Raw genomic sequence first — 72,089 nt, forward strand, 5'->3', positions numbered from 1 at the left:
GCTATGGATTGTATTGGCGCATACAAGAGCCTTTTATACAAAGCTGTGCACACAAAGATTCTGGACAGGAAAGGGAAACACTTGGGAAAAGGGCAGTGGGAGTTGTCTTTATTTTCTTGACTGCATTGAGTCTCCTGATTATCTATCAATCCTCCATGCATGTTTCAGGGAAACTGATATCATTCAGGTTTGCAGCCCTGAGAATGTCAAACAGTACTAGTTAAGAGCGGCGTTGTTGCAGTAAATCCATCACACAGGCTGTCTGACCATATGCAACCTGAGAGGGTACGTAGGGGTGACGGAAAGTACCTTATGGGTAATTTTAGGGACCGTTTAGGGACCATTACAAACCACTTACCATATTTATGCCATAAAATATTAATTGGTTGCTTTTCCCAGACTGCACACAACCATTTCTGAAGTCAAGTGCAACTGAACTGAAAGCAACACGTGAAGTCAGCCAGGGAGAGGACAGCCTGGAAGGGGGATTTCCCTAAGGACATTTCAGACTACATCAGTAGCAGTGTTCAACAGTCTTCAGGCATTCTGACTTCATATTATCTGTAATTACAATGTCAGGTAAAACTGTCCACTTCATTGCTGAAAGTATTAAATATTTCATTGTATGTACATTACATATTGCATTATTGCTTGACAGTATAACCATTCTAATCTTACCAGGTACATGTAGATGGTTCCATCTGTCTGCAAGTACTTAAATGGCCCTTGTTTAATTTTCTATGAACAATCAGAATCCCTCAGCTATTGGACTCATCTACATATGAGTGTTGCCGTAAATAAGAAAGTGCTCATTGCCACACATTCAGGGTGTGAGAGGCTACACACCAATGATACTGAAATGTCAATCTGCTGAGTCCCCCACACCCCCCTCTAAGAGCATCAGGAGTTTATTTTCAGCTGCATATGAAAAGACAGGGTGTTCCAGTCCTTTCTGCTCAGTCAGCCTGTAATCCTGAAGCTGCCAGTTCTAGAGCTTCCTTCCTGATGGGGAACTGACACGCTAATAGCCTCCTCTTCCCTCCCTCACATCCAACCCTGCATATACTGCAGCTGTCTATTGAAGGCATCAGTGCATAAAAGCTATCAATGCTCCTAAGAGCTGCCCCTTAGATTAAGTGTGAAATACATTGCTTACTGTACTAGAAGCGCAGAGACCTTCATTTTGACATGTGAATTTAAAATGGAAATATCTCTGCCATTTTTAAAGTCATGCCCCCCCCCGTCCTTTTCCTACAAAAGTCTATTTAACACACTGGCGTTGATAGAATTTCAATAGAGTTAATTACAGAGTTTCTGTTATAAGCGGTTTTATGATGACATGTTCATTTTTTCCTCCTGTCCTTCCTTCACCTGACAGTTGGCTGCCCATTTGATAATGGCCCATCTGATAATGGCCCATCAAAACTCCACCTAAACCACATTGAAACAAATTTCTCACATATAATAATACTGTAGATGTACCCTAAAGGAAATATTACATTTATATTAGTCTTATGGGTGACAATACAATCAATTGTAATTTGTGAATGAAGGGACTAATGATGGAACAGTGCAGCGTATAACAGACAAAAGAAATTCAAATTATTCTACCTAAGTTCATGCAGGTCTTGCAAGTTCTTATCAGAAAGAGCATATTCTAAGGTTCCTAAAACATCTACATTTGTCAATTAACTAAAATATTTGAGAGGATGAGCTCTATTTAGAATAACCTTGATTCCAATGTGAGCACTGGTGACAGCATATAGCCTAGGAGACTAAGCACAGACATGTTTCTGCCAAAATGGATTTATAATGAATTTCTTTGATGGATTTAACACTTGAATTGGTGTTAAGTGGTTTTCGAATTTCAAACAGAGCTTACAGTAAACAAATAAAAATGCTAGTGTTCTTTGAAATGTTTTTTCTGCATTGTGTTCTGAGACTTTCATAAACAAAACAAAAATATTATTTTTGCAATAGCATACATGAAATGTATTTATTAGCCTGTCAACATGGCGGGTCATTGGCTCAGAATAGGAAGTGTAATGGAGATGCTGTGAGTCAAGAAGCAGGTGCAGGTGAAACGTTTAATAAAACAACAAACATGAAATGAGACAACATAACAGTGGCATTTCCGCATGAACACAGGAACAATAATGACTGAGGAAGGAACCCAAGGTAGTGACAGATATAGGGGAGGTAACCAGGAAGGTAATGGAGTCCAGGTGAGTATCATGATCTGCAGGTGCGCGTAATGATGGATGCCAGGTGTGCGTAATGATGGATCCCAGGACCGGTGTTTTTTTATTTATTTGACCTTTATTTAACCAAGCATGTCAGTTAAGAACCAATTCTTATTTTCAATGACTGCCTAGGAACAGTGGGTTAACTGCCTGTTCAGGGGCAGAACGACAGATTTGTACCATGTCAGCTCGGGGGTTTGAACTTGCAACCTTTCGGTTACTAGTCCAACGCTCTAACCACTCTAACCACTAGGCTACCCAGCCTACCCTGCCGCCGTTCGTATACTGGCGATGACGAACGCCACAGGACAACACCAACCAGAGGGACGACCCCGAGAACGAGAAGCCAGTTCGGGCGGCAAAGGTCCTCCACCGGAACCCAACACCGCTCTTCTGGGCCATACCCCTCTCAGTCAACCAGGTACTGGAGTCGGGGGTCCAGTAGGGATCAGACGGCATATACCGGATTCCCCTCGATGTCCGGGGGGGGGGGGGGGGGGGGTTGTGGGGGACAGCATCGGCTAGGGGACCAGGAACCACCAGCCTGAGAAGGGAGACATGAAAAGAAGGTGAGATACGGTAGTCACTGGGAAGCTGTAACCTATACTTCGCCTCGTTGACCCTCCAGAGAGCCTTGAATGGCCCCACAAACAGGGGGCCCAGCAGGGCAGGCAGAGTAGGAGGTTCATGGTAGAAAGCCAGACACAATCTCCAGGGTGGAACACAGGGGTCGCCTGCTCCTTTTGATGGTGGACGGCATGCTGGAGTCTCATGTGAACATCGCTCCACACTTCTTCTGCACGCCAGAACCACTCATCAACCGTAGGGGCTTCGCTCTGGCCCGGGGTCCACGGAGCCAGGGCCGGCTGAGAGCCTACTGGAAGGGGGTCAACCCAGTGAAGGAGTGACGTAGTGAGTTCTGGGCGTACTCTGCCCATGGAAGGAATCGTACCCACTCTCCCTGCCGGTCCTGACAGTGACTCCTCAGGAACCTCCCCAGCTCCTGGTTCATCCTCTCCACCTGCCCGATGGACTGAGGCTGGTACCTGGAAGTGAGGCTGACTGTGACCCCGAGCTTCTCCATAAAGGCTTTCCATACCCGTGATGTGAGATGAGGAGACAATGTTTTCTGGAAGGCCATAATGCCGGAAGACCTGCTGGAAGAGTGCCTCAGTTACCTGGAAAGCAGCAGGGAGACCAGAAGGAGGGATTAAATGACATGATTTAGAAAATCTATCCAAAACCGCCAAAATGGTGGTGAACCCGTCAGAGAAGGGGAGATCAGTAACAAAGTCAAGGGAGGGATGGGACCAGGGACGCTGAGGCACGGGAAGCTGAAGGAGCTTCCCTGTTGGAGCGTTCCGGGGGGATTTGGTTTGGGCACATACGGAACAGGAGTTAGAGCAGGATGTCACTCTTTACACTAAGGTGGGCCACCAGTATTTCCCAGAGATGGATTGGGTAGTGAAGAAATACATGGATGTCCAGTGACAACAGCTGTGTGTGCCCAGGTCAGAAGCCAGTCCCTTATCCCTGTAGGAATGTAAATGCGCTCGGGAGGACAGTTAGTGGGGGCGGGCTCCCTCTCCAGAGCCTGGTGGATTTCCACATCTACGTTCCAGACCACAGGAGCTGCAACTCAGGAGGATGGGTTATAGGTGCATTCTGGACAGGACCATCTCCCGAATCGTAGAGGCGGGACAGGACATCAGCGTTGGTGTTCTTTGAATCTGGGCAATAGGTCTGTGTGAAATCCAGGTTCTGATGGTCGGTGAGAATGACGGATGGTTCCTTGATGCCCTCCAGTCAGTGTCTCCACTCCTCTAATGCCAACTTCAGTGCCAGGAGCTCACGGCCACTGACATCATAATTCCTCTCTGCGGGGGACAGTTTCTTAGAGTAAAAAGCACATGGGTACAACGTCTGTGGATTACCCTGTCATTGAGACAGAACTGCCCCCGCGCCTACCTATGAAGCGTCCACCTCCACCACAAAGGATATTGTGGGATCTGTTTGAACAATGGGGCGGAGGTGAAATGTCCCTTGAGGAGACAGGTCTCGTCGGCAGCTGGGCTCCAAACCAACCTATGGGGGCCTCCCTTAAGGAGAGAGGTGAGAGAAGCTGCGACACAGCTGAAGCAATGAGTGCTTCCAAGGTGAAGTTGTTGTCGACAGGCCAGTTCCGCCTCGACCTCCTCGCGCAGACTCTTCTGAATAGTGTACGAAGCACCGGCTCATTCCATCCAATGGATGCTTCTACTGTCCGGAAAGTGAGTATACTCGGCAGCCGTCCCCCTAAGGGGAATGATCGAAGATACATTTAAATAGAGCCATGAACCCCTCATAGGAATCTAGCTCCTCCTCTCCTCTCTCCCAGACGGCTGTAGCCCATTCCAAAGCCCGCCCAGTCAGCAGAGAAATAACCGTGGCAACCTTGGACCTCTTAGTGGTAAGACCTCCCATCTGATGTGTAAAGTAGAGGGACCACTGAAGTAGGAAGCCATGGCATTTGGATGGGGTACCGTCATATTTCTCTGGGAGGGACAAACGGGCATCACTGACCTGAGCGGGTTGCTGAATGGGCTGTTCTGGCTCACTGGGTCGGCTGGTTGTATCACCAGGTAGTTGAAGGCAACGACTCCCCAGTTGTGCCAGCTGGTCATGGTGTTGACGTAGAAGGTATGCCTGCTTGTCAACTGTCTGAGAGAGATTCGGTTTTCCTGCTTCCATTGTTAAAAATAGAAATATCACATTTACATACATAAGTTTTCAGACCCTTTACTCAGTATTTGTTGAGGCACCTTTGTCAGCGAGTCTTGTGTAAGGGCAATTTGAACAAGAAGGAGAGGGATGGAGTGCTGCATCAGATGACCTGGCCTCCACAATCACCCGACCTCAAACCAATTGAGAAGGTTTGGGATGAGATGGACCACAGAGCGAAGAGCAGCCAACAAGTGTTCAGCATATGTGGGAACTCCTTCGAGACTGTTGGAAAAGCATTCCTCATGAAGCTGCTTAATGCCAAGAGTGTGCAATGCTGCCATCAAGGCAAACAGTTGCAACTTTGAAGAATCTAAAATGTATATTTAGATTTGTTTCAAAGTTTTGTTTTTTGCAGACGTTTACTGACACTGGCCATAGTCTGAGTGTTGTACACACGTCACGTAACATTATCTATCGAGCCAGCCAGCTAACGTTAGCTAGTTAAACAACAATGAACAATGCCAACAATGCCACAGTGCTGGAATATGAAAAATAACTAGGGAAACAGCCAGTTAACATTAGCTAGCTAGCTAACAGCACACTTTAGCTTAAGACATATAGCTAGCTAGGTAAACAACGAACCTAGCTAGGTAAACAAAGCGCAAGTTCACATACATCACGTAACAAGCCAGCCAACTAATATTAGCTAGTTAAACAACAATGAATAGTGCTAACAATGCCACAGTGCTGGGAGCTAACCAACCAGGTTTAATGTTAGCTAACATTAGGCTCTCACTAGAAAGTAAACGGCTCTAGAATATGAATAATAACATCAGCTAACTAACGTTAGCTGGACTACAGGAAAAGGGGCGCCGGACAGGCCCCCATTAACATCAAATGGGCTGTAGTGGAGCGGGTTGAGAGTTTCAAGTTCCTTGGTGTCCACATCACCAACAAACAATCATGGTCCAAACATACCAAGACAGTCGTGAAGAGGGCACGACAAAACCTTATCCCCATCAGGAGGATCATTTCAACTTCCTGCTACTCATGCAAAGAATAAAAGATATGCATATTATTAGTAGATTTTGATAGAAAACACTTTGAAGTTTCTAAAACTGTTTGAATCACATCTGTGTATAACATGTAGCAGGCAAAACCCCAAGGACTAACCTTTCAGAGTTTTTTTTTTTTTTTTTTTATTTATTTTTTTTTTTTTTAGGTCTGTCTGTTCAGTGAGTTCTCGTTGGCAAATGATATTTCTTAGGAACTGGTTTTCAGTTCCTACCGCTTCCACTGGATGTCACCAGTCATTAGAATTTGGTTGAGGTTATTCATTTGTGCAATGAAGTAGGCCATCTAGTGTCGTGGAAATTTCTATTTACCAAATCATGGGAGCAAACCACACACACAAGTCAGAGTTAGTTATCAAAGTTCATCTTGAATTATATGAGCTCTCTCACAATCCTGTGACTCTCAGGCAATTCAGTGTCTAACCATGAATTCTCTGAGAGCCCCCTCCACATTGCAATAGCCTTTTGACTTTCAACAGTTCAGTATCTCTAATGAAAAGTTGAGAGTCCCAACACAATGGCAAATGGGATCCTTTATAGCAAAGATACACAGGATAAGACAGCATCGGCATAATTCATTGTTCAGCTTTGTCTCCTCTCTCAACCTCAGAACCATAAACCAATCCTCCATATCAACAGGCATATATCAAATTGTCATTTAGATACAACCAATCCTGGACAAGATCACAGAGACGCACTGACTGGCACACAGACATTGTGGCGTAAAAGATATGTTTACACATGATGACACTTTGACCTCTCCCCTCTCTGCGGCCCATGCAACTTAGTCTTGACATAGAACAGATAACTGCAACCTCGCCACAGTATTATACAAAAATACCATTCTGATGAGAAGTAACTTATAAACATATGATGAATATAAAACATCTTACCTATGTTACCAACAAATTCTGATTATTTCCACAACACTAGGAACTGGGTAACACTTGAGTGCGCAAGACGTGAAAAGTAGCATGATTTGTTGTATTTCTTTATTGAACACAGACCCGTCTACAATTTGATCGATTATTAACGTTTAAAAATACCTAAAGTTGTATTACAAAAGTAGTTTGAAATATTTTGGCAAAGTTAATAGGCAACTTTTGAAATATTTTGTAGTGACGTTGCGTTTTTTGGAAGCAGATTTTTTCTGGATCAAACGCGCTTTATAAATTGACATTTGGATATATATATGGACGGAATTAATCGAACAAAAGGACCAATTGTGATGTTTATGGGACATATTGGAGTGCCAACAAAAGAAGCTCGTCAAAGGTAATGCATGTTTTATATTTTATTTCTGCGTTGTGTAGCGCCTGCAGGGTTGAAATATGCTACTCTTTGTTTACTATTGTGCTATCATCAGATAATAGCTTCTTATGCTTTCACTGAAAAGCCTTTTTAAAATCTGACATGTTGGCTGGATTCACAACGAGTGTAGCTTTAATTGAATATCTTACATGTGTGATTTAATGAAAGTTTGATATCATTTTTTAAAATTTGCAGCACTGCATTTTCCCTGTTTTTTGCGCAAGTGGGACACAACCATCCCCTATACCTTAAGACGCTTTAATGAAAGAATGAACACTGAACAAAACAAAACAAAACCATGAAGCTATATGGCTAGTGCAGACAGGCAACTAAACATAGCATAACAACCCACAAAATACCAAAGGAATATGGCTACCTAAATATGGTCCCCAATCAGAGACAACAATAAACAGCTGCCTCTGATTGAGAACCAATCTAGGCAACCATAGACTTAAACACCTAGACTAGAAAACCCCCTAGACATACATAAACCCCTAGACAATACAAAAACTAAACAAGCCACCCATGTCACACCCTGACCTAACCAAAATAATAAAGAAAACAAAAGATAACTAAGGTGAGGGCGTTTATTTATTTATTTATTTTATTTTATTTTACCTTTATTTAACCAGGTAGGCAAGTTGAGAACAAGTTCTCATTTACAATTGCGACCTGGCCAAGATAAAGCAAAGCAGTTCGACAGATAAAACGACACAGAGTTACACATGGAGTAAAAACAAACATACAGTCAATAATGCAGTATAAACAAGTCTATATACAATGTGAGGTGAGAAGGGAGGTAAAGGCAAAAAAGGCCATGATGGCAAAGTAAATACAATATAGCAAGTAAAATACTGGAATGGTAGTTTTGCAATGGAAGAATGTGCAAAGTAGAAATAAAAAATAATGGGGTGCAAAGGAGCAAAATAAATAAATTAAAATTAAATACAGTTGGGAAAGAGGTAGTTGTTTGGGCTAAATTATAGGTGGGCTATGTACAGGTGCAGTAATCTGTGAGCTGCTCTGACAGTTGGTGCTTAAAGCTAGTGAGGGAGATAAGTGTTTCCAGTTTCAGAGATTTTTGTAGTTCGTTCCAGTCATTGGCAGCAGAGAACTGGAAGGAGAGGCGGCCAAAGAAAGAATTGGTTTTGGGGGTGACTAGAGAGATATACCTGCTGGAGCGTGTGCTACAGGTGGGAGATGCTATGGTGACCAGCGAGCTGAGATAAGGGGGGACTTTACCTAGCAGGGTCTTGTAGATGACATGGAGCCAGTGGGTTTGGCGACGAGTATGAAGCGAGGGCCAGCCAACGAGAGCGTACAGGTCGCAATGGTGGGTAGTATATGGGGCTTTGGTGATAAAACGGATTGCACTGTGATAGACTGCATCCAATTTGTTGAGTAGGGTATTGGAGGCTATTTTGTAAATGACATCGCCAAAGTCGAGGATTGGTAGGATGGTCAGTTTTACAAGGGTATGTTTGGCAGCATGAGTGAAGGATGCTTTGTTGCGAAATAGGAAGCCAATTCTAGATTTAACTTTGGATTGGAGATGTTTGATATGGGTCTGGAAGGAGAGTTTACAGTCTAACCAGACACCTAAGTATTTGTAGTTGTCCACGTATTCTAAGTCAGAGCCGTCCAGAGTAGTGATGTTGGACAGGCGGGTAGGTGCAGGTAGCGATCGGTTGAAGAGCATGCATTTAGTTTTACTTGTATTTAAGAGCAATTGGAGGCCACGGAAGGAGAGGCGTGACAGAACCTAGCTAGGTAAACAACGCTTAAGATCACACTGGCCACGTAATGTTAGCTAACGAGTCAGCCATCTAACATTAGCTTGTTAAACAACAATCAACATTCTTTCAAATCATCTCCTTACGACCCTGCAACAATACCACTCTGTGATACCAATAATAACCTTAGCTAGTGAGCCAATGTTCGATAGCTAGCTAACAGTACACTTTAGCTTAAAATGAAACCACTTTCTGTCAAAATTACAAACGTGTAATATCTGAAAATGTAGCAAGCTAATGCTAGACTATTTTACCTGTGTACATCACCATGCATGAAGCATACCTGCCCCTGTCAGGATTGCCATACTACGGTTGCACTTCATTTGAAGATGTATTCTGGAGACAGGTGTTTTCTCCATCTCTTTAGCTATTGTCAAGTCTTTGGCTATGCCGAATTAAGTGATATGACATGCAAATAATTTCTCCGTAATTACTATTACCTGATTGAGCCAATCATGTAAATGTAATAAACTAGAGTCAGGCACAACAAAATAATATTTATAGAGCTGTTATCTTCCGAATAAACTCTTAAAGACCTAGTAATATTTTACATCAATAGCCGTCAATATCAATTGTCATCTTAATTCAGTCTCATCTGAAAGCTGTAGATTATTTTATGTGCATGAACCCTGGCTAACAATTTGAATCAGGGTTTAATGATTTATTTAATAAATACCTAACTAATCACACAGAATTACACATACACATATTTAAATCATAACTTGATTACAAATTACGTCATAAAGGAAAACGTCCCTAGCGGGCGGAACAGATATGACAGCTTGTTACACAAAAGAAAAGGGCTTGGTTTGTGTGAAAGAGCGGGAAGACTGAGGGACACAGGGAGAAGCTGTGCTATCGTAATTACAGTATCTGATGCAGACTAAATTACTGCCCATCTGGAAAAGGAAATTGCAATAAATATCTACTCTGAGCTGTGCTTCAGTAGGTTTGTGGTAGATGGAAGACCGTGTTGCCAAACCGAGTCCTCTGTCCTTTGAAGAATGTCTCTGGTGGTCAATTGGATAAGTTGTAGTAACGTTGTTGTGTGGTAGACGGGATAGTCTGTCTGTTCCTTCCTAACCCTCGTTTGCAGCGGCTGTTACTAACTCAACGTCTAGGACGTATCACTTCTGTAGTGAATAAGAGTTCAAAGTTCATACCATTCGCAACCAAAGCTCACGCTGATGTTGGCTTCGTTCTGTAGTTATTATCTGAACCATTCTGACATGGGACCGTCGTCCTCACATTATCGGAACAGGAAATTATGTTGTCGTCAAGGCTTTATATAGGAAGGGAGAAAAGGGGTGTGTTTCATAGTTTACAACCTCTGTCTCTTCACGTGGGCCATTGAGTGAGCAGCGATCTTATTTCACCTTTATTTAACCAGGTAGGCTAGTTGAGAACAAGTTCTCATTTATGAAAACCCACATCTCACATTTTAGAAGCTAAAATCACATTTCATCCCATCACAAATAATTTCATATTCAAACATTTAAATTGAACAACAATTCCATGTGAATCCGATAACTCTGATGTGTAGACGTTCCACTGTAGAGTTTATGTCATCTTATCACTGATGAGAATGTCTCAGATGACAACTGAACTGACATCATATTCATTAAGTACCACTGCATATGTTCAATTGTTCGGATTACCAGAATATAGTTCATTTCCCCCCCACATTCTGACGTTCCCAGAATCTCTATGTTAAAACCTCTTAGAACTACCCCTCCCGGATCCGGGAGAATTGTCATCAACTGACACTAATTAGCATAATGCACAAATGCTTGTCTTGCTTTGGCTGTAAAGCATAATTTCAAAATCTGAGATGACAGGGTGATTAAAACCTGTCAAGGCTAGGGCAGAATACTGCCCCCGTTGGTGAAATGCGTGCCCATAGTAAACAGAAAAAAAATCAGTAAAAACTTGCTAATATATGCATATAATAAATATTATTGAATAGAAAACACTCTAAAGCTTCTAAAACCGTTTAAATTATGTCTGTAAGTAAAGCAGAACTCTCAGGGCACTCATTCTCCCAAACTCTCTCTTGTCATCCAAAAAGTTGGCCCAACTTTGACGTCATCGCCCCCACCCTTCCCAAGCACCTACGGTCCTGGGAACACTTCCTATGCCTTCAGCGCGGTGTCCGCTTTCAATGGGGCTTCTCATTGTGTGAATTGCGCGCTCACGAGATTAATGACGTACTGAATCCTTTCGGTCGCGCGAGATCTCACGCGCATTCTGCGCCTGTGGTGTCTTTCTTTCAAGATTGATTAAACGATGCGTGTGTTTCTCTTTGTCCTGAGAATTGCGGTGAAGCTATATAGCATGCTAACGCTGTGTTCTGAACCAAGTTTGACAAGTTTAGTCGACATATAATATGTAAATTCGACGTTTTGGTGCGAACTTACTTTACTTTTTGGCTGCATTTCAACCGAAATATGTCGTGTTTGATAACCGAAAGACACAGACTTCAAAACTAAAGCTGTTTTTGGTAAGTATAAACCCTTCCAGGTCTTCTGATGGAAGAACAGCAAAGGTAAGGGAACATTTATGTGTTAAATTTGGGTTTCTGTGGAGGAGCCAAAATGCTAATTCCTGAGCGCTGACTCACATTATAGCCTAGTGAACGAAATCTGTAAAGTTAAAAATAAATGTAACACAGCTGTTTTATTAAGAAGAAGTGTATCTTTCTAAGTATATGTAGAACATGTATATTTAGTCAATGTTTATGATGTGTATTTCTGTTATCTGGCAGAGTTACCATAATTTCTCCAGGCATTGTTGCAGCATTTTTTTGCCATGACCTTCTATGTAAACTGTGATTTATGGATATAATTAGCATATTATTGAAAAAAAACATAAATGTACTGTATAACATGTCCTATTCCTGTCATCTGATGAAGACTTTCAAAAGGTTAGTGAATTATTTTACTTTTAATCCTGCTTTTGTGATAGCCATTTTGTAGAACAATAGGCTAATTTACATTGCATCTATCTTTGGTGGTGGTTTGACATAAATATGTGCTATGTTTTCGCCGTAAAACATTTTAGAAATCTGACTTGGTGGCTAGATGAACAAGGTGTTTATCTTTCATTTGAGCTATTGGACTTGTTAATGTGTGGAGGTTAAATATTTCTAAGAATATTTTTTGCGTTCTGTGTGCTACTGTGTCAGTTGAGCAGTGGGGGGAGGTGCCCTAGCGGGATGTGTGGTGCCAAGTAGTTAACAAAAGGCTAAGCTGTGTTTCAATATATTTCACTTGTGATTTCATGAATATGAATATTTTCTAGTAATATTCATGTCTGTTGCGTTATGCTAATTAGTGTCAGTTGATGACAATTCTCCCGGATCCGGGATGGGTACAATGGCCACCTTTGTCTATTACGCACAAATCACTCAGAGCCACCAGCTGACAACTGATGCAATGTTGTCGTTCACGCTCATTTTTCAAAATAGAAGCCTGAAACTGTCTTGTGACACTAGACACCTTAGGGAAGCCATAGAAAAAGGAATGTGGTTGATATCCCATTCACTGCTCAATAGGGACGCAGAGGTTTCTAAATAAGCGTCCCTTCCTGATTGGATTTCTCTCAGGCTTTCGCCTGCAATATGAGTTCTGTTATACTCAGACATATTTTTTACAGTTTTGGAAACTTTAGTGTTTTCTATCCTAAGCTGTAATTTATATGCATATTCTAGCATCTTGTCCTGACAAAATAGCCCGTATACTTTGGGAACGTTATTTACGAAAAATGAAAATAGTGCCCCCTAGTTTCAAGAGGTTAACCAAGGGTTTTGTAAATGTAACCTCAGTAGGGTAGCGAGAGGAAAAAAAAGGGGGGGGGGGGGTGGGGTGTAAGAGGTATTTATGACTGTCATAAACCTACCCCCCAGGCCAACGTCATGACACTATCATACTCTAATTCTACTGATTTCAAAACTTGATCCTCAAGAAAGTGGAGAGCAACACTTATGCAGCTTCACCACACAATACATTTAAAAAAAGCTATGTTTGACAGGATTATCAACATAGAAGCCCGGCCTGTCCAGCCCACTCATTATCTCATCCATTCTTGGCTAGTGGGAAGGTTGCTGACTTTTTCTGATGCTTAACCAACAAGGCATGTAATTGAACAATTGTATTCGTATTTACAGATGGCATACACGTTTGTTATTAAGGCACCTGCAAGTTCACATGTTCGATAAGGCATTTCTGCCAAAAAACACATTTTGATTTAAAAAAACTTTACGTTCAAAACGGCTCTCCTGTGAATTAGTGACTTGCAACATCCGCCTAGTTTCCTGAATTGAATCGCATATGTAAAAGAACACCAGATCTCATACTCCTGGCCCTCTCTAAAGAAGCCCCTACAGACCCTATCAGATGGAGGTTTTACAGCAGTCTGTTGGCTGGATTCCAATATAGCGGAGAGGGAAGCCACTAGCTTGAGGCTAATAGGAATCAGATATAGGCCACAATATATGATATTCAAATGCCTAATAAATGATATTAAAGACATTAATCAAGAGAAAAGCTTGTGACTTATGAATGGATGAAGACCAGTCACCAGAGCATCTCTCAGCCAAGGTATCTACGGTTGCCTAGCAGAAAGTGGGGCTGTCATTCACATTGCCTGTTTGAAGATCCAACTTTCAGGAGGACAGATGGCCACAGCCAGGGCTGCAATGATAAAGAACACCCTCTAGTTTATGGCTCTGCCTGTGTACAGTGCAGTCAGGGACTGAGCAGAGGTGTGATGTATAGCAGGCGGCCACACTAAGTTGTCCTGGCTTGACGTAAAATAGTCCAATAATTCAGCATAATGCACCATTCATTATGGCAGCCGTTAGATCAGTTTGTAAAGATGGGCAAACACATTGCTTTCCCTTGACGCATATTTATCTTAAAGGCACAGGCCTAATCCCTTCATACATTGCAATATTTCAGATAAATCAATGGCTCCTGCAATTCGGCTGGCAGAGAAACCCTGCTGAAAACGTCATAGAAAATATACAATCTAATCCAAGGCACCAGAGACCACCACAGTGCACACTGTTCAGTCTTACAGATCTGATCTTTGTCATCAAAAGTGTCAATTGTTAGGGAAATGTCTGTGTAAATGTAATGTGTATGTTTATCAAAGTCTGATTTTTTTTACACAGCCAGTCAGGTGAGTAGCCTACAATGGCAGATAAATGTGGAATATCTGAATAAGCATTGCCTGTTTTAAAAAGAACATCAGGACTGTAAAATTGCTTTGTTAAGCCAAGGCTATACAGTACCGCTAAGAAATTAGTGTGGCATATCATCGCTGCAGTTGGCTCAGTCTCTTTTATTTGCAGCAGGACAATTCCAAATCCAATGTACATTTCAAACAGCCTTGCCACTGTAGGCTTTTCATCCAGGTATTGTTTTTCAGTCTGTTTCTTAACACACCCTTGAATCAGGAGTAAGTGGAATTATCAAACATGTAAAGGGAGTGTGAGTTAAGTCCGTGAGAATAATTAGTTACATAAGCACACACACACACAGCTCAGGGAGAGTGGAGAGTAGGAAGTAGGCTATGTGCTCACTGTTGATAGTTGCATACTGTATGTGATACAATTTCTCAAAACCTCTGAAAAAATAAACATTACCATACTGATTTGAATGTTAACCATATGCCTTCAGAAAGTATTCACAACCCTTGACTTTTTCAAACTTTTGTTGTTACAGAATGAATTTCAAATTGATTCAATTGAGATTTTTTTTGTCACTGGCCTTCAAAATACCACATGTCAAAGTAGAATAATGTTTTTTGAAATGTTTACAAATTCGTTAAAAATGAAAAGCTGAAATGTCTTCAGGCAAGAATTCATCCCGTTTTATGGCAAGCCTAAATAAGTTTAAGAGTTAAAATGTGCTTAACAAGTGACATAATTAGCTGCATGGTTCAACAACCAACTTGATAGAGCTTGACGAATTTTAAAAAGAATGGGCAAATATTGTACAATCCAGGTGTGCAAAGCTCTAAGAAACTTACCCAAAAAGACTCATAGCTGTAATTGTTGCCAAAGCCGATTCTAAATTGCGGTGACTCATGGGTGTAAATTAGCTCTTTCAATCCATTTGCAAAAATGTAAAAAAAAAATTACTTTGTCAACATGGGGTATTGTGTCTAGAAGGCTGAGAAAAAAACATATTTTGAATTCAAGCTTAACACAACAAAATGTGGAATAAGTCAAGTGGTATGAATACTTTCTGAAGGCACTGTATGTAGATATGCATAATTAAGCTGTACGCCTCTATGTTGGTTCAGAAATCTAAAATAGCAGCAGCAGCCATTTCAACACCAACACCATAGTGCCCTCAAAGATCATCACTGAGCTAAGGACCTGGGACTAAACACTTCCCTCACAAGTGTGTAGTCCCAGATGCTTCACAAGTCCTCAACTGGCAGCTTCATTAAATAGTACCTGCAAAACACCAGTCTCCACGTCAACAGTGAAGAGGCGACTCCAGGATGCTGGCCTTCTAGGCAGAGTTAAAGAAAAGGGCATATCTCAGACTGGCCAATAAAAATAAAACATTAAGATGGGCAAAAGAACACACACACTGGACAGAGATGGCTTTTTCTTTGCAACTGCCTGGAAGGCCAGCAACCCGGAGTCGCCTCTTCACTGTTGACGTTGAGACTGGAGTTTTGCGTGTACTATTTCATGAAGCTGCCAGTTGAGGTCTTGTGAGGTGTGTTTCTCAAACTAGATACTCTAATGTACTTGTCCTCTTGCTCAGTTGTACACGGGGGCCTCCCATTATTCTTTCTATTTTGGTTAGAGCCAGTTTGCACTGTTCTGTGAAGGGAGTAGTACACAGCCTTGTGCAAGATCTTCAGTTTCTTGCCAATTTCTCACATGGAATAGCCTTAATTTCACAGAACAAGAATAGACTGACGAGTTTCAGAAGAAAGTATTGTCTCTGGACATTTTGAGGCTGTAATCGAACCCACAAATTCTGATGCTCCAGATACTCAACTAGTCCAAAGAAGGACAGGTGTATTGCTTATTTTATCAGCACAACAGTTTTCAGCTGTGCTAAGAGGGTTTTCTAATGATTAATTAGCCTTTTAAAATTAGAAACCTGGATTAGCTAACACAACGTGCCATTGGAACACAGGAGTGATGGTTGCTGATAACGGGCCTCTGTACGCCTATGTAGATATTCCATAACAATAAAAAAAAATCTGCTACAATAGTAATTTCCAATGTTAAGTGTACACTGTATTTCTGATCAAGTTTCGGTTATTTTACTTGACAATTATATTTATTTATTCTTCCAAAAACAAGGACATTTCTAAGTGACCCCAATCGTTTGAATGGTAGTTTATATATTACCTTGACTAACCGGTGCCCACACACACTGACTCTGTGCCGGTACCCCCTGTATATAGCCTCGCTATTGTTATTTTACTGCGGATCTTTAATTATTTGTTACTTAATTTATTTTTGTGTATTTTTCTTAAAATTGCATTGTTGTTTAAGGGCTTGTAAGTAAGCATTTCACTGTAAGGTCTACACCTGTTGTATTTGGCACATGTGACAAATAACATTTGATATATGTTAGATAAAACAAATACTCATTAAAGCAACCAATCCTCTGTTACGGAGACAACCAACCTCTCTCAGCTTTTACCATAAAACAATCACCTCAGAAACAATGAGAAGGAGAGAATATCTTATACTACTTCCTCAATCTCTGCCCAAAGTACTGTTAACCATACGAGACCATTAACCCTTACAACCATAAATTAATTATGAGCTCATGTTTACGACATGAGTAGTTTCCATATGCTAAATTACCATGTTGCCATGGGCTGTCTTTTACATTCCAAATAAAACCTGTCTAAAAGGCATACAATAGTTTAAAATGCGTGGTTGGAGAGTGGATTTACCAGCTGAAATTAAATGCATGTCTTTATTGCAACAGCTTTTTCAAGAAAGTCATACAATATTTAATAACCCGTTTTTCCATTTCTAGGCCTTTGTTGCTACAGTTAACTGTTGTTATAAATAATTTTATCACAGCAGACTGTAGGCCTTAACAATAACAATGCCACCCAGGTCAGAGAATACAGATCCACTGTAAGATTATTCAAGTTCAATTTTCAAGCCGCCACCTCTGTCCCTCTACATTTTCCCCCTCACCTTCAGGTCTGCTGTCTACACAGATTCCAATTATTGCACATCATGCATCACGTTCGTTGTGCCTGATGAATGTCACACTAATGACTAATCAGTGTTATGCCATTTAAGTGCTTCACTTGATTATTTGAGACAAATCTGACAAAAATAGTGCGACTCGCAGGGGTTCACAGTTAAATGAACTGTGGCATGCTAAATTCTGGAAATCAATTTTAGTAAACATACATAAAACTTAAAGATCATAAATAAAATCATGGGTTTGTTATTATACAGTCGTTACACAATTAGTGATTTTCTACATGATTTTATCTGCAGTCACACGCACCGATTACATTAGATTCAGCATTTACAATGAGAGGTCTATTGTGACGTCAGACCCTTTTCAAAATCTACATTGACTCATATCTATTATGTGGAGTGGCAGGTAGCCTAGCGATGAAGAGCTTTGGGCCAGTAACCAAAAGGTCAGACAGAGAGAGAGAGAACTCAGTGGCTAAGCTCTGGTGCCCAAACACTAGGCATGCCCTGGACCTGTTGTCAGAGGACAGACTAGGGTCCCCCAGCCACATCATAATTCACACAGGCACAAATAACCTGAGGGCCACAGCACTCAAGGGAATGATTGAAAAAGCTTCTTCCACTTTCCTCAATGTACAAGTGGTTATCTCCACAGTGCTACCACGAAAAGACTTTCACCCTGCCACCATACAGCGGGTGAATGCAAGCATTTCGCGAGACTCAACCTAATGTCTACCTGACCCACCACTCCACCCTGGACTTGAACAGCCTTTACGACCAGGTCCACCTCTACAAGGCAGCAATCCCAACTTTTGCCAGGACCGCAACCGTAGCCCTAGCACCTCACACAGGAGTAACAGAGCAACGGACACCCTACCCCATGCCCCCCACCCCTGCGGCAAGGACCTCAACATGACAGCAGGACATATGCCCAGGCCATGAGCAGAGCAACAGGCCCAACTCCCACTATTACACCCGCTTAAGCCTCATCCTGCTCAACATGCTCTGCTCACACCTACTGTGATAGTCTGGGCCTAAACCACACTAGACACTATGGAACATCCTGGAATATACAAGGTCTTAGGTCATCTGCCTTTGGTCTAAAGGGCAGGAACCCAGACTTCAAAGAAATTGGAAATACAGATAATTGTCATCCTACAAGAAACATGGTATAAAGGAGACGGACCCACTGGCTGTCCTCTTGGCTACAGAGAGCTGGTAGTCCCATCCACCAAACTACCAAGTGTGAAACAGGGAAGATACTCAGGGTTAAACTAATTTGGTATAGAGCAGAACTAAACCACTATTAAATGAGTCAAAACAGGAACTTTTTATTTTAGAAACTAAGGAGATTTTCTCAGAAAATGTGCTACCTATATCCCCCCAATAGAATCCCCATATTTTAACAATGACATCCTCTCTACCCTAGAGGGGGAGATCAATCATTTCCAGGCCCAGGGACATGTACAAGTCTGTGGCAACCTAAATGCCAGAACTGAACAAGAACCTGACACCCTCAGCACACAGGGGGACGAACACCTACTTGAAGGTGACAAGGTCACAACTCCTGCAGCTCTGTTGGATGATGGGTATGTACAGAATACATTTTTAGGCTTCGAGGGGACTCCTACGGTAGGTACACATAGCTCATCTCTTGGCACCAGTACTGTAGACTACTTATCACTGACCTCAAATCAGAGTCTCTTAAAGCATTCAGTCAGTCCACTGACACCCCTATCAGGTCATAGCAAAATCACACTACTTGAACAGAGATTTGCTCAACCATGAGACATCAAAGCCAAAGGAACTGAATAATATTAATAAATGCTATAGATGGAATGAAAGTAGTGTGGAAATCTACCAAAAAACTATTAGGCAACCACAAATTCACTCCCTTCTAGACAATTTCCTGGACAAAATGTTTCACTGTAATAGTGAAGGTGTAAACTTGGCAGTAGAAAATCTAAACAGTATATTTGACCTCTCAGCTTCCTTATCAAATCTAAAAATGTCAAGCAGACAACCTATGAAGATTAACAACAATGTCAAATGGTTTGATGAAGAATGCAAACCCCAAAGAAAGAAACTGAGAAACCTATCCAACCAAAAACAGAGACCCCAGAAAACCTGAGCCTACGCCTTCACTATGGTGAATCAATAAAAGAATACGGAGAAAGGAACAGTACGTCAGAAATCCTAAAATAATATCTGGGTACAACGTAAAAACACCAAATAATGCATGCAGAGCAGAATTAGGCCTAAACCGGCAAATTATCAATATCCAGAAAAGAGGCGTTAAATTCTAAAACCACCTACAGTGGTTCCTCCTTTAAAATTTGCTTCATACTGCAGCACACCTTGCGAGCTAACACAGAATTCTATGGCACGTTATTTAATTGTCATCCATTGTTACCATTAATACTAGTTAGTGCTAGTTTGACCACCAGAGTACATATTTGAGAATGACTAATTTGATTAATATTATGGTGCTTCTATTCCAAGAAAAACAAAAATTGATGACGTGACTCTCCACAAATAATTACATTTAGAGGATTGGATATAATTAATGTCTAAGGGGCATTTTTCATTAGGGCAAATCTGATCTGTGATAATATCTAAGGGGCTTTTATATCATTCTAAATTAATTCATTAATAATAATAATCACTTTGTTTAAAAAACAACAATATTTGAGATTATTTCATTGTCATTTTCTAGAGTGAGTGAGAAAAAGGCCATTCTTGAACATGAGATGAGACATTCTCACGGATTTGTAAATAAAGCCTGTTATTTAGAATTATTTATTTATCTTTTTAGAGGGAGAGAAACCAAAAGGCGCCTCATTGGTCTCCTGGTGGCGGGTGGCACGTGTATCAAACCAGCATCCACAAAGTTTTTAATGGTTTCACTAGTAAGCCACATTTGCCTTTGGATCCATCCCAGTTGGTATTCTGTGTCCACTCGTGGTATCTCTTCGGTTACACATCCTTGGAATAGCAGAACAGTATAACACTCCGTACGGCCCTTGCTGTGCTTGGTGAGCAGTTGGTCAAATTCTGTTGTTAGAAGAGGAATGGAAATGTCAGGGTGAACCGATGACCTGACGAACCCGCTACTTCCGACAGACTCTGCCTATCGGAGGTGGAGTTCCAGAGCTCACAAGTGTGCCTGGCATGGATTGTGACTCCATCCTGATCCTCGCATTCTTCAACGCGTCATTCTCCGCCTGACTCTGCCAATACTGCCTGGCTCTGGACCAAAAAAAAAAGTACTTTAAATAAACATCTGCATTTTAAATGTATTTTTTCTCATTTTTTAATGAAAGCATAAAGATGTTGATTAAGAAATACAAAATGCTTTCCTGCTGTCCATCACTACTGTAAATAAAAATACATCTAGTTTTCATTTTTTATTGTAACCACAATGTCACAAATTAGTTGCATCTTCCTTTCCAATTACTTTTAGAGTTTGGGATTTACAAATGTGCACTGTCATTTTAATTATACCCAGTTCGGATTTATGTACAACTTTTTACTGATGCCTTTAGTGAGAGCTCTAATCCTTTAATATTTAATCATTTCTGCCCTCTGAATTCATATCTAAGGGGCATTTTTTGCACCATGATTAGTTACATTGTTTTAGTTTGAACGTGCAGACAGGCACTAAGAACAGCGGGAACGTTTCCCCAGTCAGCAGCATTATTAGTGCAATGCCCCTTAGTGTTGCTCTGTGCTATCCAGTGGGGCGGGGGTCTCCCCACTCCTCCTCCCTTCCCCATGGGCTAGGTCCATCTTCTGTGCGCTGCTCTACGGCCCGTCCCGTGCCACCTGCCTTGAACCTTGTACATTGAACCCTAAAGCTGGAGAACTGCAAGACAATCCCATTGTGCGCCACTCGGGAGCCATGACTAATATGACCAACATATATTGTCCTGCTTATAGCCCATCCTAAAAATGTTGTTTGCAGAATTCACAGCATGCTACGCCTGTGAAAAACAGGGTTAATAATATATCTGTGAGAATATCTAAAGGGCTTTTATATAATTCTATATTAAATAATAATAACTTGGTTTAAAAATAACAATATTTTGGAGATAATTTTGTTTTCAAATAATGTAAAGTGAGTGAGGAAAAATGGCCATTCTTGAACATGGGGTGAGACATTGTCGCTAATTTGTAAATAATGCCAGTTTGTTATTTCAAATGATTTATTTCTGGTTTTAGAGGGAGAGAAACCAAAAGACACCAAATGGGTCTCCCAGCCAGCACAAGTATTGAACCAGCATCTATAGCAATGCAATGCAGTGACTTAGACCACTGCGCCACTTGGGAACAGGACAATGTGACCGGTCTGGAGTAGGCTACAGTTCTACAGTAAGAGCAAAATAATCCTAACATTTCCACACCCTAATTGTAGTCTAAGTTTCTCTTAGGTTTTTGTTCTTAGTGTTAGAACAGTTTTAGTAACATGGAAGTTGTGCACAATTATCAGTTCCTATTTATTTTATGTCACCCATTCATTGTCAGTTAGAGACACAGTGCTCTAACTCCCCCTTGCACTGGTCTGGAGTAATGAAGTAGTGACGCAGGGTAACGTACTAAACCACAAATTACCTCTAAATCCTGCAGCATAATCTCAAAACTATTAGTTGAGTAGCCACTGTAAAAGGAAGGGATTCCCAAACCTTCCATAAAGCCATCGCCTACAGAGAAATTAACCTGGAGAAGAACCCCCTAATCAAGCTGGTCCTGGGGATCTGTTCACAAACACAAACAGAACCCACAGAGCAACAATTAGACCAAACCAAATAATGAGAAAACAAAGACATATTAGAAAGAATTAACAAAAAAATTGCAAACTAGAATGTTATTTGGCCCTAAACAGAGAGTACACAGTGGCAGAATACCTGACCACTGTGGCTGGTGTACATACTCTGTGAGCATAGCCTTGCTATTGAGAAAGGCCTCAGAAGGCAGGCCTGGCTCTCAGGAGAAGACAGGCTACATGCACTGCCCACAAAATGAGGTGGAAACTGAGCTGCACTTCCTAACCTCCTTCCAAATGTATGACCGTATTAGAGACACATATTTCCTTCAGATCACAGACACACAAAGAATTCTAAAACAAATCAAATTTGGATGAACTCATATCTATTGGGTGAAATACCAGTGTGCAATCACAGCAACAATATTTGTGACCTTTTGCCACAAGAAAAGGGCAACCAGTGAAGAAAAAAATAACATTGTAAATACAACCTATATTTATTTGATTTGTTTTACCTTTTGTACTTGAACTACTTGCACATCATTACACTGTAAAACAGTTGAAGTCAGAGGTTTACATACAATTAGGTTGGATTCATTCAACTCGTTTTTCATCCTCTCCACAAATTTCTTGTTAACAAAATATAGTTTTGGCAAGTTGGTTAGGACATCTACTTTGGTCATGACAAGTAATTATTCCAATAATTGTTTACAAACAGATTATTTCACTTATAATTCACTATCACAATTCCAATGGGTCAGTGTACATACAGTAAGTTGACTGTGCCTTAAACAGCTTGGAAAATTCCAGAGAATGATTTCATGGCTTTAGAAGCTTCTGATTGGCTAATTGACATCACTTGAGTTAATTGAAGGTGTACCTGTGGATGTATTTCAAGGCCTACCTTCAAACCCAGTGCCTCTTTGCTTGACATCATGGGAAAATCAAAAGATATCAGCCAAGTGTCTGGTTCATCCTTGGGAGCAATTTCCAAATTCCTGAAGGTACCACATTCATCTGTACAAACAATAGTATGCAAGTATAAACACCATGGGACCACGCAGTTGTCATACCGCTCAGGAAGGAGACGCGTTCTGTCTCCTAGAGATGAACGTACTTTGGTGTGAAAAGTGCAAATCAATCCCAGAACAACAGCAAAGGACCTTGTGAAGATGCTGGAGGAAACAGGTACAAAAGTATCTATATCCACAGAAAAATGAGTCCTATATCGACAGCCTGGCTTTTTATGGCAGTTTTGGAGGTTATGGTTTGCAACTGCACATGGGGACAAAGATCGTACTTTTTGGAGAAATGTCCTCTGGTCTGATGAAACAAAAATAGAACTGTTTGGCCATAATGACCATCGTTATGTTTGGAGGATAAAAGGGGAGGCTTGCAACGCCGAAGAACGCCATCCCAACCGTGAAGGACGGAGGTGGCAGCATCACGTTGTGGGGTGCTTTGCTGCAGGAGGTGGCATCATGAGGAGGAAAATTACATGGATATATTGAAGCAACTTCTCAAGACATCAGTCAGGAAGTTAAAGCTTGGTCGCAAATGGGTCTTCCATATGTACAAGGACCCCAAGCACACTTCCTACGTTGTGGCAAAATGGCTTAAGGACAACGAAGTCAAGGTATTGGAGTGGCCATCACAAAGCCCTGACCTCAATCATATAGACAATTTGTGGGCAGAACTGAAAAAGCATGTGTGAGCAAGGAGGCCTACAAACCTGACTCAGTTACACCTGCTCTGTCAGGAGGAATGGGCCAAAATTCACCCAACTTATTGTGGGAAGCTTGTGGAAGGCAACTGAAATGTTTGACCCAAATTAAAAAATTTAATGGCAATGCTACCAAATACTAATTGAGTGTATGTAAACTAGGAATGTGATGAAAGAATAATTCTCTGCTATTATTGTCAGGAATTGTGAAAAACTGAGTTTAAATGTACTTGGCTAAGGTGTATGTAAACTTCCGACTTCAACTATATATACCGTGAAAGGGCCACCAGAGGGGAGGCTGGGCTCACGGATATTAGCCCAACAAGGCATGGGAGACAAGGTAACCAGAGGCAATTAAGCACAGCTGACAGTGCTAATGACATTCTCCTTCCCCTATAAGAGAGAGTATGGAACCAGCAGATATTGGGGGGGGGAGAAACTCTGGAAGATGGTCACGAGACAGAGGAGCTATCCATGATGAACCACTAAGATGGTGACAATCCCGTGACTTTTGTTGTAGTTTAAAGATAATCATATTGTGTTCCTGTTTGATCTGGAGAAGATGTGTTTTTATTGATTATGTTGGAGTGTTTGTGTTGACCAAATGCCCTCAATAGAGAACTGTGTTCAATCAAGAAAACCTACTCCTGACTCATTCCACCTTTCCCTGTAGAGTGACGCCCAATTACTTGGTCTGCTCACAATACATAATGCTATTTGAAATGTCTATTTTTTTGAATTTTTGTAAGTGTAATGTTTCCAGTTCATTGTTTTCACTTTTGTTTATCTATTTCACTAAATATGTTTCCCATAGCAATAAAGCCCTTCAATTGAGAGCGAGAGAGCGAGTATGTGAACCCAGCCTAATCCCAGGACTAAAGTTCATGTTCATGAATACCTCTAAATAGGACATTTCTTCATCTGATAAAGAATGTAGCACTTCACTGACAGGGAAACAAAAGTGCCTGACACCAGTGTTGTATTTTACATGCAATAATAATAACTATCATTATGGCTTCTGACAGCACGGGAAATTAAATAATTTGTTTCAGGGGGAACACAATAGCAACTAAGTTCTCCAAGGTGATCGTCAACATATGTCCAATAAATCAATTTACTGTTTCATAAAATACCTCAGTTGTGTTTTTTTCTAATCCTATTTTTGGTATCCATTTTGCCCTCTTTGCCTTTGAGTGCACAGAGTTATTCAATTTGTTATTAAGCAACTGCTTCAACTGTTTTCTGGATTTATTGTGTGGCAGTAAGCAACTGCATATTATCATGAATGACTATTTGATACAGCTAGCCTATGACCTTATCAAAGAAAGGCTTACAATCTCAACTGAAGTACACTCTTAGAAAAAAATGTTCCTGTCTAAAACCTAAGGGCAGTCCCTCGTTGATTATCCCTTACATCATTAGTACCCAGCTTTCTGATAATGGAATTAATTACAGCAAGCCAGCAGTAAACTAACACTGTGCCTCTCGATTTGATCTAACACAAAAACAGAACTACACCTTCATACAACCTGAAATTTCAATGTTCTTTCCTTGTTACATTATAAAGCAGTCAATGAGAAGCCCTGTTATTTAAAATAAAACCATGCCTCCTTCTTCAAGAGAAAGCTAAATAAATTCCAAGTACATTACAGCACACACTATTACATATCTTCCCATTTCAAAGCAGCAACATAAATTGTAAAAATAAAAATGTGAGTTTTTTTATTTCACCTTTATTTAACCAGGTAGGGTAGTTGAGAACAAGTTCTCATTTACAACTGCGACCTAGCCAGGATAAGGCAAAGTAGTTCGACACAAACAGGGTTACACATGGAATAAACAAACACAGCAGTCAATAACACAATAGAAAAAAAGTATATATATACAGTGTGTGCAAATTAGGTAAGATAAGGGAGGTAAGGCAATAAATAGGCCATAGTGGCAAAATAATTACAATTTAGCAATTAAACACTGGAGTGGTAGATGTGCAGAAGATGAATGTGCAAATAGAGATACTGGTGTGCAAAGGAGCAAAAAATAAATAGTATGGGGAAGAGGTTGTTGAATTGGCTATTTACAGATGGGCTATAGAAAGGTGCAGTTACCGGTGAGCTGCTCTGACAGCTGGTGCTTAAAGTTAGTGAGGGAGATAGGAGTCTCCATCTTCAGTGATTTTTGCAATTAGTTCCAGTCATTGACACCAGAGAACTGGAAGGAAAGGCGGCCAAAGGAGGAATTGGCTTTGGGGGTGACCAGTGAAATATACCTACTAGAGCGCATGCTATGGGTGGGTGCTGCTATGGTGACCAGTGAGTGTCACATGGAATAACGCTGGAGAGACGAAGCAGGTACAGGGAGTAAAACATTTAATGAAGAAACGGACATGGAACGAGACAGGAACAGCGTCAACATACAAGAAAACAAAGACAAAAAAACAATCAATGCAGAAGTGGGGAACTGACAAATATTGGGGTCCAATAACGGTGATGCGCGTGACAAGGGAAGGCAGGTGTGCATAATGGATGGAAGGAGTGCATGATGCAGGGCATCCTGGTGGCATCAAGCACCAGGGGGGGAAGAGCGAGAGCAGACGTGACTGAGCTGAGATAAGGCGGGGCTTTACCTAGCAAAGACTTATAGATGACCTGGAGCCAGTGGGTTTGACGACGAATATGAAGCGAGGGCCAGCCAACGAGAGCATACAGGTAGCAGCAGTGGGTAGTATATGGGGCTTTGGTGACAAAACAGATGGCACTGTGATAGACTACATCCAATTTGCTGAGTAGAGTGTTGGAGGCTATTTTGTAAATGACATCGCCGAAGTCGAGGATCGGTAGGATGGTCAGTTTTACAAGGGTATGTTTGGCAGCATGAGTGAAGGATGCTTTGTTGCGAAATAGGAAACTGATTCTAGATTTAATTTTAGATTGGAGATGCTTTATGTGAGTCTGGAAGGAGAGAGTCTAACCAGACACCTAGGCATTTGTAGATGTCCACATATTCTAAGTCAGAACCGTCCAGAGTAGTGATGTTGGACGGGTGGGCAGGTGCTGGTAGTGATCGGTTGAAGAGCATGCATTTGGTTTTACTTGCATTTAAGATCAGTTGGAGGCCACGGAAGAAGAGTTGTATGGCATTGAAGCTCGTCTGGAGGTTAGTTAACAGTGTCCAAAGAAGGGCCAGAAGTATACAGAATGGTGTCATCTGCGTAGAGGTGGATCAGAGAATCACGAGCGACATCATTGACGTATAGAAAGAAAAGAGTCGGCCCGAGAATTGAACCCTGTGGCACCCCCATAGAGACTGCCAGAGGTCTGGACAACAGGCTCTCCGATTTGACACATTGTCTGAGAAGTAGTTGGTGAACCAGGCGAGACAGTCATTTGAGAAACCAAGGCTGTTGAGTCTGCCGATAAGAATGTGGTGACTGACAGAGTCGAAAGCCTTGGCCAGGTCGATGAATACAGCTGCACAGTATTGTCTCTTATCGACCTTGAGCGTGGCTGAGGTGCATCCATGACCAGCTCGGAAACTAGATTGCATAGTGGAGAAGGTGCGGTGGGATTTGAAATGGTTTGTTAACTTGGCATTCGAAGACCTTAGAAAGGCAGGGTAGGATATATATAGGTCTGTAGCAATTTGGGTCTAGAGTATCTCCCCCTTTGAAGAGGGGGATGAGCTTTACAATCTTTGGGGATCTCAGACCATACGAAAGAGAGGTTGAACAGGCTAATAATAGGGGTTGCAACAATTTTGGCTGATATTTTTAGAAAGGGTCCAGATTGTCTAGCCCTTCTGATTTGTAGGGGTCCAGATTTTGCAACTCTTTCAGAACATCAGCGATCTGGATTTGAGTGAAGGAGAAATGGGGGAGTGGGGGGGGGGGGGTACAGGGCTGTTGACCAAGGTAGGGGTGGCCAGGTGGAAAGAATGGCTAGATGTAGACAGTTGCTTATTGAATTTCTCAATTTTTATGGATTTATCGGTGGTGACAGTGTTTCCTAGCCTCAGTGCAGTGGGCAGCTGGGAAAAGGTGCTCTTATTCTCCACAGACTTTAGTGTTTCAGAACGTTTTGGAGTTTGTGCTGCAGGATGCAAATTTCTGTTTGAAAAAGCTAGCATTTGCTTTCCTAACTGCCTGTGTATATTGGTTCCTAACTTCCCTGAAAAGTTGCATATCGCGGGGGCTAGTTTTGTGGTGGTCAAAGGCAGTCAGGTCTAGAGTGAACCACGGGCTATACCTTTTCCTTGTTCAACGTTTGTTGAAAGGGGCATGCTTTTTTAAGATTGTGAGGAAAGCACTTTTAAAGAATAACTAGGCATCTTCAACTGACGGAATGAGGTCAATATCCTTCCAGGATACCGGTGCCAGGTCGAATAGAGAGGCCTGCTCGCTGAAGTGTTTTATGGAGCGTTTGACAGTGATGAGGGGTGTTCGTTTGACCGCAGACCCATTACGGACGCAAGCAATGAGGCAGTGGTCGCTGAGATCTTGGGTGAAGACAGCAGAGGTGTATTTGGAGGGCAGGTTGGTTAAGATGATATCTATGAGGGTGCCTGTGTTTACGGATTTGGGGGTTGTAGCTGGTAGGTTCATTGATAATTTGTGTGAGACAATCTTAGATTGTAGGATGGCCGGGGTGTTAAGCATGTCCCAGTTTAGGTCACCTAACAGCACGAGCTCTGAAGATAGATGGTTACTGGTTACTAGAAGATAGATGGTTGCTGGTTAGATGATTACTGGTTACTAGAAGATAGACAGTGACTGGTTACTCTTCTGAACTATTCTCCGTCAATCACTCATGTCAATTAGGATGGTTAATGCACCTCCTTTTCATTTAGAAAATAATAGTCTCTCGTAATGTCCTCAGGATAACTTCAAAATGTGTGTCCTCATTCTCTTCAAAGAGAACTCTCTTCAATACAGGGAATCAGAGGCCTTCTTGTGCCTCACTATAGACGTGACTGAATGTGACAACAGATAATATGTTCAAAACAAATTATGAATTACAAGCTATTCTGCCAAGATGGGTTGAGTCATGAAGTGTTGGATGCCAATTCATTATGCACAGACAGCTAATTATTCAGTGGCAAATAATCTAGATAGAGGTTGTTTGGACATTATACTGTGCACTTCTTTTAAAGGGAAATATCTGTTATCACTGATAACTAGGAGACCAAAGTACCCAATAATAATCCATTCACAATGTAAACCCCCTGCTGGCATATTTGACAGCACTTTATGTGTACTTTCATGATAGATTATCAAGTGAATCTGTGACAGTTAAACCGAAGTTAATGTTCTCTTTTCAAGAGTAATCTGTAATCTGTCAAAGCAGCATAAAAAGGTCACAGCCATATTAGATGAAAGTGGTCTCAGTCTGAATTGATTCGATTTTGGGTGTGGGCCAAATATCTGTCATTTTCTGAAAAAATACTGACCTTCACAAATTTGTTCGGTTATCATGAGAGATAAATTGAGTACATATTAGTTAAGTATAAAATCAATGTATTAGTTCAATAGTGTGTTTCCTTTGAGTCCTGATGAGGGTCTTGTATGTGATCAAAGTAAAGCATGAATTGTTTGAAGGAGTTGTCCATAGAGCTCCAATACAGGATTGTGTCGAGGCACAGATATGGGGAAGGGTACCAAAAAATGTCTGCAGTATTGAAGGTCCTCATGAACACAGTGGCCTCCATCATTCTTAAATGGAAGAAGTTTGGATCCACCAAGACTTTTCCCAGAGTTGGCTGCCCGACCAAACTGAGAAATTAATGGGGAGAAGGGCCTTGGTCAAGGAGGTGACCAAGAACCCAATGGTCACTCTGACAGAGCTCTAGAGTTCCTCTATGGAGATTGGAGAAATTTCCAGAAGGACAACCATCTCTGCAACACTCCACCAATCAGGCCTTTGTGGTAGAGTGGCCAGATGGAAGCCACTCCTCAGTAAAAGGCACATGACAACCCGCTTGGAGATTGAAAAAAGGCACCTAAACACGATTCTCTGGTCTGAGGAGACCAAGATTAAACTCTTTGGCTGGAATACCAAACGTCACATCTGGAAGAAACCTGGCACCATCCTTACAGTGAAGCATGGTGGTGGCAGCATCATGCCGTGGGATTTCTTTTCAGTGGCAGGCACTGGGAGACTAGTCAGGATCGAGGCAAAGATGAACGGAGCAAGGGACATGTCTGAATGTCCTGAGTGGCCCAGCCAGAGCCCGGACTTGAACCCGATCGAACATCTCTGGAGAGTCCTGAAAATAGCTGTGCAGCAATACTCCCCATCCAACCTGACAGAGCTTGAGAGGATATGCAGAGAGGAATGGGAGAAACTCCACAAATACAGGTGTGCCAAGCTTGTAGTGTCATACCCAAGAAGACTTGAGGCTGTAATCGCTGCCAAAGGTGCTTCAAGAAAGTACTGAATAAAGGCTCTGAATATTTATGCAAATGTACAATTTTTGATCTTAAATAAATTAGCCAAAATGTATAAAAATATGTTTTCCTTTGTCATTATGGGGTATTGTCTGTAGATTGACGAGGCAAATCAATTTAATCAATTTTAGAACAAGGCTGTAACGTAATAAAATGTGGAAAAAGTCAAGGGTTTGGAATACTTTCCGAATGCACTATACATGCAAGCACTGTGCAAAGCATTAATTAATGTGTCACTGTGTCACCTTGACTAGTCAAATTTCTCTTGACCTGTGCACCTACATTGTAAACTTTCATTCTTAGGCAAATTTGTAGCAACATCATGATGTGTATAGGAAAAATGTGAGAATTACGTAGTAGCCTAAACCTATCGATTAAACATTGATCTGGGTGAATGGAATATGAATGACAGTCATCCAATATGCTGTAATAGAAATAAGGCCATGCTCATAAACAAATAATTGTCCTCCCTTTGAAATGGCACAGACTGCCACTGATATACCCATTGTTTCATTCCCCATAAGCTTAGTATAACTGTTGTACCCCATCAGATCCCATAATATAAGCTTGTTTTACTCCAATGTTTGTAAACAAAGTTAATATAATCAAACACTTTATAACATTAAAACATGGATGGTTCGATTCACACTGGGAGAACCCATATGTAAAATGTATGCAAGCATGACTAAGTTGCGTTGGATAAAGCATCTACTAAATGGCATATATTATACTATGAATTTGAGAGTGGTTACATTTCTTCAGTCCCACCCCTCAGCTTTTCACCAAAACAAACTTTGGGTGACCACTTCATTATTGTTTCAATTAAGGATTCTAACTTTAAGCATTTGTCCATAGCCTAAGGCTGATGTAAATGTACAGTAAATGATCAGGGAAAGTAAAGTACTATACAGGGCCCCAAACCTTAAAGAAATCTGATACACTGGGCTGGTCATTTAACTGATCATCAAATGTTCTACTTCCATCTAGTGGTTGGTTATAATATCACACCACACTTTTGGTTACATCCCGCTTGGCACGCTGGTTGAATCATGGTTGCTTTCACGTCATTTAAATGAAATTACGTTGAACTGACGTCTATGACCAGTGATAGTTTAATTGAGTTGTCAGCTGGTTACATAGGAACTAAAATCACATTCAGATAGTAAGTGCACAGTAAACATAAAATGATTACTGTAGGCCTACTGTATGATTTACGCACACTTGCAAAATATTAGTTCCCACTTTCTGCACGCAAACGCGTTTTTACTTTGCCATTTAACTCCATGATTATCCTTGGTAAATAATCAGGACTTTAAAGCTGCACTGCCTAACTAAGTGTGTACAGGTGTTTTTGGAGACTACAGCCAATCTGTGCTACATCTAGTTTGAGACTAGTTTACACCACGATAAAACCAAAACAGCTTCCCCAATACTGTATGCAAATCTAAGATCCTCACCAGACATTGGCTATCGCCTCATGCTTATGCATAATTTCCATTTGGAAGATACCTTTTGCATATCTACTTGTTTAAAAAATAATGTGAGGTAAATGTTTGTTGAAAACGTGTTTGTTTACGCAAAAAAATATAAAAAATCTGCATAAAACAGTCAGTAGGCTGTGCTCAATACAATTGCATATTTCAGATTTGAATGGTGCGGAGTATATTTCCACGCCCCTTTAAGCGTGAACAAACACGTGCGCACCACTCTTTGCGGCTTAAACTCCTCTGCTGCTCTCAACATTATATAAATAGTCCTGATCTAGTCTGACCAATAAACAGCCGCCAGAATCATGACAGGACGTAGTAGCTAATGTAGTAGTTTTTGGGACAGGCAGAGTTGGAAAATCTGGTAATACCAAATCTCTAATAATTCTCATTATTTATAATTTGTGCAATGTATTCAATGGTCCATTTTAGTCAGGATTCGTTTTTCCTTAATTGGCATTGCTGACTGAATCCATTATTTTCCTCAAAATACAAATGGTAAAAATGATAATTATTTCACAGCGCTGACAGTCCGCTTCTTAACTAGAAGATTCATTGGAGAATATGGGGATATTGGTAAGTTTAGTTGGTCTGTCGTCACCAGCTATTGTAGTATCAAGTATACATTTTACTACTATATACACTGTACAACTAAACTAATACTTATGTTAATTCCTTTCAGAATCAATCTTCAGCCACAATGTTATCGTGGATGGAAGGGACATAACTTTTAACATCTGGGATTCACCGTATTATCAGGTATTACAAAATGTTAACATTTATTCTGTTTCATGTGCTATCGTAATGATGTCATATACTCTATTTTGGTTTTACATGGCATTGGGGAAAGCTACTGTATTCACTCTTCTGAAATTACTGCAGGCATTGAGCATATTTGGCAACTTAAACAGAGCACTTCAGTTAGTCATAGGCTACTTTATAAGTGCCTGTATGGGACACAGATTTATGATGCTTCCATTTCCCTGTACTGCAGTGAGTATTACTGTCAAAAAAAAGTGCCTGGTTGTCTTTGACATGAATCCCATTTTACCAGTGGTGGAAAAAGTACTCAATTGTCATACTTGAGTAAAAGTTAAGATAACTTAATTGAAAATTACTCAAGTATAAAGGAAAGTCACCTAGTAAAATACTACTGGAGTAAAAGTCTAGAAGTATTTGGTTTTGAATATACAGTACAGTAATATACAGTATAAAAACAATGAAATTGCAAAAATATACTTAAGTATCAAAAGTAAAAGTATAAATCATTCAAAATACTTAAGAAAACCAGATGGCACAAGTTAATTTTTTTAAATTTATCGATAGCCAGGGGCACGCTCCAACACTTCGACTTCATTTATTTACAAACAAAGCATCTGTGTTTAGTGAGTCTGCCAGATCAGAGGCAGTAGAGGACCAAGGATGCGCTCTTGATAAGTGCGGGAATTGGACCATTTCTGTCCTGCTAAGCATTCAAAACACTTTTGGGTGTCAGGGAAAACGTATGGAGTAAAAATGACATTATTTTCTTTAGGAATGTAGTGAAGTAAAAAATATATATATAAATACAGTACAGATACTCCAAAAAACGACTTAAGTAGAACTTTAAAGTATTTTTTACTTAAGTACATTACACCACTGCATTTTACTAGCACCCTGCATGGCCGCAGTGACTGGACACCATCTCTATCAGCCCAGAGAAATAGGGCTTACATGGACTAACTTATCCCACGATTGGTCCTTTCCCAAATACAAAAATCGATCACTCTTTGATCCAAGCAAGCCTATATCAATTGTATATATTATTTTAACCTTTTCCAGGACCTGTCCAGGGAGACCTCCCTATATGAGAAGAGAGTCCAGTGGGCAGACGGTTTTGTCCTGGTCTATAGCATCTGTGACAGGGCCAGCTTCAACGCTGTCACCAAGCTGATCCAGTTCATCAAGGACAACCTGGGCATGGACAAGGTGCCCATTGTGATTGTGGGCAACAAGAAGGACCTGAATCACAGACGGACAATCCTCAGTGAGGAGGGCAGACTGCTAGCCTTCACCACAGCCTGCCAGTTCTATGAGGTTACAGCTGCTGAGAACTACCACAGCATCCTCATGGTATTTCACAGACTAATAGACAGGATACTGGCTTCCAAGACATCCATTAAGAGGCCAGCTGGAATCAAGGGTATAGTGAAAAGCATGTCTGCAGTTTTTACCAGGAAATGACCAGATTCGCTGTGATACTATGGCACAGAGAGGAATACATTATACAGTGCATTTGAAAATAATTTTGTAATGTTACAGCCTTATTCTAAAATTGATTAAATTATTCCCCCCCCCTCAATCTACACACAATACCCCTTAATGACAAAGCGAAAACAGATTGACATTTTTGAAAATGTAAATACAGAAATACCTTATTTACATAAGTACTCAGACCCTTTGCTATGAGACTCGGTGCATCCTGTTTCCATTGATCATCCCTCAATTGATTGGCAATGCATGTCAGAGCAAAACCCAAGCAATGAGGTAGAAGGAATTGTCCCTAGAGCTGCTAGACAGGATTGTGTTGAGGCACAGAGCTGGGAAAAGGTACCAAAAAATGTCTGCAGCATTGAAGGTCCCCCAAAACACAGTGGCCTCCATCATTCTTAAATGAAGAAGTTTGGAACCACCAAGACTCTTCCAAGAGCTGGCCGCCCGGCCAAATTGAGCAATCAGGGGAGAAGGGCATTGGTCAGGGAGGTGACCAAGAACCTAATGGTCACTCTGACAGAGCTCCAAAGTTCCTCTGTGGAGATAGGATAACCTTCCAGAAGGACAACCATCTCTGCAGCACTCCACCAATCAGGCCTTTATGGTAGTGACCAGACGGAAGCCACTCCTCAAGGCACGTGACAGCCCGGTTGGAGTTTGCCAAAATGCACCTAAAGGACTCTCAGACCATGAGAAACAAGATTATTTGGCCTGAATGCCAAGCATCACATCTTGAGGAAACCTGGCACCATCCCTACGGTGAAGCATGGTGGTGGCAGCATCATGCTGTAGGGATGTTTTTCAGCTGCAGGAACTGGGAGTAGTCAGGATCAAGGGAGAGATGAACAGAGCAAAGTACAGAGAAATCCTTGATGAAAACCTGCTGAATCCTTTCTGAATGCACAGTATTTTGTCATCAATTCATGGGTCTGACATGATTGCTGTTTGCAACCTGTGCTCTGGCATCAGGACATGACTTGTGTGTGCCAAGATCTCCAGAGACTGACTTATGGTTCAGACAGGTTAATGAAGGGCAGAAAGAATGCAGGTGTGGAAATGGAGATTAGTACCCAAAGTTATTGCTATAGTTGTGGCTGGCTGTTGCAGGACAGGACTGACTTGGATGGATCAAACTGTCCACAGGGATTGTATATTACTTACAAGGAAACAATTCTTTACTGTAACTGTCCTAAAGCTGCTCCTTACACAGAATACTTTTGCAAAGAAATACATGTGAATGTGATGGCCTGAGTACAATGAAATTCTGTGGCCGTCTGGTAAAAGGTGCCAAAGTTGGCTCACAAAGAGCAAAATGATTTTATGAAATGACTATCTTCAACCTTCATAGGGCAAGCACTTAATTTCATACACAAACATCACCTTTTTTTTTGTACGTGAGTACTTTTCAAGATGGGAGACAAGGATCCAGGAAATGAATACAATTGTAATATATTGAAATCATTGTACTGTACAAAACACTTGAGATAAGTATAAATGTATGTATATGTTCCTATACAGCAATTAAACACTCATGACAAAAAAAAAAATCTTATGAGCTGAATAAAACCTTTACCTTCAGCTTATTCAATTTATGTAAGATGGGAAAACTGGAATCAATATTGGGCTCCCCTAGACAGAATGAGCAGAACATGACAGATGGAACAAATGAAACAGTTCCTTTCAGATGAAATACCTACAAAATGAATCAAACTACCAATTCAAGGCAGGTAAGGATTTAATGCAAAGTGAAGGTGTAAACAAAAACATGTGCTATTAAGAAACAGTAATGAAATAATATTCTTTATGGTTTAAATTCATGCATGTCCCTCATCGTGATAAAATATGGGTTATTTCTTCAAGGCAATCTTTTGTTCAATATTTTCCCATGGTATGTAGTTAAGAAAGGATTCACAGAGTGGGATTTCTCCTCAAGTCCAATTTATTAATCCCACTAATGACAGAAAGAGAGCTCAAGGTGGGCAGGATCAAGGCACTTCACTTCATTGGAATATCTGTAGCCAAAGCTAATGCGCACAGTCATATTGTTTCAGACATGCTTTTAAATCTTCTTTTGGATACCTGTCAACAGAATAGGAGGCATGCTTTCAAGCAAAGCTTTGGCCCTTTTCTTATTTTTACAATTTCACAAAGAAGCACATATCATATAAGTACTAAACACCAGAGGTGGGACCAAGTCATTGTTTTACAAGTCACAAGTAAGTTTCAAGTCTTAGCACTCAAGTCAAGTCCCAATTCAAGACAGGCAAGTATCATGTCAAGTCTCAAGTCTAAACATTGAGTTTCGAGTCCTAAACAAGTCATAATGTTCTCTTAGCCAAATGTAATACCATTTCATATTTTTAACAAGAGTAATAGTTAGTATATTACATTTACGCTAATCATGAATGCTTTTAAAAATATATTTCTTACTTTCCAAATAAACGTAATATTTCCATGGAAATACATGGGTAGCCATAAAAATACCCCCCCCCCCCCCCCCCCCCCCCGAGTCTGACGCGAGTCCAAGTCATGTGACTTGAGTCCACACCTCTGCTAAACACACATCATATAAGTACACTGGAACTTCGACACACCTAAATGCACTTGCTATTATTGCATAAAGCTCTACAGATTATGTTGCAATTTTTGAATCACAGCCTTGTTGTACGCTAATATTAAATTGCTGCTAGTTGATGCTGTTAGCCATGCATTAGAGTTGTATCCTCCTGCATGATCTCCACAGTGACAATGTATTTAGCGGTGGGGCTGTAGCGGGTGGTACAGTATGCACAGAGTGTGAGGAGTTGTGGAACCTCACAGAGATCTCTCCTCTCTGTGGGATGAGCTGGCTGGAGACAGAGGTGTAGGACTAGACCAGTATCCTCCTCTGCTTTTGGGGATCTTCCTCCGTACCCTCTGCTTGAGGAGCTGGGCCTGGTCAGAGATCTGGGGCTCCCCGTCCTCATCCCCAGCACTGCAATCAGGCTCAGACCCCTTGTTGGAGGATAACCCTGGTATTGCTTGGTGGTATTGATGCTTGTTCTGTATGCATGGCAACCTATACAACTGGTAGATGTTAGTTACTAGCATTCAAAATCACATATTAACCATTGCAACTACATTGTTATTCCCAGAGATGTGGTTGGTCTTATACTAACAGTCCTGTTCCAACACGGCTCCTGACTCGGCAGACAATGGATTCCATTCCGGTACCAGGAGACCATTCTCCCGTTCAATTCCTCTAGTTCACTACTGTTGTATGGTGTGCTTGTGAACTTGGTCTGACCCTCCAGACCAGCAAGATTCCCTCACACCTCCTCATTACAGAGAAGTTGGCTTTCATTCTGTTTAATACCAACAGAGAGAGCCACACACTGTACTGTAGATGTCAGCGATGTCCTTGTTCCACATTGCTAGCTCTTTAGAGAGCTGTTCTTATTAAGGATGTGGACATGCAGGCTATTCCAAGCCTTCAGCACACCCTAATTTTACAGATACACTTTCATTACTGGAGACAAAGACACTATTAAGACTATATTAAGTTCAGTTCCAAAACATGTTTGAATTTATCTGTCACACACCACAGACTTAACCAGCAGCTTTGTTTTAAACCACCAGACATGGTCAAAGCAAGTAAAAAGTTAATATCAATGTTTGAAGTAATCTTAAAAATAACCTGCCCTTGCAAATTTGAAACACGTGTTATCTGAGAATACAACAAATTAGAATTTCAGATGGTGTTTTCAAAGAAAAGCCAACTAGACCTGCCTCCTGTATGTTCAGGGGATCAGCAGATGTATGATGGCAGGGAGATATTGAATGACATTCTGATTCATTGGCAGTGTCTAAAATCTGGCTTGCCTACTACTTACTTGAACTGCATATTGTGCACTACTCATAAGCAACAAATATCAGCATACTATGCTCATCTTACTGAGAATGTGATATCTAATGCGCAATTGCGTTGTTTTCCCGCCATTCATTTGTTTTGGTAGTGTGTCCCCTCAGCTGTTATCTGACACACGTGGGTCTCTAAAGATGAGCGTGTGCAGAGAATTCTACTAGATAAAAAGCTGAAATAAGTATCAAATCCTTGCATTTAAAGCAAGGGTGTCATGCAACACAAACATCTCAGGGGGCACAAAGTAAGTGAGGATAGCTTGCTTTTCTAAAGTCTACCATCCTTGCCAGCAGGCAAGCTAGCTACTCTAAATTCCTTAATAGCCTGAAATGACGTCTTGGTAGCAAGGTTGGGAGATTGGGAACCTCTATGGGGCTAGCTAAAGCCAGCTTCCTAAAATTGCTAGGTGGCTAGTAGTATTACTGAGAAACAAAATCTAAATTTTTACTCCCCCAAAAAAGATTTGAAATGTCACGTACTACAAAAATATTTTTTTCACATACCCAAAATTACTTTTTAGAAGGCAAGTACGGGTTTTCGGACACGGCCACAATATTTAATTAGGAAGCTCTTTGAACAGACCGGCAATTGAGGCCAAATACACTCTGGTATGATCTATAAAGGGCAGTATCCATGCAGGCCTTTAAATCTGCTGACATTAACCAGAAAGCATTGGCTCACCTTCGGGTGACTTTGAACATACATCAAGGTATAGTCTTGCCCTCATCTGTCATTTTTTAAATAATATACCCTATGTACAAACCCAGTAAAGATGATAAGAAAAGATTAGGCATATCACTGTCATACTGGCCTGGCACATACCTATTTGGTTCAGATGAATGCAGTCTTTTGTAATGTGATTAAAAAGATAAATTAACTAATTTTAAGTATTTTGTGCCACAGCTGACAAAGCATCTAGTTCTAACCGTGTTGTCGCTTTGTCCATGCGGAGCTTATGTTGAGTTTTTGATCATCTTTTTGCCCCTTAGGTCTAGAGGGTCAATGGCAATGCCACAGGAGTGAAATGGGTATTTTCTCTCTGCTTGTCATCATGTCACGTTTTCCTAAGCCACAGCTGATCAATTCCCACAGACAATGTAATTTCCCTTATTGAATACAACCTGCCTCATCTCATTACTGAGGAAGCAACTGAAATCAGGTTGGATTACAGGTTCACTCAATGTTCAGTAAACCTGGGCAACACTGAAACATGACAAGACATTGAAGATTAATAAAACAAGAGTGAAAAGTTTGGAATAACTAAAATCGATTTTGGTCACAGGAAAAGTCACTAAATTAAATAAATGTTGGTAGTTTGACTGAATCCAGTATACAGTACATAGTGTTCTGTTTAGGCAATGTTTTACATAACAAGATCATATTACTGCATAGAGAAATAAGGACTAGTGTGGGGAAAGAATGTCCACTGCCTACTGCAGACAGTTACACAACAGTAATTAAACATCGTTCTTGGACCACGTTGCTCCAAATAAACATCACCCCACTTCCTGCGTGACAAGTTACCAAGGGAACTTTTTTAAAGCCCCTTGATAGGTGCTTTACAGAAATTTCCAGTGCATAATACATTTTTGCAACAAAAATTGAGGGTGGAATTTATGAGTAAGGGCACTATCAACTAAAGTGTATAGGTGTGCCATTGAGCCAACATTGAATGTACTCACCTTCACCAGGTGAGTCAATACAGGAGCCATACCGTGTACGAAACAACTACCTGTAACGTCAGAATTCCTCTTCGTCTGAAGAGGAGTAAGGATTGGACCAAGATGCTGCGTGGTAAGTGTTCATGACAATTTATTAAAAACGAACTGAACACTGAAATACAAACTAATAAACGATGTGATGAAACCAGTACCGTGTGGCGACAAACACCCACAAACCAACAGTGAAACCCAGGCTATCTAAGTATGATTTTCAATCAGAGACAACTAACGACACCTGCCTCTGATTGAGAACCATACTAGGCTGAACACAAAAACCAACATAGAAAAACAAAGACTGCCCACCCCAACTCACGCCCTGACCATACTAAATAAAGACAAAACAAAGGAAATAAAAGGTCAGAACGTGACACTACCGTCTAAACACTAGATGAACACACCTAAGAGAGTGCATTTTCAAAATGCAAGGTGCAAAACATATGACTTTTATATGTATACCATTATATAACAAACTAGTCACAGGTTTATTTGGCAACATCTTATGAAGTGCAATCAAACTCCCCTGCTGAGTCCAACATTAAGGCACTGTATGCCAACTTGTCCTGACATTGACTTTAAACCTCCCAATAAAGGAGTTACCTTGGTCAGCTGGGGGGCTGGAATGTGTGAACTGTAAAACTGTTAAGGCTAAGTGGACATTTTTGCTAGAGAAAAACCTGAAGAAATACATGAACTGTTCAGAAATCCCAGCTATCCAATATCCCTTTGCCATTCCTGAACTCCTCAGCAGAGTATTAAGGCCCCCTGCCAAGTTGCTCTCCAAAAGTCCTCTTTCGCCTCTAAGGAGTCAAAATTCGCTATGCAGAGCACTCTCACTGCTGGTCACTTAACTTCAGTACTCCTCCAGGATTTTTCCTTTCCAAGTCAAGCTCAAAACATGATGATAAATGTAAGTCAATAGTGGACTACCACTATACTGGAAAGTCATTTTTGGCTAGCATCAATCAAAATAAACAGGATAGATTCCACTTGTTAGCCTTTGGGTTTCATGTGTTCTTTGCATATTGCTTCATTTGCTTGTGAAATAATCTGAAGTCTCTTAGTCAGGTGACAGGAGACGGATGCCTCTGGTCTGGAGCGGTCTGTCAGTGAGCGCTACACTACTGTATTGTGACAGCTCTGTAAGCCATCTCCCTTTGCACAGGGTGATAATGAGGGCTATTTCACAGACATGGTCAGGGGTCTGCCTGGCTCTACTGCACAGAGAGTTTAGGTAATTACACACACACACACATGCATGTGCACACACACAAACACACTTGAGTACATGATGAGATACCTCACTTTGATCATGAAATCCTTTCCCTGTGAACACATTACCTACCAAAACAACATGTACTTCTGTCATGGCTATATATACCCAAGTCAGTACTAGAAACAATCACTGAATAACCAGTGTCTAATATCTAGCCCCATCAGGGCTTCTCCAGGGAGGGAATATACACTAAATGCCAATAAAGACATTGGAGAATGTTAATAGTATTTATAGCAGGGGGCCCCTCTGAACAGAATGTGCCTTTAGTTTACATACAACAGTGATGAATTCAACAAAAATATTAACCACTTGTGCCAGTGGTCAACTGTACTGTACCCATACATTTGTGACTTAATTTCCTGAACAAGTAAAAAACATTTTGTACAGTATATGCAATATACTGTTTATATACTGTTTCATGTGCAATATACTACCGGCGTGCAGGGCAGATGTTTAAGGTACAGGTGCACATGGTCATTAACCGGTCGATTGCAATCGACTGGTCGATCTCCAAGGATTTCCTAGTCGATTGCCAAACATTTCTGTACATAACCCAAATATAAAGCCTTGCGTTCCAATTATTTATTTGTTTTGCGCTGTTTAAAGTAGTTGCACTTGATTCAGCTGCCCTGCACGCCGGTGGTTGTCGAAGCGTTCCCATTTTTAACAATTTCATGTGTCTGATGGGCGTCTTTCTTTTTCCCAACGCAGTCAAGCCAAAACCGCACCCCGTTATTCAGACGGACGTTCTACTATGCTCCCATTGGCTAGCTAGCGTTGTCTCACTCACAGGCGATCAGCGCAGAGACAGTGACCTTCCAAGGTAAGGATGGAAAGTGTAATTTAACAATTAGCTGCCTACCGTAATAAAGGCCTATTATTATTCAATGAGTTGTAAAAATATCTCAGTACTCCGCAGAATTCCCTCAATTGAAGGTCAGCTAAGTTAACCTAGGCTACTTAACATTACTAGCTCAGTATTTTAAGTTGTTATATTATCATTAGTAGTCTATTATCAGGTAAAGCATATACTTATTATTAATAATTTCTCAAATATTTATTAGCTAATCATTCAGTCGAATACGCTATGCGTTACGGCCATTGAATCTGTCTGAGCGTTAAGGGGCGTTAATGGCTAGCTCTGTCCACGCATTCTGTTATTATTTTTCAATCTTGAAATACAAGGACAAATGTTATTTATCAGTGACTGAAATATCGCGCTAGGTGATACTAACTTCCGGACTTGGAGAGCGCTCATCAAATCAAATCAAATCAAATCAAATTTATTTATATAGCCCTTCGTACATCAGCTGATATCTCAAAGTGCTGTACAGAAACCCAGCCTAAAACCCCAAACAGCAAGCAATGCAGGTGGAGAAGCACGGTGGCTAGGAAAAACTCCCTAGAAAGGCCAATACCTAGGAAGAAACCTAGAGAGGAACCAGGCTATGTGGGGTGGCCAGTCCTCTTCTGGCTGTGCCGGGTGGAGATTATAACAGAACATGGTCAAGATGTTCAATGTTCATAAATTACCAGCATGGTCGAATAATAATAAGGCAGAACAGTTGAAACTAGAGCAGCAGCACAGTCAGGTGGAAGTTGAAACTGGAGCAGCAGCATGGCCAGGTAGACTGGGGACAGCAAGGAGTCATCATGTCAGGTAGTCCTGGGGCATGGTCCTAGGGCTCAGGTCAGTTGAAACTGGAACAGCAGCATGAAACGCCCTCAAAGTGTTGTAGAACGCCCCTCTGAATAACGGGGCGTGGTTTTGGCTTAACTGCGTTGGTACCATCTCCTCTTACCCGGCGGGCCCAGAGAGCAAATTAATTGCACCTATAGCTCAGCTCCCAAGAGCCCACAGCTTAAGTTGATAGACGTCTGTGCGAGATTTCAAAACATTAAAAATCATGACTAGAGACTGTCAACGAATACAGCACAGAGCTGCTGTTTTTATGAGCGAGTTCAAGTTAAAGATTTTACTCAGCAATGTCAAAACTTTATTTTGCACTTTTATAAGGCATGAAACGCCCTCTACCTATCCACTCGAGCTACAACGTGTAACGATAGACTTACGTTGTTATTATTATCGATAGACTTGCGTTGTTATTAGCGGCTTGTCTTTCTAATATTGAGGAGTATTTCATGTTCTCTGGTCATACGAGTAACAACATGAATTGGAGTCTGAAATAAGGACGTGCGACTCGACTTTCGCCACCAGCTGGAAGACGGTGTCTCCTTTTGAATCAATCAGCGGAATGAGGAAGAACTGATGGACCATCAGATCCCTCCATCGGCTGAAACCAGAGTTGTGGACTCAAATCACATGACTTGGACACAAGTCTGGTAGTGAGCTAGCAAACAGATTGATGATTTGCTGTAAAGCTATAGGATTGGGTGCAGCACAAATGTCAAATTATAGGGAGCGAGGATTGCCATAATAAATAAATATGCAGATTCAAAAATGGTTCTCTTCTTGAAATGTTTGATATTGCTTTCACACATTTAAATGCATAGGCCCCTATGGTAAATCTATATTCCTTCTAATACTACAATAATTGCTAGCATTACATCATTCCATCCCCGTACCGTTTATTGCAACATGCAGGGCATGGATCATCAACTTCAGCCGCGGGCCGAAGGTTGGGGGGCCAGAACATAACTACAAATAATTTGTAGACTGCAAATTGACCGCAGGAAGCCCAAACAGATATAATGTTTGACTCAAACATAATCATTTCATACCTTGCTTACATTTATGTATGATCAGTCTCTCTATTATGCGTTGGAATACTTAGGAACAGATTTCATAAATTACAATCAATTGAAGCTGTTTTCCTGGTGTTTTTACAGACTTTCATGTCCAAAAATGAATGAACACATTTGTTTTTCTCAGAAAACCTGGGGGGAGGGGGTAAATAAAACCATGCTCGCCAGTTTGGGAACCCTGACCTGGGGCCTAGACATTTCTGTTTCATGTTTGATAGGCCTTCGATACATTTTCATTTAGCCAACCATTTCTTACCCTCTGAGTGGGCGCAATGTTTATTGTGCACATGAACGTTCACCAGACTCACAAGGCAGAAATTCAGTTAATTGAATTCAATTTTTTCATATTTCCCAGGTTATGTTGGAGTTCCGTGTGTTTGTGTCCATTCTGGTTGTGCGTAACAGAAGCGTGCGCACCTCAGTGAGCAGTCAGAACGTTGAATAAGACACAATGATTGTTCTACAGTATGTATCCATGGTGTTGAAATATCATTAATGATCATTAAGTCTGAATAAGAAGAATGTACCAATGCAACAATGTATGTAGAAATTGCCTTTTACATTGTAGAACCAGTTTGTTTATTGGTTGTAAATTGGGTAATTGTAATTGGGTTATTGTATGGCCCATGGGGCCAAGTGCTTATATTATGTAGGTCTACCTGTTTTTTCTATTTTTTCCTTTCACCTTTATTTAACCAGGTAGGCCAGTTGAGAAGAAGTTCACATTTACATCTGCGACCTGGCCAAGATAAAGCAAAGCAGTGCAACAAAAACAACACAGAGTTGCACATAAATAAACATACAGTCAATAACAGGATATACAAATCTATGTACAGTGTGGGCAAATGTAGAAGATTAGGAAGGTAAGGCAATATATTGGCCATAGAGGCGAAAATAATTACAATTTAGCATTAACACTGGACTGATAGATGTGCAGATGATGATGTGCAAGTAGAGATACTGGGGTGCAAAAGAGCAAAAAGGTAAAAAACAATATGGGGGTGAGAAAGTTGGGTATGCTATTTACAGATTGGCTGTGTACAGGTACAGTTTCAAGGAACTAATTTGTGAAGCACCATCAGCGTTTCTCTGAACGAGTTAATCTCTCCTGTTGAGAAGGAACTGTTTGTTGTTATCTTGGATATAAGCAGCTCTGACAGCTGATGCTTAAAGTTAGAGAGGGATATAAGTCTCCAGCTTCGGTGATTTTTGCAATTCGTTCCAGTCATTGGCAGCAGAGAACTCGGAGGAAAGGCGGCCAAAGGGGGAGTTGGCTGTGGGGATAACCAGCGAAATATACTTGCTGGAGCGCGTGCTACGGGTGGGTGTTGCTAAGGTGATCAGTGAGCTGAGATAAGGCAGGGCTTTACCTAGCAAAGACTATAGATGACCTGGATCCAGTGGGTTTGGCGACAAATATGAAGCGAGGACCAGCCAGCGAGAGCATACAGGTCACAGTGATGGGTGGTATATGGGGATTTGGTGACAAAACGGATTGCATTGTGATAGACTACATCCAGTTTGCTGAGTAGAGTGTTAGAGGCTATTTTGTAAATGACATCGCCAAAGTCAAGGATCGTTAGGATAGTCCGTTTTACGAGGGTATGTTTGGGCAGCATGAGTGAAGGAGGCTTTGTTGCGAAGTAGGAAGCCAGTTGTAGATTTGATTTTGGATTGGAGATGCTTAATGTGAGTCTGTGTCACATTCTGACCTTTATTCCTTTGTTTTGTCTTTATTTAGTATGGTCAGGGTGTGAGTTGGGGTGGGCAGTCTATGTTAGTTTTTCTATATTTTCTATTTCTGTGTTTGGCCTGACATGGTTCTCAATCAGAGGCAGCTGTCTATCGTTGTCCCTGATTGAGAACTATATTTAGGTAGCCTGTTTTCCTTTGTGTTTTGTAGGTGGTTATTTTCAATCTTTGTGTGTCTGCACCAGATAGAACTGTTTTGGTTGTCACTTTCTTGTTTTGTAATTTTTTAAGTGTTCAGTTGTTTATTAAAAAGATGAACACTAACCACGCTGCGCTTTGGTCCTCTCCTTCTTCCACCTAAGACAGCCGTTACAGTCTGGAAGGAGAGTTTACAGTCTAACCAGACACCTAGGTAGTTGTCCACATATTCTAAGTCCGAAACGTCTAGAGTAGTAATGCTAGTCGGGCAGGCGGGTGCGGGCAGCAATCGGTTGAAGAGTATGTGTTTAGTATTAATAGCATTTAAAAGCAGTTGGAAGCCACGGAAGACTGTTGTATGGCATTGAAGCTCGTTTGGAGGTTAGTTAACACAGTGTCCAAAGAAGGGCAAGATGTATACGGCATGGTGTCATCTGCGTAGAGGTGGATCAGAGAATCACCAGCAGCAAGAGCGACATCATTGATACGTACAGAGAATTGAGTTGGCCCGAGAATTTAACACTGTGGCATCCCCATAGAGACTGCCAGAGTTCCAAACAACAGGCCCTCCGATTTGACACACTGAACTCTATCTGAGAAGTAGTTGGTGAACGAGGCGAGGCAGTCATTTGAGAAACCAAGGCTATTGAGTCTGCCGATAAGAATGTGGCGATTGACAGAGTCGAAAGCCTTGGCGAGGTTGATGAAGACGGCTGCACAGTACTATCTTTGATCGATGGCGGTTATGATATCGTTTAGGACCATGAGAGTGGCTGAGGTACACCCATGACCAGCTCGGAAACCAGATTGCATAGTGGAGAAGGTGCGGTGGGATTTGAAATGGTTGGTGATCTGTCTGTTAACTTGGCTTTCGAAGATTTTAGAAATGCAGGGAAGGATGGATATACAGTGGGGAGAACAAGTATTTGAGACACTGCCGATTTTGCAGGTTTTCCTACTTACAAAGCATGTAGAGGTCTGTAATTTTTATCATAGGTACACTTCAACTGTGAGAGACGGAATCTAAAACAAAAATCCAGAATATCACATTGTATGATTTTTAAGTAATTAATTAGCATTTTATTGCATGACATAAGTATTTGATCACCTACCAACCAGTAAGAATTCCAGATCTCACAGACCTGTTAGTTTTTATTTAAGAAGTCCTCCTGTTCTCCACTCATTACCTGTATTAACAGCACCTGTTTGAACTCGTTACCTGCATAAAAGACACCTGTCCACACACTCAATCAAACAGACTCCAACCTCTCCACAATGGCCAAGACCAGAGAGCTGTGTAAGGACATCAGGGATAAAATTGTAGACCTGCACAAGGCTGGGATGGGCTACAGGACAATAAGCAAGCAGCTTGGTGAGAAGGCAACAACTGTTGGCGCAATTATTCAAAAATGGATGAAGTTCAAGATGACGGTCAATCACCCTCGGTCTGGGGCTCCATGCAAGATCTCACCTCGTGGGGCATCAATGATCATAAGGAAGGTGAGGGATCAGCCCAGAACTACACGGCAGGACCTGGTCAATGACCTGAAGAGAGCTGGGACCACAGTCTCAAAGAAAACCATTAGTAACACACTACACCGTCATGGATTAAAATCCTGCAGCGCACACAAGGTCCCCCTGCTCAAGCCAGCGCATGTCTAGGCCCGTCTGAAGTTTGCCAATGACCATCTGGATGATCCAGAGGAGGAATGTGAGAAGGTCATGTGGTCTGATGAGACAAAAATAGAGCTTTTTGGTCTAAACTCCACTCGCCGTGTTTGGAGGAAGAAAAAGGATGAGTACAACCCCAAGAACACCATCCCAACCGTGAAGCATGGAGGTGGAAACTTTTCTGCAAAGGGGACAGGACGACTGCACCATATTGAGGGGAGGATGGATGGGGCCATGTATCGTGAGATTTTGTCCAACAACCTCCTTCCCTCAATAAGAGCATTGAAGATGGCTCGTGGCTGGGTCTTCCAGCATGACAATGACCCGAAACACACAGCCAGGGCAACTAATGAGTGGCTCCGTAAGAAGCATCTCAAGGTCCAGGAGTGGCCTAGCCAATCTCCAGACCTGAACCCAATTGAAAATCTTTGAAGGGAGCTGAAAGTCCGTATTGCCCAGCGACAGCCCCGAAACCTGAAGAATCTGGAGAAGGTCTGTATGGAGGAGTGGGCCAAAATCCCTGCTGCAGTGTGTGCAAACCTGGTCAAGAACTACAGGAAGCTTATGATCTCTGTAATTGCAAACAAAGGTTTCTGTACCAAATATTAAGTTCTGCTTTTCTGATGTATCAAATACTTATGTCATGCAATAAAATGCTAATTAATTACTTAAAAATCATACAATGTGATTTTCTGGATTTTTGTTTTAGATTCCGTCTCTCAAAGTTGAAGTGTACCTATGTAAAACATTACAGACCTCTACATGCTTTGTAAGTAGGAAAACCTGCAAAATCGGCAGTGTATCAAATACTTGTTCTCCCCACTGTAGATCTGTAGCCGTTTGGGTCTAGAGTGTCTCCCCCTTTGCATTCCTAACTTACTGTGTATATTGGTTCCTGACTTCCCTGAAAAGTTACATATCATGGGGGCTATTTGATGGAAATGCCACAGAATGCCATAGGATGTTTTTGTGCTGGTTAAGTGCAGTCAAGTCTGGGATGAACCAAGGTTTATATCTGTTCTTAGTTCTACATTTTTTGAATGGGGCATTCTTATTTAAGTTGGCAAGGAAAGCACTTTTTTAAAGAGCAACCAGGCATCATCTACTGACGGGATGAGGCCCATATCCTTCCAGGATACCTGGGCCAGGTCAATTAGAAAGGCCTGCTTGCTGAAGTGTTTTATGGAGTGTTTTGAGAGTGTTGAGGGGTGGTCGTTTGACCGTGAACCCATTACGGACGCAGCCAATGAGGCAGTGATCTATGAGATCCTGGTTCAAGACAGCAGAGGTATATTTAGAGGACAAGTTGGTCAGGATGATATCTAAGAGGGTGCCCATGGTTTCGGATTTAGGGTTGTACCTGGTAGGTTCATTGATCTTTTGCGTGAGATTGAGGGCATCAAGCTTAGATTGTAGGACGGCCGGGGTGTTAAGCATATCCCAGTTTAGGTCAGCTAACAGTACGAACTCTGAAGATAGATGGGGGGCAATAAATTCATATGTGGTGTCCAGGGAACAGCTGGGGGCTGAGGGGGCAATGAGCGGCAAAGGTGAGAGACTTGTTTCTGGAAAGGTGGTAAAAAGTAGAAGGTCGAATTGTTTGGGCACAGACCTGGATAGTATGACAGAATTCTGCAGGCATTCTCTGCAGTAGATTGCAACTCCGCCCCCTTTGGCAGTTCTATCTTGTCGGAAAATGTTATAGTTGGGTATGGAAATGTCAGAATTTTTGGTGGCCTTCTTAAGCCAGGATTCAGACACGGCTAGGACATCAGGGTTGGTGGAGTGTGCTAAAGCAGTGATTAAAACAAACTTAGGGAGGATGTTTCTGATGCTAACATGCATGAAACCAAGGCTTGTACGGTTACAGAAGTCAACAAATGAGAGGGTTTGGGGAATGGGAGAGGTGCTGGGGGCTGCAGGGCCTGGGTTAATATCTACATCACCAGAGGAACACAGGAGGAGTAGGATAAGGGTACGGCTAAAGGATATAAGAACTGGTCGTCTAGTGCATTTGGAACAGAGATTAAAAGGAGCAGATTTCTGTCTGTCGAAGAATATATTCAAGGCATAATGTACAGACAAGGGTATGGTACGATGTGAGTACAGTGGAGGTAAACCTAGGCATTGAGTGATGATGAGAGAGGCTTTGTCTCTAGAAGCACCAGTTAAGCCAGGTGAGGTCACCACATGAGTGGGGGGTGGGATAAAAGGGCTATCTAAGGTATATTGGGCAGGGCTGGGGACTCTACAGTGAAATAAGACAGTAATAACTAACCAAAACAGCAATAGACAAGGCATGTTGACATTAGAGAAAGGCATGTGTAGCAGAGTGATCATAGGGTCGAATGAGTAGCAATAGGTGAGTCAGGGAGCCGTTCAGTAGTCGCTACTATGCTAGGCAAGCAGGAGACACAGCAATTCAGACAGCTAGCGGGCCGGTGCTAGCAGATGGGCCTTCGGCGACGTCGCAATAGAAGAGCCTGTTGAAACCACCTCGGACGATTACGTCGGCAGAAAAGTCGTGATGGATTGGCGGGGCTCTGTGTCGGCAGTAAAGGGTCCAGGACAATTGGCAAAAGAGGTATTATAGCCCAAGAATTAGCTGGTGGATCTCTTCACCAACCCGGGAGATGGGCCTAGCTCAAGGCTAGCTCAAGGCTAACTGGTGCTTGCTTCGGGACAGAGACATTAGCCAGGAGTAGCCACTCAGATTGCAGCTAGGTAGCTGCGATGATCCGGTGTAAAGGTTCAGAGATTGCGGTAGGAATCTGGAGATGTGGTAGAGAAAAAGCAGTCCTAAATGCTCTGGGTTGATATCGTGCTGTGCAGACTGGCAGGTATTGACCGAGCTGAGGTTGCTGGAGCTGAGGTTGGCTGGTGGCCGAATTAACGGTGAAGACCGCTAGCAGTGGCTAACTGACTACTAGCTAGTAGCTAATTAGCTGGATAGCCTCTGATGGGAGTTCTGGTTCAAAAGAATAAAAATAGCAGATCCGTACCACATTGGGCGAGGCAGGTTGCAGGAGAGCATATTCAGTCCGTAGATGGACAGTGATATTAAAATATATCAGAAAGATATCCAGAAAAAAATCGAGGATAACGATATTTACACGGGACAAGACAAAACACACGTCAGACTGCTACGCCATCTTGGACGACGCTGTTTGAGCTGCTGTTAGACAGATTTTTATTTGGTTTCTCAAGGGGAGGCAGTACAGTCTTGCCCTCTACCTGTGTCGGTTCAGATAGCCTCTGTATCAGGCTTAACTTGTCCTATTTCTTTTGCGCTATTGCCAGTTTATATTTGGTAAATCTACTGTATGATATGGATCTTCAAAACCTGTAAATAAATGTACACTCTGAGCAAGCAGTCTTGCCTTCTGATGATGTCATTCCCTTACAACTGCTACAAGGTCCCTATTTTACAATTCCATAGGCTAATCAAAAATAATGAAAAAGGTGGTCTAGCTGGGTACACATGAGCACTAGGCTAATTCACGAGACCTTATAGTTAGTATGCCCTGATATCAGGATATGTCAGTGAAAAGTTTGAATTAACAGAGACTGAAACAATTACATCTGATGACTTATATTTATAATCTCGAAATAAGCTGAAACTGTCAATAATAAAACAAAGTTTAAAATGGCGTTTGAGTGATCTCTAAATACAGAAAATGAATGTTGAAGTCACTTCTGGACAGGGTAGACTCTTTGTCACCACTCTAGCCTACTGCACAAACCTCATTGCTACAGAACTGTTTTTCATAGGTTAATGTTACATAGCAGCATACGCTTATGTTTTTAAAGTCAAGTAGATCTCGGCCTCCATTTTGACACAAAGTGATCTTGGCTTAGAAAAGGTTGGTGACTACTCCAATAGGGAATACTGTGTACACACACAAATCCTGTCCAGGATCTAGTCACAGCCATAGAAAGCACTCTAACCTCTCACTTCAGCAGTGGCGGTTCTATCTTGTATGGCTCCCTGGGCGAATCCCCCCTTCAGCCCCCCCCCCCCCCCAAAAAAATAGAAAGGCATTTGGACATTTGGAACAACACAAATAAATAATCATAACATTTAAAACTATGTAAATATAAAAATATATACAAAAATATGACTCATAAATATCAAAAAGAAGTAACAAAGACAAATGTTGATTTGGCACTCGAGCATCAATACATTACCCATCCCCCAACACTGTCAACCAAGATTCAAGACTAAACAAGTTCACCTTGATGGTGTGCAGACTAGTTTTAATATTCTTTGTAACGATTTCGCACAAACCAGAAAAAAACTACAATAATATGCCTGTGAAACTATATATTCACAGTATTATGAATGAATTGTGGCTTATTTGGTAGCATTTTGCAGTGTGACTGATTTTACTAATTGCATTAGTACTGTACAAAGTTAGAGGTGCGCTATTTGATAGATTCCCCCACTCCCCCTACCTCGGGCTTCCAGTGGGGAGACCTGAGGTCAACCTACCCCCACCGCCCTCCCCATCTTGTACTTCTGAGTGGGAGACCTGCCCAGGCAGTAGCCTGCCAAGCTCACAAACTAGAATCAGGGCGCTCACTCCGACAAGGTTAATTGACCCACAGTCCCACAAGGTGACAAGATATCACTGACGTGATGTGCAAATGAGCAATAGAAAACCGATCGTGCAAACGTCTGTGCCGCCCCCGGCAAGATGCCGCCCTGGGCGGCTGCTCATGTCGCCTATACCTAAATCCGCCACTGCACTACAGGCAGCTCCAGAATGAATACATCACTTTGTTATTGATTATATTCTACACCGTGGGATACGGCGTCACCTGAAGGACTGAGCTGATGTTATGATCACAATCACACAGATAATACCTGATTGGCTTGTGGGATGGAGCAGCTCTGCTCCTTTCCCACATGAGGGGTACACGTGAAGGGTACAACAGACCTATCAATGCACATGAGCAGCCAAATCATATCAGGAGATGTCAGGGATGACTGAGTGACTCACCACACCGTAAAGCGAGATTCTGTTCACCATGTGCTCCCAGGCGCTGCCCACGGTCTCTTAGCCAGGCCAAAGTTGGTCTGAGGGGCACTCTTCACACTGGACACCACCGACACATAGTTCATCTGTAGCTGGTAACCCAGGCTACTGGCCAGGCTCTGCAGCCCACCACCACTCAGAAACGCAGGGATTTAATTGTCTCTGAACCATTCTTTATCATACAACGCTACCTACTCACATGGTGTGGCTCATTCCACTGTGATAACCTGAGGGGTATACTACAAAGCAAGATCAATGATTTAGCCTGCTAACTTGCATAAATATTCTGTAATAACGTTATTTTTTAGAAATGGGATGGTCGAATTGACTCAACAATCAGAAACAGATCATTTAGGTTTCTTAATGAACCAAAATAAATCTATAGTTATTTCTGGTTATCAAAGTTAGCTGGCTAACTCATTGATCCTGCTTTGTAGTATACTACAACATGTACATAAAATGTGTTTTCAGTCATGGCTGTCAGCCAGAGTGACCCTAGAGACCAGAGCCTATATGTTGTGTAACAGCACTTCAGATTTCTTTGTCCGATATCCACTCCCTAAATTATAATTCAGTAGGGGGAGTCAAGGGAATGCAAGCTGAATGTCAAGAATGTCTTTGATTACATTTTCTGAGAATACCTACACTCAGGCAGACATGACCACATCGATCTAGAAATACTGCAGCACAGCAGACTGTTTACAAGGCTTTGAGCAGTAAAACATACTTTAATGGCAATGATTAAATGACCCGAGTGACTATTAAAAAAGATAACAGATCTGGAGATTATGTGCATTATGTTGGAGACCTGCTCTAAGGCTGGTATGATGTAAATAAGGGGTAACTCTTATAAACTCTACTTCTGTTTTTTGGTCTATTTGTCTCTCTGCTCCTCTTCCCAACTGATTAGTTCCATCACTGAAGTTTGAAAGGACAGGCCCACTGTTTTCACAGCCTCCAGGTTCTTCATGGCATAGCTATTCTGTCAGGGAACATGTGCACTCTACAGTACATTATGACAGCCAGTTTTTACAATCCATATCAACATATTTGCAAGAAACACATTTCAGTTACAGTAATCAAATGCTACTCAGTGACAAGCCATTTTTTCTCTCTATTGTGATGTAAGAAGGGTCAAGAAAATGATTTGCCTTCAACACCATTTCAGTCCATTGTCTATAATAGTTACAGTAGTATCCAGAGCTACTGTAAGCCTTATCAAAGCCACAACTGTGGGAATATCCTTTCAAAAGTGCTAGGCTTTGCATTTAGCGGCTGACCTCAGACTCTAGGACATTAAGTTGTATCGTCTCGGACCATCACCGTCCGGTGTATATCCATTCTCAAACACATCTATGGTTCAAGCTAAAGTAACTAAAACAACTGCTTTAAATAACTCTAAATATTAGACACATCTGCTACATTGAATTCCTCTCTGTGTACAAAGGTAACACTTCTACAGCAGGGAGGCAAGCAACAATACAGACAACATCTTGGTGTTATTATACTCGTTATAGTGTTCTCTCAAATATAGAGTACGTCTAGATTCTGAAATACACATTTTTAAATGAATTTATTCAACATAAAAAACATGAATATCTCAAAACCACTCTTTTTTTATTTAGCTTATTTTTAGACATATTGTTTGTAGCAATATATTCGTCAAAACATGTCAAATTACCAGAGTGGTCTCTCTGGTACTTTTAATGATATTACCAATTTTAAAGATAGGAATTGACATTATAGGTCATTAACCAATCACAACCCTCCTTTAGGATTGCACATTCAGAAAGTCACCAGAAGAGGGAGGTCCCCTTCAATCCATTTCCCAATTCGCTGTGTTTGTTGGTGGTATGCATACGTTGCATCATACCTTAAGAATTGTATGTACTTGTAGAGTTCCAAACAATATGTCTTGAAATGAACAAAATATTAAAAGGGTAGTTTTGAGATATTATTATGTTAAATGTTGAATAAAAGAATGTGACATTTTTATTTCAGAATCTAGACATACACCATATGTTAGAGCACACTATAAAGGAGGATAATGACACAAAGATGTTGTCTGTATCATGTACGGTTCACAGATCATAGGGTCTTACAGGAAGAATGTATTGGTCTAAAAATGGCCTAAAATGACCACTTTATTCAGGATTTTCTCAGAAATAGCTTGTGATACAAATGTAAAAATGACTTCAAACATCCTTCCTCCCAATAAAGTTTATTTGTGAGAATTGCCAAACAATCTGAGATACCAAAAATATTTTCTGCTCCCGCCTACCTGGAATCACACTACAACCAAGATCTACAGTATCAGTAGATATCAATACTCAACGTGTTAACTGATCATCTCAAAGATTCAAGTAAATTTGCTTCAATTCAACTGTATTTGCTGTATATTGAGCTATTGTGTCCTGGACTATTTGTCTTTTAAAAGCATAGGGCTGCAAAAAGTGAAAACGACCAGTCCCTTTTGGGCTAATTGCTAAAGCTGTGCGCATAGCTCCCGCTGTCCGTATCTCCTTGTCTCTCTTCAACACTCAATTTCTATTGGGATTTCAACTGCCTAACTACAGTAACCCCTGCTGTTATTGAGAACTAATTGACGTGATTCCCAGAGAGGGAATGATTAAGGCTTTAGAATGTGTGTTGAATTACCCATTCTAAAGAGAATGCAATTACTCTATTAATAACCTGAATAATTATACTTAATTTCATAAATGACCACACATCAACTCATTCACATGTAAAAAATTATGGAGAATTGTGTCAGTATTTCCATAAATACAGAAATTATATGCTGGCTGATACATTTTATAAGTGTCTTTCCACAGGCATGCCTTTCCCTCTCCATGATTCCTGCAACAACTACTATGTGCTAACCAGAGGTCAAAATTCACACATTTTTACCTCAAATAGGCTGACTGTGTAGTACCTACTTGGGATGACAAGATGTTCTTTTGGTTGACCAATTCTGCTGCATCTAGAACAAATCAGTGAAAATATGAAATGTTTAATTGAATTCCTCCACAATTATTTACAGTGTCTGGGTCCGAGACTAAACTGACAGCTGGATCTTACCAGTGGAGACACACCGGGGATGCGTGTGACCAGATCCTGACCTTGACTCTTGGTGCGTTGCTGCTGTCTGATCATAGGCACGTCGACATACTGCACTGGCCAGGGTCCGAAGACTTCTGTAGCTGGGCTGAGGGCCAGTAGCACTGACAGACTCCTGTTCCCGCGAAGAATCCAACTCTGGAGGACAGATAAAGCGCTCTCAGCGGCTTGACAAACAGACACAAAATGTGGCACATGACTGTCTGTCTCAGATTCTCACTCAACAACCTCAAACTCAAAGCATCACATATCATTAACTGACCACTGATGAAGGACAAATAGGATGGACACTCACTAAGAAAAAACAAACAAGCTTATGCAACAAATACAAGAATCGAAACTTTTATATTTCTTACATAAATATCGCATTCCATTTACTCAATGCTGATAGACAAGGTTACAGTTCATTACTCATTTTACTCTCTTATGGCCTTGAGTTCCTGAGACTTCAGAGCAACATTTTTTGTTGTTGTTGCTGTTAACGCATTAGGGAAAGATCAGATAGGTATCAGATATGCAAATAATTGGCAAAAGATCTGAATTGAGCTGCCTGTGTAAACGTAGCCAGATGAGGATCGGTCTGGAGAAAATCCAAACAGATTTAGGATCCAATAGGATTACTTTTGATTTCCAATAGGATTCTGATAGAAGTAACACAAAGTGTTTTAGGATTTGCGAAAATCCTATAGGATCCGAACTCACCTGATTCAACTCATTCAGGGCCTGATGGTTAGTTAACAAGTTGATTCAGGTGTGCTTGTCCAGGGTTACTGCAAAATGTGTGCTGTTGGGGGAACTCAAGGTGAGTTTGGAAGCACCCACTGTTCTATTTCTCAATTGTATGATTCCATCTTGTGGTGAAAGTGGAAATAGCTTCAGTATATGATCGCCTTGTACTGTCATATTCCCAGTCTATGTTTATATCTCTAGAGAAAACATTACATTTCTTATGGTATAGCCATCTCTATACCAGCCATCAGATTATCTAAATGACTCAACAAGGATTCAGGCAGAACATAGTTAACCAGACTCTCAGCCAAGGTCAGTGAAGTGTCTGCTCCCTCCCTGCCAGGCAGACAGGCTTGCTGCCCAGGACATCGCTAAAGCCGTCAGCTGGAGCCATTGAATGCCATGCTGATCACAGTCTGAGGTGCCAATGATGGGGCTGGAAATGCCCTCCTTAGCCATCTGCACTGTAGAGGTAACTGCCTCCACAATGCCAGATGCCAGCTGTGTGAAACAGAGGAAAAAAGTCAGGTTTTGGGGACAGTCGTGTTTTTTAACAAGCATTTTAAATTGACTCAGAGAAAAGCGTCCTTGCCTTCTCAGGGGGATACTGTAGAGCTGGGATCTTCTCCTCCAGATCATCCAGCCCTTTACAGGCCAGACTGTTCACAGCAACAACTAGAGATAATTCAATGAGTCAGTGTAGATGAATGGGAGGAGACAGGTTAAATAATGATTTTCAAACCTTCAGGCATGGATGGTGTATGTGCGCAATTCAGTGGGAGAATGGGCAAGGGAAAATGTTTAAGTGCCTTTGAACAGGGTCTGGTAGTAGGTGCCAGGTGCACCGATGTGAGTGTTTCAAGAACTCCAACGCTACTGTTTTTTTACACTCAACCATTATCTTCAGACCTTATTTTGTGACCGAGGGACCATCATGACCTGGCATATGACATTTAAAGTAAACCTTCCTCTCAAAAGATTGGACTTCCATTGGATACAATGGTCTTGCACCACTACTATTACCACATTTCATTTTAAGCCCTTTTAAATACACCCAAAGTTACTTTAAACACAGTTGTGGTCGGACGTTTACATACACCTTAGCCAAATACATTTAAACTATCCCTGACATTTAATCCGAGTAAAAAGCCACTGTCTTGGGTCAGTGAGGATCACGACTTTATTTTCATGTGAAATGTCAGAATAATAGTAGGGAGAATTATTTATTTCAGCTTTAATTTCTTTCATCACATTCTCAGTGTGTCAGAAGTTCACATACACTCAATTAGTATTTGGTAGCATTGCCTTTAAATGGTTTAACTTGGGTCAAAAGTTTCAGGTAGCCTTTCACGTGCTTCCCACAATAAGTTGGGTGAATTTCAGCCCATTCCTCCTGACAGAGCTGGTGTAACTGAGTCAGGTTTGTAGGCCTCCTTGCACACGCTTTTTCAGTTCTGCCCACAAAATTTCTATAGGATTGAGGTCAGGGCTTTGTGATGGCAACTCCAATAACCTTGACTTAGTTGTCCTTAAGCCAGTTTGCCACAACGTTGGAAGTATGCTTGGGGTCATTGTCCAATTGGAAGACCCATTTGTGACCAAGCTTTAACTTCCTGACTGATGTCTTGAGATGTTGCTTCAATATATCCACATAATTTTCCTGCCTCATGATGCCATATATTTTGTGAAGTGCACCAGTCCCTCCTGCCAGAAAGCACCCCCACAACATGATCCTGCCACCCCCGTGCTTCACGGTTGGATGGTGTTCTTCGGCTTGCAAGCCTCCCCCTTTTTCTTCAAAACATAATGATGTCCATTATGGCCAAACAGTTATATTTTTGTTTCATCAGACCAGAGGACATTTCTCCAGGAAGTACGATCTTTGTCTCCATGTGCAGTTGCAAACTGTAGTCTGGCTTTTTTTATGGCGGTTTTGGAGCAGTGGCTTCTTCCTTGCTGAGCGGCCTTTCAGATTATGTTGATATAGGACTCGTTTTACTGTGGATATAGATACTTTTGTACCAGTTTCCTCCAGCATCTTCACAAGGTCCTTTGCCGTTGTTCTGGGATTGATTTGTGCTATTCTCCCCAAAGTGTGTCCATCTCTAGGAGACAGAGCACGTCTCCTTCCTGAGCGGTATGACGGCTGCGTGGATCCATGGTGTTTATACTTGCGTACAATTGTTTGTAAAGATGAATGTGGTACCTTCAAGCGTTTGGAAATTGCTCCCAAGGATGAACCAGACTTGGTTCTTGGCTGATTTCTTTTGATTTCCCCCTGATGTTAAGCAAAGAGGCACTGAGTTTGAAGGTAGACCTTGAAATACATCCACAGTTAAACCTCCAATTGACTCAAATTATGTCAATTAGCCTATCAGAGGCTTCTAAAGCCATGACATCATTTTCTGGAATTTTCCATGCTGTTTAAAGGTATGTAAACTTCTGACCCACTGGAATTGTGATACAGGGAATTATAAGTGAAATAATCTCTCTGTAAACAATTGTTGGAACAATTACTTGTGTCATGCACAACCGACTTGCCAAAACTATAGTTTGTTTACAATACATTTGTGGTGTGGTTGAAAAACAAGTTTTAATGACTCCAACATAAGTGTGTTTAAACTTCTGAATTCAACTGTACACAAGATAATCAGCAGGATAAAAAAACTATAAATCAAACATTAAACTAAGCAAGTACACTAAACATGAGGACAGGATAAAAGCTAAGACAACAGAGAATCCGGATTAACCTGTGTGAAGAGGTGTGTCTTAAATTTGGACTTGAATATCTGTATGGATTGTGAAGTTCTGACATGGAGAGGGAGGGAGTTCCAAAGTTGTGGGGCTGGCACTGATAAAAGCCTGGTCTCCCATGGAGCGCAGCCTGGTGCCAGGGAGGATGAGGAGTCCAATGTCAAATTAAAAGTGAACAGGTGGGAGTGTAGGGATGCAGGGTGCCTGTCCATTGAGTGCTTTGTTGGTGATTATGAGCAATTTGAAGATGATCCTGTATTGAACTGGGAGCCAGTGGAGCTTGATGAGGGTGGAGGTGATGTGGTCCCAAGGTCTGGTGTGTGTGAGGACTCATGCAGCTGAATTTTGAGTATGTTGTAGTCTGTCCAGGGTTTTGGCGGAGAGTCCATAGAGCAGGGGTGTCAAACTCATTCCATAGAGTGCTGAGTGTCTGCAGATTTTTTGTTTTTTTCCTTTCAATTAAGCCCTAGACAACCAGGTGAGGGTAGATCCTTAACAATTAGTGACCTTAATATATCAATGAAGTGCAAGGGTGGAGGGAAAACCTGTGGACACACTGCCCTCCGTGGAATGAGTTTGACACGTGTCGTATAGAATGGCTTTACACTATTCTAGACGGGATAAAACAAAGGTGTGAATGAGGGTTTTAGCAGTGGGGTCAGTGAGAGAGGTGAAATGTGGTGGATTAAGGCTGTTAAGGTTGACTTGGTGATGTTCCGGATATGGGGTTCAAGTGACGGAGTTGGGTTGAATGTTTACCCAGTTTCTACCTTAGGGAGTTGGGGCCCATGAGCATGATCTATGTTTTGTCGTCATTTAGTTTTAAAACGTTATTGCTCATCAAAGTTAACTTCACGGAGACAGTAAACAACAAAATAGGAGAATGGCAGGGTGGAGTTGGGTTTGTGTGGAGGTAGATTTGTGTGTGACCTGCATAACAGGTCCCACACAACATAAATCTGAGTCCAAAGTGACGGAGGATCTGACCAAGAGGTAGCATGTAAATATTAAACAGTAATGGATCTAACACTGAGCCTTGTGGGACACCTTGTCATACACAGGCTTGGGCAGTCCTGCAGTTGCCAAGGGAGACAAATCAGATAGATAGGAGTGGAACCATGCAAAGGGTGTTTCGGAGGCTCCAAGAAGCAGGGGCATTTTAATGCATAGGCAAACCTGGGCTGTAGCCAGGCCATAGTAAAAAAAAAATGTTGATCCGTAACGAGGAAGGTAACATCTGCTATGGCACTACTACAACATTTAAGGCAAAGGAAATATTTCCCAATGTTTCAAAGCATTCTTTGGTGAAAAATTAACTGAGAACAACAATGCATCAGGAAAGATAATTACGTAACGCTGATGTCCCTTGAAAGCAGCATCCTTCGTGGATTGGATTTTACCAACGTCATCAAGGACTTCTCAGCTAGGAAAACAAGAAGAAAATTATTCTAAAAGGTAAGGACGTTTATTTATTAGCCTAATTTGTGCTCTGTTTTATGCCTATAGTTGTCCATGGTCATGGTATATGACATTAGTGTGTGTGTGTGTGTGTGTGTGTGCGTGTGCGTGTGCGTGCGCAACATCTGTTTGCAGTTCAAATCTGTTGATAGACAGTGTCAAATGCTGCAGACATGTCCAGAAGGATGAGGATGGAGATGTTCAGGGGTCATTCACTACCTTTACCAAAGCAGTTTAACTGCCATGCATAGCACGGAAGCATGACTGAAGTGGTTCGAAATGTTCATGAATGGCCATGTGTTGTTGGATTTGTGAAGCTACTGTGGCGGTAATTCAAACCAAAAGGTGAGAGACTGTATGCTTAAAAACAACTTGATTACAAGATTTTCAAAAATGGAGCAGTTAACCATGCACTTCAACTGTGCTGAGTTAAGGCCCATTGAATCATAGCTGGGTCTCAGCTTTTCTAGAAAATGTACAACCTCTTTTGTCTACGTAGCAGTTAGCAAATGTGCAGAAACAGGCCCCGGGAACACAGGAGGTCACACACTGCGGTTGCACCCAAGCGGCTCATAAATCTGTATTTATGATTAAGTCACACAAAATAAGTTTGTATCAGTAAAAATACTTACATATAACAATAGACAATTATCTAAGTAAAACAGCACAGTATGTCTAATTAAACAGTGTAGTATGTAATTAGTATTACATTTCCACCACACTACAACCCATTCAAGCACTTTGGCGAGGAAGGGGAGGTTTGAGATAGGCCTGTCGTTGGTGTGGAGCTCAGGGTCCAGGCCAGATGTGAGGGATGCATTTACAATATTGACCACCAGGGGGCAGAGAACAGGAAGGCATGTCTTTATTACAGTTTTTCTCAGTCGCTTTGGTGCATTTTTCACATCATCCCTAACATGTGCAAAATAATAAGTGCATTTCTCAGAACAATTTGTACAAACTGCAATATACAATAGATATGTTTCTAAAAGTAGTCAGTCACTAAAAATCCTTAGTACATCTCTCAAAAGTAAATATTCATGCCAATGATCATGTCAGTGTCATCAGAATGATAAGTCATTGAGTCATTGTTCACGAACAAGGTCGTCAAAATGTTTAGGCATGTTGTCAATGTAACTGTGTACTTTGACAGTATTACCTGATGTAAACTTAGGCTACAGTTTGGATGACAGTTACTGTATTGAAAATGCACAAGGCTGCACTTCTATGGCATATATCAATTTCAACATTACTATTTACATATTACTGTATGTGGGTTATTGATTGAAAGAGACTGGACAACCCAAGGGGCACAAAGGAAAAAAAACGAAATTAGAAAGAAACACAGGAAACCACCCCTAAGGCACAACTTTGCCCGCAGCACTGTTGTGCTGTCTCTACACATCCAGACGTTCCTGTCTGTCGGCCCACATATTCTCATCCACATCACACCGGATATTTTCCCTTCCAATACAACGTGGAAAGAATCTTTTGGAATGCCTTATCCATCCTCTGCAGGCGTCTACTGTGATGTCCTCACATGCTTCATCCATTGCAGCCAGCAGGGTCATCTGTGTGTGTGGCTGACGATCGATCGTACACCTTCCACCTCCATGCTGAAAATAACTCCTCAATTGGGGTAAGGAATGGTGAATAAGGTGTGAGGAATTCTCTGAGTATCCTCGGGTGGGCCACAAACCATTGCCTTATGATGTTTGATCGATGGAAACTCATATCACAAATGACCGCGTACTTTGGCAAATCCTCTCTAAACAGACCCCTCTCATCATCAGGGATGAGAGCCCTGTAGAGAGTCTCTAAAAAGTTGAGTAGATGCTGGGTGTTGTATGGCCCTATATGGGGGATATGGGTTAGGACACCATGCTCCGAAATAGCAGCACACATGCTGATATTTCCTCCCCGTTGGCCTGGAAAATCCACAGTAGCTCTGTGACCGATGATATTCCGACCCCGCCTTCTGCATTTGGTTAGGTTGAAGCCAGCCTCATCCACATATACAAAGTTGTGAGAGGGTTCACTTGATTCCAACTCCAAAAATACGCTATATCCCAGAACACACAGTTGAATTTGTTTTGGTAAGGAAGAGTGACATAACATGTACATATATTGCATGTTCCTTCCACAGCAATGGAAATGTGTGCAGTTTATGCTTACTGTACTATGTATCACTATAAAATGTTGCTGTAAAGTAGTTACATAGATATGTTTTACCTGTACATATTGGTACCGTAGCTCCTTAACTCTGTCCTCATTCCTTTGGAATGGTACACGGTACAGCTGTTTCATACTCATCTGGTTTCTATGCAGCACCCTGTCGATGGTTGAGATGCTATGTTTTCAAAGACATTGTTGTCTTCTATAATTGTCCTTTGTATTTCCCTGAGTCTCATGGCATTGTTTGCTAGGACCATGGTGCAAATAGCCTCCTCCTGTTGAGGTGTGAAAAGGCGTCCTCTGTCACCGGTTTGAGGTAATCTTGCAGTCCTATGTGGGGAAAAATGCAGTGATGCATCGCACACTTTCACGTAGTTTTTGTCTATGCGAACACACATTTTACTAAAACATACAGGTGGGTGCATGTAAGGTGCAGTATGTATCTGTATAGAGTTTATTTCTGTATGCTGTGAAATACAAGTGGACTACTGTAATATGAAGCATTGTAGGAAGTATACAGTATACTGCTTATATACAGTAACAGTGCACTGTACATTGGTGGACATACCTGTTCTCTCTTCGAAATGTTTGAACTATTGAGGACACGGTTGATCTCCCAATATTCGGCTGCACCCTTCAACCCGCCTCAGTCATTGTAAGGCCATGATTGACAACATGGTCTACAATAGTGGCCCTTATGTAATCAGATATGCGCCTATGTCCTCTTCTGCCTCTTCCTCTGTTTTGCCTTCCACCACGCATCCTTGCTCCTCTTCTTCCTCCTCTTGGCTGTTGACCCTGTTCGTTTCCTGGTCCATCCATTATTAGAAAATTCCAACTCTGTGTTGTGGTCTGTCTCTATTTGCTTGCCAATAGATTCTTCATGAGATGCACCTTTGAGCAATTTAGACAACTGGTTGATTGTTGGTTGAACTAACACTTCATATTCCTTCATGAGTAAGGGTCAATTTCACCTGCACGATTCATCAATTCACGTTTTTGTACAAAAGGTCTAATAGAAATGTGTAAAACTATGCTTGACAGTTTATGACAAATAGTTCAACAATTTTGCATGTAATGGCTTATGCAAGGAACTAATGCCTAGATGTTTTGAGGGGTAAGACTATTCAACAGAGAACCATCTACTATATTTTAATCAACATGACATGAGCAATTGATAATGTGGAAAAAAGCTGACACTTGTACATTATCAATTGCAATTTGTTCAAAGGAATAAGAAATTGCTTTAATGATGTGCACAAGTGACTAGATGACTTGGAATTTGTACAAGTAGTATCAAGAATTGCACTTTTGATCTAAGAAATGCACCAAAGCGACTGAGAAAAACTGTAAGCATCTGGTAAAGGGAGCAGCAGGTTGTGGTTATGGACTTAGAAAAAGAGTTCAGTGATGGTGATTTAATTGACAAGGGAGAAGACATTAAGTCTGTTCTCAGGTGGTGAGTCAGGCAGTCATGGGGGGGAGGTCAGATGATTGGTGAGACTGTTGCAGCTGTTGGTCGATAGCCTCCAATTTGTTTTGAAAGGAAACCAGGATACTGTCACAGATTTCATTGTCTGTAAGTTTGTCTGTCCATCCACCCTGGTCTTTCACCAATTTACCTATTGCAGCTTTATCACCAACTTTTTTTTGCTGTGAATGCAATGTATTAGTCAAATCTATTGACACAAACCTATACGTTAATATCCTTCTCGCATATATTTTTACATTGAATGCAATGCATTGACTTCTATGCATCAATATCCAGTCTGTGGAGGTGGGAGAGGAAAGAGAGGTGGAGGTGAGAGAGAGAGAGAGAGCAAGAGAGAGATGAGAGTGAGGGAGGGACGGAATGGGGGAGGAGGGAAAGCATGAGAAGGGAGAGATTGAAGGAGTGTTAGAGAGAAGGGGATAGGCAAAGAGAGGTGAGAGGAAAATAATTAATAGAAGAGAGAGAGAAGTGAAGGGGGATAAATTAGGAGGTTGAGAGAGAAAGAGGGAGGCACAGAGAGGGAGAGAGAACGGAGTGGGAGAGAGGGGGGGAAGGAGAAAGAGAGAGGGTGCATTAACATAAACATAATTTGGTTGACACTCTTCTTTTCCCAATTTACTGCAATGTAATGATATCAATGTCACATGTTGTGAAGACTTTACTTTTGTTGGTTATGCCCATAAAAGTGTAGAAAGTAGAAACAGTTCAAGTCTGCTAGACCTGGCTCAGCCTACTATAACTGGCTCTATGAAGAGCTGGCCCTAGCCCAGGAGTAATTCTCAGACTCAACCACACAGCTACAGATAATCAAACAAACAGCAAACCCTCAGTGACAATATGAGTTAATTTACCACTTTCCATGTATTGCACAGCATCAATATGTATTGAATTATTACTTTTGAGGTGCTCTATGTTCAAGTTACTGCAATGCAGTAAGATGAACATCATTTAATCACTTAATGTTACTGCAATGTGTAACAGTATAGACTGTATGGTACTGTACAGTAGTAGCTGAATGTATGGTTAAGCACAAACTGATTACACAGACTCTCTATATGTCTTGAGGCAAGGTGATTTTCTCAAAATGTTTGCGGTGCAGTATTTGACTACAGTTAGCACTAAAGCAGGGGATCAATGTACTCACGCTGAGTTTCCAATGGGTCGATGACAGGCTCGATGCTCCCCACTGACAGACTGCTGGCCGTCCTGGCCGTCCTCTCATACACCCCACACACAGAGCATGGGAGCAGTTGGGTCTGCTTGGTGCTGGCGTATGGCCCCTCAATAACCTCACAGGTAGAGTCTACTGCAGGTACAGTTGAAGTCGAAAGTTTACATACACTTAGGTTGGAGTCATTAAAACTTGTTTTTCAACCACTTGTTAACAAAATATAGTTTTGGCAAGTTGGTTAGGACATCTACTTTGTGCATGACACCATTAATTTTTCCAACAATTGTTTATATTGTTTATTAATTTTTGGGCCGAACTGAAAAATCTTGTGCGAGCAAGGAGGCCTACAAACCTGACTCAGTTACACCAGCTGTCAGGAGGAATGGGCCAAAATTCATTCAACTTATTGTGGGAAGCTTGTGGAAAGCTACCCGAAACGTTTGATCCAAGTTAAACAATTTAAAGGCAATGCTACCAAATACTAATTGAATGTATGTAAACTTCTGACCCACTGAGAATGTGATAAAAGAAATAAAAGCTGAAATTAAGCATTCTCTCTACTATAATACTGACATTTCACATTCTTAAAAAATAAAGTGGTTATCCTAACTGAAATAAGTTAGTACATTTTTACTAGGATTAAATGTCAGGAATTGTGAAAAACTGAGTTTAAATGTATTTGGTTAAGGTGTATGTAAACGTCCAACTTCAACTGTAAGCTCAGGAGTCTGACAAACATATTTTTCCTGAGAGACATGAAACAACCATTCACTCCTAATCTGAGACATACATGCTCAATTCTGTAAATGTGGGACCCATGTCATCCACAAAGTTGACTCAAGATTGCCAAAAATCACCTGGAAGATCATCAAGACTCTTGTAAGAATGTTCTATGAACAGATGAGTCAAAAGTATAACTTTTTGGACGACACAGGTCCCATTATGCCTGGCGAAAACCGAACACTGCGTTCCACAGTAAGAACCTCATACCAACAGACAAGCATTTATTTTGTATTATTTTATTTCACCTTTATTTAACCAGGTAGGCTAGTTGAGAACAAGTTCTCATTTGCAACTGCGACCTGGCCAAGATAAAGCATAGCAGTGTGAGCAGACAACAAAGAGTTACACATGGAATAAACAATTAACAAGTCAATAACACAGTAGAAACCAAAGGGGGAGTCTATATACAATGTGTGCAAAAGGCATGAGGAGGTAGGCAAATAATTACAATTTTGCAGATTAACACTGGAGTGATGAATGATCAGATGGTCATGTACAGGTAGAGATATTGGTGTGCAAAAGAGCAGAAAAGTAAATCAATATAAACAGTATGGGGATGAGGTAGGTAAAAATGGGTGGGCTATTTACCGATACAGCTGCAGCGATTGGTTAGCTGCTCAGATAGCAGATGTTTGAAGTTGGTGAGGGAGATAAAAGTCCCCAACTTCAGCGATTTTTGCAATTCGTTCCAGTCACAGGCAGCAGAGAACTGGAACGAAAGGCGGCCAAATGAGGTGTTGGATTTAGGGATGATCAGTGAGATACACCTGCTGGAGCGCGTGCTACGGATGGGTGTTGCCATCGTGACCAGTAAACTGAGATAAGGCGGAGCTTTACCTAGCATGGACTTGTAGATGAAGCATGATCGTGGTAGTGTAATGGTTTGGGGATGCTTTTCTGCCTCAAGACCTGGACAACTTGCCTTAATGGAAGGAACCATGAATTCTGCTCTGTATCAGAGAATTCTACAGGAGAATGCCAAGCCATCAGTCTGAGTTGAAGCTGAAGCACAGCTGGGTCATGCAGCAAGACAATGATTCAAAACACAATGAAGTCAACATGAAAATGGCTAAAAAGCAACAAATTAGAAGTTTTGGAATGGCCTAGTCAAATCCAGACCTAATCCCAAATTAGATGTGGCAGGACTTGAAACAAGCAGTTTATGCTCGAAAACCCTCAAATGTCGCAAAGTTACAGCAGTTCTGCATGGAAGAGTGGGCCAAAAGTCCTCAAAAGTCCTCAGTCATCAACAACTACAGGAAGCGTTTGGTTGGAGTCATTGCAGCTAAAGGCGGCACAACCAGTTATTGAGTGTAAGAGGTATACTCCAATTCTGTTGCAAAAGGTTTCTGAAACGGAAGCAAACGGAATGAAACGGGGAGGGACCTACCTGAATTTGTCCAATAGAAACTGGAGTTTTGCTTCAGTTATAAACAGTTTCCGTAATGACTACACCCGTCTGGGAGGTTGAAAGGAGAGAGGGCGCGCATGGCGGTGTGATCAAAATACACCATATGAGTAGCCTGTTATTGTACCTTTTCTTAACCATATAAAATGTTGAAATTAGACCCTTAACTGATCCAAATTGTTGGATAATTAGGCCGAAGCTGTATGGTGCATTCGAATTTAGACCCCTTGACTTTTTCCCCTTGACTATAGCCCGGTGCGCTATAGGGCAGCCCCCCGAAAGTGCCATGCGAGTGTGGGCATCGAGCCAGGGCGTATGGTGCCTGCTCAGCGGGTCTGGTCGCCGGTACGCAGTTTTGGTCCAGGGTATCCTGCGCCGGCTCTGCGTGCTGTGTCTCCGGGGCGCTGGGAGGGTGCAGTGCGTCCTCTGCCTGCGCTCCGCTCGTGCCGGGCAAATGTGGGAGTGGAGCCTAAGGGAGAGGTGCGTGTAGTAAGCACTAGATCTCCCGTGCTTACCCACAGCCCGGTTCAACCTGTGCCTGCACTCTGCAGGATCCGGGCTGGAGTAGTTGTCCAGCCTGGGGAAGTGGTGCCAAGGTTGCGCACCAGAGCTCCAGTGCTCCCCCACAGCCCGGTCCTTCAGGTGCCTCCTCCTAACACCAAGCCTCCTGAAGTTCTCCCCAGCCTGGTGGTTCCTGTGGCAGCACCACGCACCAGGCTGTCTCTCTGTCTCCTCCCTGCAGGTGGTCCTGTCTGTCCGGCGCTGCTGCCGGAGTCTCCCGCCTGTCCGGCGCTGCTGCCGGAGTCTCCCGCCTGTCCGGCGCTGCTGCCGGAGTCTCCCGCCTGTCCGGCGCTGCTGCCGGAGTCTCCCGCCTGTCCGGCGCTGCTGCCGGAGTCTGAGGCGCCAGAGCCCCTCAGCCCAGAGGCGCCAGAGCCCCTCAGCCCAGAGGCGCCAGAGCCCCTCAGCCCAGAGGCGCCAGAGCCCCTCAGCCCAGAGGCGCCAGAGCACCTGCCCCTCTTTCCCGAGCTGCCCCTCTGTCCCGAGCTTCTGCCCCTCTGTCCCGAGCTTCTGCCCCTCTGTCCCGAGCTTCTGCCCAGAGCTTCCGCCCCTCTGTCCAGAGCTTCTGCCCCTCTGTCCCGAGCTTCTGCCCCTCTGTCCCGAGCTTCTGCCCCTCTGTCCCGAGCTTCTGCCCAGAGCTTCCGCCCCTCTGTCCAGAGCTTCCGCCTCTCTGTCCAGAGCTTCCGCCCCTCTGTCCAGAGCTTCCGCCCCTCTGTCCAGAGCTTCCGCCCCTCTGTCCAGTGGGGTCATTGAGAAGGGTGGCCATGGTTAGAAAGTCCGCCTTATTGTCCGCCTCCGTGGCTAAGACAATGGTGAAGTGGGGTCCGCGTCCCGCGCCAGAGCCGCCACCGCGGACAGACGCCCACCCAGACCCTCCCCTATAGGTTAAGGTTTTGCGGCCGGAGTCCGCACCTTTGGGAGGGGGGGGGTACTGTCACGTTCTGACCTTTTATTTCCTTTGTTTTGTATTAGTATGGTCAGGGCGTGAGTTGGGTGGGCAGTCTATGTTTGATTTTCTATGATTTGGGATTTCTATGTTTCGGCCTAGTATGGTTCTCAATCAGAGGCAGGCGTCATTAGTTGTCTCTGATTGAGAATCATACTTAGGTAGCCTGGGTTGCACTGTTTGTTTGTGGGTGATTGTCTATGTTAGTGGCTTGTGTCAGCACAGGTCTCATTTGTAGCTTCACGGTCGTAGTTGGTTTATTGTTTTTTGTTACTCTTTTGTATAGTGTTCAGTTCTTTCTTTAATTAAAATTCACTATGAACACATACCACGCCGCATATTGGTCCTCTGATCCTTCTCGCCTCTCCTCTTCAAATGAAGAGGAGGAAGACCGTGACAGTATTACATAAAGATGCAGTAGATGATATAGAGTACAGTATATACATATGAGATGAATAATGTAGGGTATGTAAACATTATATTAAGTGGCATTGTTTAAAGTGGCTAGTGATATATTTTACATCATTTCCCATCAATTCACATTCCCAGTGGTTCGCGCTTTCAGTTTCACGCGAATGCTGCCATCAAATCCACGGTTTCTGGTTTGGGAATGTTTTAATCTTTGCTATGGGAATGACATCTTCAACGCACGTTCTAATGAAATCGCACACCGAATCAGTGTATTCGTCAATGTTGTTGTCTGACGCAATACGAAACATATCCCAGTCCACGTGATGGAAGCAGTCTTGGAGTGTGGAATCAGATTGGTCGGACCGGTGTTGAACAGACCTCAGTGTGGGAGCTTCTTGTTTTAGTTTCTGTCTGTAGGCAGGGATCAACAAAATGGAGTCGTGGTCAGCTTTTCCGAAAGGAGGGCGGGGCAGGGCCTTATATGCGTCGCGGAAGTTAGAATAGCAGTGATCCAAGGTTTTGCCAGCCCTGGTTGCGCAATCGATATGCTGATACAATTTAGGGAGTCTTGTTTTCAGATTAGCCTTGTTAAAATCCCCAGCTACAATGAATGCATTCTCAGGATGTATGGAATCCAGTTTGCAAAGAGTCAAATAAAGTTCGTTCAGAGCCATCGATGTGTCTGCTTCGGGGGAATATATACGGCTGTGATTATAATCGAAGAGAATTCCCTTGGTAGATAATGCGGTCGACATTTGATTGTGAGGAATTCTAAATCAGGTGAACAGAAGGACTTGAGTTCCTGTATGCTTTTGTGACCACACCACGTCTCGTTAGCCATAAGGAATACGCCCCCACCCCTCTTCTTACCAGAAAGATGTTTGTTTCTGTCGGCGCGATGCGTGGAGAAACCAGCTGGCTGCACCGACTCCGATAGCGTCTCTCCAGTGAGCCATGTTTCCGTGAAGCAAAGAACGTTACAGTCTCTGATGTCCCTCTGGAATGCTACCCTTGCTCGGATTTCATCAACCTTGTTGTCAAGAGACTGGACATTGGCGAGAAGTATACTGGGGAGTGGTGCACGATGAGCCCGTCTCCGGAGTCTGACCAGAAGACCGCTACGTTTCCCTCTTTTACGAAGTCGTTTTTTTGGGTCGCCGGCTGGGATCCATTCCGTTGTCCTGGGTGAAAGGCAGAACACAGGATCCGCTTCGCGAAAGTCATATTCTTGGTCGTACTGATGGTGAGTTGACGCTGCTCTTATATTCAGTAGTTCTTCTCGACTGTATGTAATGAAACCTAAGATGACCTAAGATGAATGTAAGAAATAACACGTAAAAAAACTGCATAGTTTCCTAGGAACGCGAAGCGAGGCGGCCATCTCTGTCGGCGCCGGGAGTAACACACTTGGATAAGTGTGTCTGGTAAATATATGTTGGCCTGGACCAGAGAGATCAAGAATGGCATTTTATTTTATTTCGACACAGTACAGTTTAGACAGAATCTATTATATAATACAAACCGTAATCTAAAATTACAATTTGCAGAAGGAACGTGCACATAATTGTATATCTCTTTTTTCAAACAGAAATGGGGTGTGCAGGCCTCCCGGGTGGCGCAGTGTTTAAGGGCGCTGTACTGCAGCGCCAGCTGTGCCATCAGAAACTCTGGGTTCGCGCCCAGGCTCTGTCGTAACCGGCCGCGACCGGAAGGTCCGTGGTGCGACGCACAATTGGCCTGGCGTCGTCCGGATTAGGGAGGACTTGGCCGGTAGGGATGTCCTTGTCTCATCGCTCATCGCACACTGTGGCGGGCTGGGCGCAGTGCACACTAACCAAGGTTGCCAGGTGCACTGTGTTTCCTCCGACACATTGATGCGGCTGGCTTCCGGGTTGGATGCACGCTGTGTTAAGAAGCAGTGCGGCTTGTTTGGGTTGTGTATCGGAGGACGCATGACTATCAACCTTCGTCTCTCCCGAGCCGGGGAGTTGTAGCGATGAGACAAGATAGTAGCTACGCAAACAATTGGATACCACGAAATTGGGGAGAAAAAGGGGGGGTAAAAATAACAATACAAAACAAACATTCAAATAGGATGATGGGGACAATTTCAGTGAAAAACATAAGAGTGCAACAGCACTTGTGCAAAGTTTCAGAATGATAACTTCCAAAATGAGTGTCCCACAGACCAGCTGTATCTACTGTCTCCATTTCACTTTGGCCATTATTGTGGACTTTAAGAGTTTTCCTAGTATATGCTTGATGTTTATACATTGTACGTTGGGTGTAAAATGTCCAAATCAAAGAGAATGTTTTTGTAAAGATGAAATGTGAAGTTAATTGTCTAAATTGGATCTGAGTAAAGTCTAGACCATGCCTTATAAGTTGGTACGCCCAGAGAATTGCCCTAAAGGTGGGGAACCGCCCACATCCAAGCCGAGGGTATAAGACATGTGAGTTAAGAATTAACATATATGACTAAGTGACCCGAGCTGCAGCCAAGGTCTGATTAGTCAATGAACCCACACGAGGTTGAAGACAAAGGAACATTATTCTATCCATGCTACGGATGACTAGCTGCGTCTAAGATGGTGAATTTAGAACAGATCACCAGGTCTCCACTCCCCATCGAAGCGTGTATGTACACTGTTTTCATTCCTACACTGTGAGCCCTGAGCTTCAGGGCTGGCTGTCCTCAGAATACCCCTTTCAGAACAAGGGCGAGGAATCAGACCACTAAGCAAAAAGGACACCGACATCATGAGGACAACCAGAGAGTTGCACCAGAGAAGTGTGCCATCCGAGAAGACAAAATGGTCCATGCAGA

General features: G+C 42.0%; 1 protein-coding gene across 1 annotated transcript; it reads left to right on the forward strand.

Annotated features, from left to right (window-relative positions):
- Positions 1 to 2,989: 2,989 nt before the first annotated feature.
- On the forward strand, positions 2,990 to 34,071 carry LOC109867701 (ras-related and estrogen-regulated growth inhibitor-like protein). The gene is made up of 5 exons (XM_020456957.1): positions 2,990 to 3,139; positions 32,056 to 32,107; positions 32,266 to 32,319; positions 32,426 to 32,502; positions 33,565 to 34,071. Exons 1-5 carry the CDS (start codon positions 2,990 to 2,992, stop codon positions 33,964 to 33,966), a joined length of 735 nt encoding a protein of 244 aa, XP_020312546.1. The 3' UTR covers positions 33,967 to 34,071.
- The last annotated feature ends 38,018 nt before the right edge of the window (positions 34,072 to 72,089 follow it).

Source organism: Oncorhynchus kisutch, linkage group LG22, assembly GCF_002021735.2.
Source record: "Oncorhynchus kisutch isolate 150728-3 linkage group LG22, Okis_V2, whole genome shotgun sequence".
NCBI classification, from domain to species: Eukaryota; Metazoa; Chordata; class Actinopteri; order Salmoniformes; family Salmonidae; genus Oncorhynchus; species Oncorhynchus kisutch.

Coding starts and splice junctions, on each gene's coding strand:
- LOC109867701 (XM_020456957.1), top strand. CDS start 2,990: ATGGTGGACGGCATGCTGGAGTCTCATGTGAACATCGCTCCACACTTC. Junction 3,140..32,055: donor ACTGGAAGGGGGTCAACCCA/GTGAAGGAGTGA, acceptor GAATCATGACAG/GACGTAGTAGCTAATGTAGT. Junction 32,320..32,425: donor TGGAGAATATGGGGATATTG/GTAAGTTTAGTT, acceptor AATTCCTTTCAG/AATCAATCTTCAGCCACAAT.